The 61,857-nt window shown below is 46.5% G+C and overlaps 2 protein-coding genes across 5 annotated transcripts in view; both read left to right on the forward strand.

Annotated features, from left to right (window-relative positions):
* Window positions 1–8,188, forward strand: part of LOC122772415 (protein MTSS 2-like) — a 14,437-nt gene extending 6,249 nt beyond the window's left edge. For 3 of the 4 annotated variants that reach the window (XM_044030444.1, XM_044030446.1, XM_044030445.1), the window contains 7 exons: window positions 18–125; window positions 206–303; window positions 1,534–1,804; window positions 2,505–2,579; window positions 4,415–4,624; window positions 5,113–5,278; window positions 5,970–8,188. In XM_044030444.1, the coding sequence (XP_043886379.1) occupies window positions 18–125; window positions 206–303; window positions 1,534–1,804; window positions 2,505–2,579; window positions 4,415–4,624; window positions 5,113–5,278; window positions 5,970–6,826 (1,785 nt within the window). In that variant the 3' untranslated portion in view covers window positions 6,827–8,188. The remainder of the gene's footprint in view (window positions 1–17; window positions 126–205; window positions 304–1,533; window positions 1,805–2,504; window positions 2,580–4,414; window positions 4,625–5,112; window positions 5,279–5,969) is intronic. The other variant, XM_044030447.1, reaches the window with a different exon arrangement.
* Window positions 8,189–23,453: 15,265 nt separating this feature from the next.
* On the forward strand, window positions 23,454–58,431 carry vps13c (vacuolar protein sorting 13 homolog C; the record flags this gene model as incomplete). Its single annotated transcript, XM_044029938.1, has 68 exons — window positions 23,454–23,677; window positions 27,603–27,646; window positions 27,848–27,890; window positions 27,973–28,068; window positions 28,278–28,310; window positions 28,531–28,620; window positions 29,092–29,154; window positions 29,313–29,378; window positions 29,635–29,747; window positions 29,980–30,039; window positions 30,119–30,178; window positions 30,256–30,336; window positions 31,150–31,207; window positions 31,334–31,461; window positions 31,625–31,731; window positions 32,836–33,010; window positions 33,081–33,143; window positions 33,227–33,374; window positions 33,447–33,553; window positions 33,653–33,795; window positions 33,866–34,058; window positions 34,146–34,260; window positions 34,464–34,606; window positions 35,577–35,709; window positions 35,790–35,907; window positions 36,057–36,189; window positions 36,287–36,359; window positions 36,430–36,530; window positions 36,620–36,767; window positions 36,836–36,915; window positions 36,997–37,056; window positions 37,385–37,535; window positions 39,305–39,421; window positions 39,505–39,608; window positions 39,687–39,854; window positions 42,675–42,979; window positions 43,611–43,761; window positions 43,885–43,993; window positions 44,089–44,219; window positions 44,302–44,458; window positions 44,573–44,652; window positions 45,501–45,560; window positions 45,642–45,792; window positions 45,967–46,086; window positions 46,165–46,268; window positions 46,339–46,506; window positions 46,682–46,986; window positions 47,373–47,508; window positions 47,750–47,891; window positions 47,962–48,074; window positions 48,151–48,302; window positions 48,389–48,633; window positions 48,700–48,926; window positions 49,006–49,098; window positions 49,190–49,420; window positions 50,793–50,924; window positions 51,052–51,141; window positions 51,256–51,411; window positions 51,834–52,098; window positions 52,190–52,350; window positions 53,113–53,234; window positions 53,313–53,610; window positions 53,784–54,173; window positions 57,207–57,311; window positions 57,552–57,707; window positions 57,786–57,911; window positions 57,992–58,125; window positions 58,216–58,431. Coding segments are annotated over exons 1-68 (9,146 nt in total), but the record flags the coding sequence as incomplete, so codon positions are not given.
* Between the last annotated feature and the right edge of the window lie 3,426 nt (window positions 58,432–61,857).

Genomic DNA, 61,857 nt, shown 5'->3' on the forward strand with positions numbered 1-61,857 from the left:
ACTCTGTGTTTGTGTAGAACGGAGAGATCGCTATGTTAGGAGAGATCACTCACCTGCAGGCCATCATCGATGACCTCACTGTGTTAACCACTGACCCTCACAAACTGCCCCCTGCTGGTGAACAGGTGACACACACACAGACACACGCACACACACACACACACACACACACACACACAGTGGATGAAGAGTGTGTCTCTCTCAGGTCATTAAGGATCTTAAAGGCTCAGATTACAGTTGGTCGTATCAGACTCCGCCTTCATCTCCAAGCAGCTCCGGCTCACGCAAGAGCAGCATGTGCAGGTAAACACACACACACACACACACACACACACACACAAAGAAAGAGGAGCCTTCGCTGTGACTCTCACTCCCCCTGTCTGTGGCAATGTGTCATTACAGTTTGTCCACTCATTTTTATTCTTTATCCTTATTCTTATAGTTCTTAACTTAACAAAAAAAAAATTGCTGGTAATATTCGTTACCTTTGTACACTGGAGCACTGTGATGAAAGATTTTCCCGCATGGGATTAATAAAGTTTATTCTATTCTATTCTATTTACTGCGATTGAATTAATCATCAACTGTGTCTGTGTGTGTGTGTGTGTGTGTGTGTGTGTGTGTGTGTGTCTGTGTGTGTGTGTGTGTGTCTGTGAGAGAGAGAGAGAGAGACAGAAACACATATTTGTGTGTTTATTAATGTTGACATGTGTATTGTTTTGTGAACTGTAACTAACATTATTTTCAGTTATGAGTCGTTTGGTTCATAAAACATTGATGTTCTCAAACGTCTTTGTTTTTTTCCTTAAACTCAAATGATTTCTTTGTTTTCTGGAGCAAAGAAACCAGGAAATATTTAAGAAGCTGAAAAATGACAGAAACCGGTTTGAATTAACACTCAAAGTGATAATAATCAGAATAGTAAAACAGCCGTGAAGAGGACTCATTTCTGTCAAGTGCACACTGTGCTGTGAGCGCCCCCCTGTGCCTGAAACATGAAGGCTCACCCTGTTTGTTTGTTTTTGAAAGATTCAAAAGAATAAGAATAAAACAAGAATGGTTTTTAGTTTGTGGACAAAAACAATCTTTCTGAACCAAACAACAGAAAATGACTCACGACAATAATAATCGTTAGTTCAGTGTGTGTTTGGATCTTCATACGTTCACACACTCACTCCCCTCGCTTGTGTGTTTGTTTGTTTGTTTGCGTGTTTGTGTGTTTTTTGTTTGCTTGTTTGTTTGCTTGTCTTTTTTTGTTTGTTTGTGTGTTTGTTTGTTTGTGTTTGTTTGTTTGTTTGTGTGTTTGTTTGTGTGTCTGCTTGTTTGTTTGTGTGTTTGCTTGTTTGTTTGTTTTTGTGTTTGTTTGTTTGATTGTGTGTTTGTTCTTGACCGTCACTAATTAACGGATGAACCGACGACGTTCACCTTAAAAACCCTGCCACACCATCATCACGACTGTCCTCACACTCCTCACCCCTTCATCACCCTGCTCCTCTGCCCCTCCCCCTGCTCCTCTGCCCCGCCCCCCTACAGCAGCGTGAACAGCGCCCACAGTAGTGCCTCCCGTTCATCAGGAGGAGGTGGCAGTGCGGGTGTTGGCGGCGGCGGCTCCCAACCACACTCACCCACCTCCTCCTCCTCCTATCGGTACCGCAGCAGCCTGCCACACCAGCCTCTGCCACCGGGGGGCATCGCCGCACACCGGCTAAGCAGCGTCTCCTCCCACGACTCGGGCTTCGTGTCCCAGGACGCAAATATCTACTCCAAGCCACCTTCACCCATGCCCTCTGACATCACGAGCCAGGTGTGTAAGACCGACATCACGCACACGCACACGCACACGCACACACACACATCCTGCAGCTTTAAAGGGACATTTCCATTCTTCAGTTAACGCTCAGTCCCAGAAAACATGGAAACATGAGAATAAAGGATTTGAGCCTCTCACACCAAACCTCAGAGAGAAAATCAGTGTTTTAGCTGCTGGTCCTCTGCTGCCTCGTGTGGTCACTTTGTGTCACTGACGTCAATCTGAACAAAGATTTCAAACACTGAAGTGACAAAATAAGACATTTGAATGTGTGTGTTTGTGACGTTAAAATCACTGATTTTCTCTCTGGGCTTTGGTGTGGGAGAGTGAGTGGTTGTCTAACAACACAAATAACACTGCAAACATAATATTAGGTGATTTACATATCACCTGAAGATGTTTTTGTTATGGAATAAGATTTGTTTAGTGGTTTAAATCTGTGCAAACAATGACAGTAATTATTCATGTCTCAAGCACAGGGTGTCCAGCAGGGGGCGCACACAGCTCATATTGGAACCTCTTAACAATCACACTTCCCTTTACTCGGTTTACAAATCTGCAAACTGCATCATCTCATTCATGTTTATTTTTTTGTCATAAAGATATGAATATCTCTCACACACACACACACACACACACACACAGATTGTTGACGAGTAAACAGAATCTTGTTGTTTCCATTTCTCTGCTGCAGAAATCATCGAGCTCAGCGTCGTCAGAGGCTTCAGAAACCTGTCAGTCAGTGAGCGAGTGCAGCTCCCCGACCACAGTACGTCACAGTGTACACAGCATCATTTACTACACAAAAATAGCATGTTGTACAATTACACTTTTTCTATTGTGCAAAAAAAACAACACACTTTGGTTTTGCAAAAAATTTAAATAAAATAAAAAAATAAAACATTTTCAGTTTATGTATATATATATGTATGTATACATATATACATATATATTTAGGGGTGGAGTGGCTCAGTGGTTAAGACCAGTACCCTGTGTGTAAGTCTATGTAATATATATGTATATATACATTTATATATATATATATATATATATATATATATGTATATGTACAGTATATATAGTTGTCGTGTTTGTGATGTCACATTCATCCATTTCAAAGACAATGAGAGAAAAACTAAGGATGCTTCCATATAAGCCCAGCAGATACAGATGTGTGTGTGTGTGTGTGTGTGTGTGTGTGTGTGTGTGTGTGTGTGTGTGTGTGTGCTTCACTGCAGACGTGTTGACTCATAATCACAAAAACATGCATTGACTGCTGAAACATTGTGTGCAGCCTTCATCACGGCAGCATCACAGATTTATTGAAATGACTGAGAGTTTGTCTCAGTCTGCACATCTGCTCACACAACACAACAAATCTAATGTCAGCAAAGTCAATATTCATGTGTATGATGTTGAGCAGCATCTGTGTGTGTGTGTGTGTGTGTGTGTGTGTGAGAGCGCGCTCTATGAAAACATGGATGTTAAGGACAAATATGGACATTAAGAAGAAACATTAATATTAGGGAAGAAGGACACTAAAGGTAGAACATGCAAGTTAAGTGAAAAACATGGATGTTAAGTAGGAAAGTCAAGTGAAAAACATCTTGTTGTTTTCCTTCATAGCTCCTCCTCCTAAATAACGTCAATTATACTGTTTTTGTGAAGACATTTAGTCAAAGTGAGGACAAATTTGACAAAACAAAGACATTTGGTGAGGATGGGACACAATGTCACTGTGTTGGCTCGCTACATCTGGCTACAGTAGCTGCTAACTAATCTGATGATGCTATGTCATTTAGCTACTGTAGCTGGTAAGTCAAACACTAATGCTACAGTAGCTGCTAACTAATATGATGATGCTATGTCATTTAGCTACTGTAGCTGCTAAACTATATGATGATACTATGTCATCTTGCTACAGTAGCTGGTAACTAAGGTGATGATGCTATGTCATTTAGCTACTGTAGCTGCTAACCTATATGATGATGCTATGTCATCTTGCTACAGTAGCTGGTAACTTAGGTGATGATGCTATGTCATTTAGCTACTGTAGCTGCTAACCTATATGATGATGCTATGTCATCTTGCTACAGTAGCTGGTAACTAAGGTGATGATGCTATGTCATTTAGCTACTGTAGCTGCTAACCTATATGATGATGCTATGTCATCTTGCTACAGGAGCTGCTAACATAAGTGTTTAGGGTCAGTCGTCGCTAACGTCAAACACAACAGCATCCAGGTAGCACAGTATAGTAGCTGCTGCCTCCTGCTGGTTCAACAGGAGAACACAACTCCTTGTTTTCTAGTAGAATGTGTCGTTTGACTGTTGAGCTACATTTTGTCTTGAGGTAAAAACATTGTTTGACGTAATGACGGCGTGTGCTCGGTGTGTATGCGGCGTATTTTATTTGATGGTTTTCTGTCTCACTCGCTGGTTCCTGGAGAAACGGAGCAGAATGTGGAGAGCCGACCAAATACTCTCACCCTCAGAGAGAGTTCCCTGCCCACACTCACCCACACAAGCACTCTGATGAAGGGCTTCAAGCTGCTGGATACTGGACAAGTCTGTGTATGCTAATGCTGTCCACTCACCTCCTCAGGATTGGTCCAAAGCAGGTCAGTACGAGCCACCGCCGGCAGCAGCAGCAGCAGCAGCAGCAGCTGGCGGCGGCGGCGTTCAGAGGAGGAAGGAACCTCTGGACCGGCTGAGGGAGAACGAGGCATCGCCGGGTTCTCAGGCTTACGCCGGACCTTCACACTGCGATGACGGACAGAGGGCCAGGATGACCCCGGCTACGATCGCAGCCAAGGTAGAACTTCCTCTGCTTTGACTGTGACTTTCTCAGATCCTGAACCCCGAGACTTGAACAGACTTTAACATGTGTGAAACACCAGAACCAGGTGTGACATCGTGAGCTCGGCTCTTACTCAAAACACGGCTATCCAAAGAAAATACCGATTCTAGGCCATTTAACAAAATGGCGCTCGCTTTATAAGCCTCGCTTTATAAAGCTACACAAACTTGAGTTTCCTGTTGGAAGAAGCTTTCTTACTGTGTAGTTGAGTTATTTCTCTGTGACATGAATAAAGTATCTATTTATCTGGCAGAGACTTTATGAGACGGGTCTTAAACGTCCACGGTTTGAGCCTCACTCCTCTGTCTCAGTATATCCATATAAATGATCCCTGTCATATCAGATTAGGATTATGCAGCACATTCATTGTGGACTCCGTGGACGTTGATGTTGAACGTGTTAGTTTGGTAATGAAACTCTCGCTCTGTCGCGTGTGACCTCAGCATGGAGAGGACGTCTCTCCAGCTGCCAGTGACCTGGCCATGGTGTTGACGCGAGGACTGAGCATGGAGCAGCAGAAGAGCAGCAGAGACTCGCTGCAGTACTCCAGTGGATACAGCACAGAGACCACCACCCCGTCCTGCTCTGAAGACACCATCCCTTCACAAGGTCTCACTCTCACACTCAGCATTAGCAGATTCTTGTTCAGGACAAAGTCAAATGTGTTATGTTTTTTAATAACTGATATGTCAGTGTTTAAACGACTCCTTTAATCATCTGCAGTGAGACAGCTGTGTCTCCGATAACAGACGACTAATGACAAAATCAAAGTGAATCATATTAAATGACTTTCTGTTTGAAAGTGATAAAAACCATTGTGTGCTGACACAGCGTCAGCGCCCCCTGCTGCAGAGAACAAGTCTACGATGTCTTTAAGAACGTCTTTATCTCACTGTGACACAGACTTTATAAACCACTCACTCTCCCACACCAAAGAAAACCAGTGATTTTAGCTGCAAGGACACAGGAGCTGCTGGTCCTCTGCTGCCTCGTGTGGTCACTTTGTGTCACTGAGGTCAATCTGAATTTTACAAAATAAGACATTTGAATGTAGTGATGGAGGCAGCAGTGGATCAACAGCTCCTGTGTGTGTGTGTGTGTGTGTGAGATGTTAAAATCAGTGCTTTTCTCTCTGGGCTTTGGTGTGGGAGAGTGAGTGGTGTGAGATAACTGAGATTATTGAAGGGTAAAGTCTAGATTACAGATGGTTTAGACTTCAGTACCTGACAAAAACCTGTGTAATCTTTCCCTCCTTTCATCGTGAACCCTCTCCCTTCTTGTCTTTCTTCATGTGCATCAGGTTCAGATTACGACTGTCACTCAGTGAACGGCGACGCTGAAGGTCCGGACGGACAGACCGACTTCGACAAGTCCTCCACCATTCCTCGCCACTCTAACATCGCTCAGAACTACCGGCGCATGATCCAGACCAAGCGTCCGGCCAGTACAGCCGGACTTCCCAGTGGTGTTCTTGGTCCCGGTGCTCATGGAATACCAGGACAACCGGGTGGAGCTGTTGGAGGCGGGACTCCAGGCACCGCCACCATCCGCCGAACCCCATCCACCAAACCCGGCGTGAGGCGCGCACTGTCGAGCGTGGGTCCCATCCCCATCCGACCGCCCATCGTGCCCGTGAAGACGCCCACCGTCCCCGGAGACTCACACTCTCCCGGTGCTGGCGGTGCAGGACGTGTGGGCGGGGCTCCTGTGCGCGTGGGCAGTGAGGAATGCGTGTTCTTTGCCGGGGTCGAGGACGCACAAGGCGCGCTCGATTATGTGAAAGCATCCCCCAAACGCCTCAGCCTCCCTAACACCGCCTGGGGATCAGGGGCGGCGCTGGAGGTCTACGCCCAGCAGCACGCAGGCCTAGCAATGGGAATGGGGGCGGGGTCAGAGGAGGAACAGATGATCGCAGCCAATCGGCACAGCCTAGTTGAGAAGATCGGTGAGTTAGTAGCAAGTGCACACGCCCTCGGCGAGGGGCAGTTCCCTTTTCCCGCCCTCCCCGACGATCCGACCCCGACGACCGGCTCTGCCGACGCTCAGGCGGGGACTGACGAGGTGGAAGGTTCTGGTGATATGTTGACCACGATCAGGCGAGGAGTCCGCCTCCGCAAGACCGTGTCCAATGACCGCTCGGCACCGCGCATCTTGTGATCGGAATGGGAGGAAACTTTGTCAGCCAATAGGGAGTCAGGTGTTGGCCCCGAACTTAACCGTGTAGAGAAATCTATAAAATAAAAGAAGACGAACAAAAAATATGTTTAAAGACGCCGTTAGAGTAAAAGATATATAATATTACAATGATTACATTGATGATGTTAATCCATACTGACCATTAGAAGTTAAAGGTCCAATATGTAATTTACCTGAGTGCCACGAGTCGAAAGTCGAGCTATCGCGGTTATGCTAGCTGTCCTGAAGAAAAGCTAGTTGCTTTCTTCCATGACGCTGATACCGCCTGTGCTTTCCGATGTTTTCGAGCGACACTCGTGAAGCCGTCACGTACTTGGCGTCCCGATCTCTGAGCTTTCAGAAAACTCAGAGGAAAGATGTCGGGACGGGAACATTCTCGTCTTGATAAACAATTTGAAGGAAATCAGCGTCTGTAAGGTCTGGTGTTTCCCGCGGTTACCACACTGCAGGCCTGAAGCCTTTTTCAGAAATAAATCTTCACGTACTCGGTTAGTTGGAGCGTTAGCATGAAAACGGCGTCATTATGACGGGAGTCTGCAAACATGCTCGTCTAAATTTGAGCAAAGCAGCATCTGTAAGGTCCGGTGTTTCCCGCGGTAACCGCGCCACAAACAATATATTCACGCTTGTTTCCTGACGCAACGCGAGGCGGAAAGTTGCATATTGGACTTTTAAAATCCTGATCATTGACAGGCTCGTAGCGGGCCGCTATAACTCGTGTGTGTTGGACGCATGTTTGTCTTCTCTACACCGTCACCCAGGGACGGACAGATGGACAAAGATAGACAGACGGAGGACAAGACTTGGGTTCTGTTCTGTCCTGAGAGGGAGGACGGGGGAGGCGGGGTCAGAGTGAACCTTGGTTGACCTCCAGCCCTGGGACGGGAAGCTCGGGGCGTTAGCATGGGGAGCTAACAGGCCAGAGGACTCCTCTGGTTCCACCTTAATGTACAAGAAGAAAAAAAAGATGCTGTTGGCATTGAACCGTGCTAGTGCCCCCCCACCCCCCACGGTGTGTGTGTGTGTGTGTGTGTGTGAGGGGGAGTGGGTGGAGCTCTGCTACAGGACAGCCGATTACTGTGGATACATGTGCCGTTATATTTGTGTCAATCGTCGTGAACAAACACTTTTAAAAAAATCAAAAATACACAAATTACAAATAAAATATCGACGACTCATTCAAAAAATATTATATTTTATTTGTTTGAAAATTGTTTTCACTCTCAACCTTCAATTCTGTCCCCGAAAAACCACAGCGACATCTGTCAAGGTTCTAATAATAATAACAATGATAATAATAATAATAATAATAATAATAACAATAATAATAATAATTGTAAATGTAAATTGTAAGTTTTCTAACGTTTGTCAGATTATCTTTGACATATTAGGACAGACAGCGACTCCAAGCCTGGTCCATTGAGCTGTCGCTCCAAAACTCTGTAGCCAATCAGCAGGCAGCTTTATAAGCCCCGCCCCATGGTCAGAATCGCAAAAAAAATACATTTGTAGCTAAATTCCGATTGTTGTAAAGTGTTGTTTGATAATATTTGATCATTTTGACACAAATCTAATTCCACATTGTCCCACGTGTCATGCATGTATATATATGTATATATATATATATATATATATATATATTTATATATATATACACATATATATAGATGTGTGTGTATATGAGATATATATATACACACACATAGATGTGTGTGTATATGAGATATATATATATATATATATGCGTGTATATATGTGTGTATATACACATGTATCTATATTTATGTGTATATACATATACAGTACATATATATATATATATATGTACTTTATATACACACACATATGTACATGGTGACGTGGTTGACCTTGTCGCAGCTGTGTGAGACGTTAGGGGGCGGAGTAATCCAGTTGTTATAGATATATTCACATAAATATATTTTCTAGAACCAGAGAGAAAAAGTTCAAATCTGAAAATGAAGCAATAAATGTGTTTTTATTTTCTTGTTTCAGCAAAAAGGAGAAAAGAGAAAAAACAAAGGAAAAAAAAGAAAAAGTGTGGTAGATTCTTCACGATCATCAGGAACGCTGACGTAAACATCGACTGTGAATTCATGATTTAAACAAAAAAACTGGAAGCACTTTGATACAGTAGGCAGTGTGCACAGTAGCCACTAGGTGTCGCTGCAGTCATACGGTCTGTTTGGGAGAGACTTTGTTTTGTGGAGGAAGTGAAGAGGAAGTGAGTCATTTATGTGAGGGTTTCAAATAAGGACGTTTAAATGTTTCTCTTAAAGAGTTTGTGAAGGTGTTTATTGACGGAATTTGAAAGACAATATCACAATATTATATTTATATATGGAGTTTTTCTCCATTTTAAGGTGAAAACTGTGACGACAACGCTGCTAAAGGCTGAGTTCAGGTTATTTTAGAGTGTGGTTTATAAAGTCTGTCTAACAGTGAGATGAAGACGTGAACAGGTTCTTAAGATATCGTAGACATTTTTATTACTTGAACAACAGCAAACTGAAGTTTGTAAAGCACTCACTCTCCCACACCAAAGTCCACAGAGGAAACCAGTGATTTTTAACATCACACACACACACACACACACACACACACACACACACACACTGCTGCCTCCGTCACTAAGTTCAAATTCTTATTTTGTCAAATTCAGCTTTTGAGATATTTCATTCAGATTTACTTCAGTGACACAAAGTGACCACACGAGGCAGCAGCCAGCTAAAACCACTGGTTTTCTCTCTGGACTTTGGTGTGGGAGAGTGAGTGCTTTACAAACTTCTGTCTCACAGTGAGATAAAGACGTGATCATGTGATCAACACGTCCTACACTCAGTTCCTCATTCAATCACACTGTGGAAAATACCTGAACTGTCCCTTTAAGCAAAGTGACGCGTTCACAGACGACGACGAAGAACAAGCAGAATAGACTTTGATGAGGGAACGTGAGCGTTTCACTGCCTGTGTGTGTGTGTGTGTGTGTGTTACCGCAGACATTTAAAGGTACAGTACGCTAGATTTTTTTTCTGCCGTTTGAATATTTGATTTGAATTCATGTAAAAAGAAGGTTGTGTGACATTCAGAGGGAAAGTGTCGTCTGGACACGCTGTTGCCGTGACAACGAGCGATCTAACGTGGTATTTTCTTTTGGCTGAATAGAGCACTGTGTGTGTGTGTGTGTGATAAAATCCGAGTAATCCGAGGTTGTCGGCGAGTTTCAAATATTTGCCAACTCTGAGAGCACTTTTAAAAAAGGCAGAACACGTACAGAAGATTCAGAGCAGCGACTCATTGTCACGTGATCCTTGTTTAAGATCTTTGTTTTTCAGTGTGGGAGGAGCTACAGTGTGTAGCTAATGATCAGTTTAATAATTGTTTGAACCCCCCAGAAATTGTTGAAAAATGATGAAACGTGGAAACGATGATGTTCTTGTTTTTGTCCACAAACTAAAATGATTCTGTTAGAGTGATTTCACACAAACACTGATTCATTCATTCATTTAGTGAGTGATTCAGTGCAAGTATTTTGTGTTTTTGTAAGAATGTTAACATTATTCACCTTTGTTTCATTTTCTAACATCAGTAACGGCGGCTTTGTTTTTCGTAACGTCAGCATGTTTGAGTCGCTAAACGTTACGTAACGTTGTTTTTTAGGGCTGCGACTAACGAGTGTTCTCATCGTCATGAAACTGTTGAAGATTTCTCTTTGATTCATAAAATGTTGATCAGTGTTTGTCAAACCTGGAAATGATGATGATCTCAAACGTCTCGTCTTTGTTTTTATGGAGCAAAGAAACCACAACATCTTCACATTTAAGAAGCTTAAAGTGGTTTTTAATGAGAGGGTTAAACACACACACACAGTTACTGTAACTCACTGTCCTTAGAGAGAAAGACACCATGGACACAGAGTCAGAAAAAGACACGAGACAAAACAAAAGTGTTTTCCTGTCAATGACTCGGATAACAACACAAACACAATCCAACTCAACTCTCATGTCATTTATTTAAAGCTGTTTTAAATGGCTGCTCTCTCCCTGTCTGTCTGTCTGTCTGTCTCTCTGTCTGTCTCTCTCTCTCACAAATATTTAAACAAAGGAGACGGTGGACGTGAGTGAGTGATAGGCTGCCTCCTTCGTCACATTCACCCTCGTCTTCCTCTCTTAAGTTTGTGAAGTTCAACTTAAACTTGTTCATCAGTGTAATATCACTGTTATTCCTCCATCACAGGCTTACTGCAGGGCTGTTGAGGCCACGCCCCCTACACGCAGGACCAATCACTGTAAGAGTTTTAGAGTGCTGTCAAACTGCCTCCATCACCGAGTTCAAATGTCTTATTTTGTGACTTTGACGTGTTTAGATGTGAGTCAGTGACACGGAGTGACCACACGAGGCAGCGGCAGACCGGCAGCTCCTGTTCTCTGTGGACTTTGGTGTGGCAGAGTGAGTGGTTTACTAATGTGAGTTTCCTGTCTGACATGTTCTAGCTCCTCCTCACAGTGGGCGGAGTTATCACCTCACAGTGGGCGGAGTCGTAGTTTTCTCCCCGACACAAACAGTGACTTGTAAAGCGGTTGTGTGCGACTCATTATCTCGTGTGCAACTAATTATCTCGTGTGCGAGTGCGACTAATTATCTTGTGTATGCGACTTATTATCTCACGTGTGCGACTTATTATCTCGCTCGTGTGCGACTTATTATCTCATGTGTGCGATTTATTATCGCGAGAGAGACGTAGCGAATTTATTATCTCACGCGGTGCAACTAATTATCCCGCGGTGCTTAGCGCGAATTAATTCGGTGTATGTGACTCATTATTCTATATGCGACTTATTATCTCGCTCGTGTGCGACTAATTATCTTGCTCGTAGCGAATTTATTATCTCAATGCAGCGCGACTTATTATCTCAGCTTCGCGGTGCTTACTCACTATCTTGCTTGTGTGCTTAATTAATTATCTCGGCTTTGTGCGACTAATTATCTCACTGTGTTAATTTAATATCCTTCATGTGCCACTCAATTATCCTTGTGTGCTTAATTTATTATCTCACGCGGTGTTTAATTTATTATCTCAGCCGGTGCTTAATTAATTATCCTCGGCTCGCGGTGCTTAATTTATTATCTCAATGACTAATTATCTCGCCTGCAGCACTTATTATCTCGCAGGTGCAACTAATTATCTCTGCAAAATGGCGCGCACTAATTATCTTGTGTATGTAATTAATTATCTTGGTGTATGCTTACTTATTATCTCACGCGGTGCGACTTATTATCTCGCTGCGGTGCTTAATTTATTATCTCGCCAGCGTACTAATTATCTCGGCTGCGGTGCACCACTATCTCTGCAAGGTGCGAAAAGCGACTAATTATCTTGTGTGGCGCGTAATTTATTATCTCACGCAGCGCACTTATTATCTCGCAGTAACTAATTATCTCTGCAGCGCAGCACTAATTATCTTGTATGACTAATTATCTTGTGTATGCTGTACTTATTATCTCACACGCGGTGCTTAATTTATTATCTCTCGTGCAACTAATCTCGCAGCGAAAAGCGACTTAATTGTCTTGCAGGTATGCTTAATTTATTATCTCACGCAGGTGCTAATTTATTATCTCGCCGGTGGTGCGACGTATCTCGCTGTGTAGCGCATTAATTATCTCGCTCGTAGCAACTAATTATCTCGCAGCGAAAAGCACTAATTATCTTGTGTATGTAATTTATTATCTCAATGCAGCGACTTATTATCTCGTGTGCAACTAATTATCTCGCGGTGCGAAAGTGCTTACTCAATTATCTTGGCGCGACTAATTATCTGTGTATGCTTAATTTTATTATCCTACGGTGCTTAATTTATTATCTCGTGGTGCAACTAACTGCAGCGCAGTGCTTAATTAATTGTCTTGTGTATGCGACCTATTATCTCAATGCGGTAGCGTACTTATTATCTTCGCCAGGTGCTTAATTAATTATCTCGCCAGGCGACTTATTATCTCGCCGGTGCGTACTTATTATCTCGGCCAGCGACTAATTATCTTGCTCGGTGCGGTAATTTATTATCTCGCCAGGCGACTAATTATCTCGGCCAGGTAGCGTAATTTATTATCTCGGGCCAGGCGGATTTATTATCTCGTTTCAGTGCGACTTCTATTATCTCGCCAGGCGCATCACTATCTTGCTCGCGGTGCTTAATTTATTATCTCGGCCGCAGGTGCTACTTTATTATCTCGCTGCGGTGCGACTAATTATCTTGCTCGTGGTGCTTAATTTATTATCTCGGGCTGTGGTGCGGTACTTATTATCTCGGGCCAGGTGCTTTACTTATTATCTCGGCCGTGCGACGGTATTATCTCGCTGCGGTGCGACTTTATTATCTCGCCAGGTGCGAACAATTATCTTGCTCGTGGTGCACTTATTATCTCGCCAGAAGTAATTTATTATCTCGCCGCGGTGCGTACTTATTATCTCGCCAGGTGCTTAATTTATTATCTCGCCAGGTGCTTTACTCTATTATCTCGCCGGTGCTTTGCATCTATTATCTCGCGCAGGCAACTAATTATCTCGTGTGCGAGTGCGACTAATTATCTTGTGTATGCTTAATTTATTATCTCAATGCGGTGCGACTGGCTATCTCGCAGCGCATTTATTATCTCGGCCAGGTAGCGATTAATTATCTTGCTCGTAGCGTAATTTATTATCTCGCCGTAGCGCATTTATTATCTCGCCAGGTGCTTTACTAATTATTCGCCGTAGCGTAATTTATTATCTCGCTGCGGTGCGTAATTTATTATCTCGCCAGGCGAATTTATTATCTCGCCGTAGTACTTTGTATTATCTCGCTTCGGTAGCGATTTATTATCTCGGCCAGGTGCTTAATTTATTATCTCTTCGCAGGCGACTTATTATCTCGCTGTAGCGATTAATTATCTTGTTCGTGGTGCGAATATTATCTCATTGCAGGCGACTTATTATCTCGCCAGGTGTTTAATTTATTATCTCGCCAGGCGACTTATTATCTCGCTGCGGTGCTTAATTTATTATCTCGCGGTGCAACTAATTATCTCGGTGCGAAAGCGACTAATTATCTTGTAGGTATGCGAATTTATTATCTCACGCGGTGCTACTTATTATTCTCGGCCAGCGGTACTTGCTGGTCTCGCCGGTGCTTAATTAATTATCTTGCTCGTAGCACTTATTATCTCGCTTCGCAGCGACTTATTATCTCGCTAATTAATACCCGTCAGGTAAGTAATTTATTATCTCGCGGTGTTTAATTTATTATCTCGGCCGTGTACTTATTATTCGCCGCGGTAGCGGTAATTTATTATCTCGCCGTGGTAAGTACTTTATTATCTCGCTCGTGGTGCGCATTTATTATCTCGCCTGTGCTTAATTAATTATCTTGCTCGTGCGACTTATTATCTCGCCGTAGCGCATTTATTATCTCGCCAGGTGCTTAATTTTATTATCTCGCCGTGGTGCGCATTTCTATTACTGTGCATACACTATCTCGCAGCGCAGTGCTTACCTAATTATCTTTTGTATGTAATTTATTATCTCACGGTGCGATTTCATTATCTCGCCAGCGACTTATTATTCCGCCAGGCGACGACATTCCCGCCGTAGTGTGCGACTAATTATCTCACTCGTGTGCGACTTATTATCTCGCTCGCTCGCTCGCTTCACCTGAAGCTCTTGTTAAACAGTGAACGCCTTTAACGTCACATCATGTTCTCAGTAAAAACAAACACAGATGTGTTTTGGGCCTCGAGGCCTCGGCGAGTAAACTGTCGTCATTAAAGTCTGTAAAACATTAAAACTTCTCTTTCTCTCACTCTTCACTGTTTCTCTGAGTACGACGAGTATCTCGTGCCAAATGTGGAGCCATCTGCTGGACGTGTCGCGTCATGACGAGCTTCAGTCTCACGGGTTTGATTCCCAGACGAAGAATGCGTGTCCATATGAGTGTGTCGTGATATTAAAGGCATTTAAAGTGTTTGGAGATAGTTTTATACACATATAATAAATATAATATATATAGAATATCTTACATACATGAAATATTCTATATATAATATATATTACAGATATACATGTGTGTGGAACAACATTTAAAAAGTGAAGTGAAATAACAACAGCTGTGCTCGAGCGCTGAAACTTGAGTTTCATTGTTTTTAACTTTTGTGAATTTGCTTTATATAAAACAGCCATCTGCCCAGGTTATGTGTGTGTGTGTGTGTGTGTGTGTGTGTGTGTGTGTGTGTGTGTGTGTGTGTGTGTGTGTGTGTGTGTGTGTGTGTGTGCATGTGTGTGTGTGTGTGTGTGTGTGTGTGTGTGTGTGTGTGTGTGTGTGTGTGTGTGTGTGTGTGTGTGCATGTGTGTGTGTGTGTGTGTGTGTGTGTGTGTGTGTGTGTGTGTGTGTGTGCATGCTGGTGTGTGTGTGTGTGTGTGGGTGCAGTGTGTGTATGCAGGTGGTGTGTGTGTGTGTGTGGGGCAGGTGTGTGTGTGTGTGTGTGTGTGTGTGTGTGAGTGTGTGTGTGTGTGTGTGTGTGTGTGTGTGTGTGTGTGTGTGTGTGTGTGTGTGGTGTGTGTGTGTGTGTGTGTGTGTGTGTGTGTGTGTGTGTGTGTGTGTGTGTGTGGTTTAGACACCTACTGTTCTTTCCTTCCACCTCCCACTTACAATCTGTCAGTCCACACACACACACACACACAGGTTTGTGCAGCTATTCTTCTCAGGACTCTGCATCCACTTCCATTCATTTAAACAAAGCTGTGACTTTAACTCTGCGATCATGATGATGAAACGTGTTCACACAGTAGATCTGATCATCTCACTCTCTCATTTTCACCAACAATACAAAAACAGTTTTCTATGACTTCTGCTCAATCATTGCGACTGAAATGTGATTGCCGAAATCAATCAAAACAAGCCTGAATGTGACCCAAGAACACATCACACACACTCAACGCCACTCACACAGCCATCATCACATCATCACACACACATACCACCAACACACACAATACATGGTTTTGTTTCAACACACATATTATAATATTATTAATAGTTATTTCGCTTTTGTATTATTACACACTATTACACATACTCATTACTATATTATTATTTTACTTACACACACTACATTACACACACACACACACTACACACATACTACTACTACTCACACACTACACACACACACACTGTAGTGAACTGTAGTTACATTGTGTTTTATGTACAAAAGATAAAAACTACAGATAAACTGCAGAAAAAACAAAGTGATTTTGTTGTATACAAATAGTGGGGCGGGCCCCCCTGGGGGGGCGCAGTGTTTTGTGAGGGGGGGCGTGAGAGGCAGGACAGGACAACTCATACAGTGGTTTATACAGGAAAACATTTCTGTCCTCTAGGGGGGGCATGACAGAACATCACTGTCATTCATACTGTCATATGAATGCTAATGCTAAAGCTAACTAACAGCAGCTTTATATGGAGTGACGTTCACTTCCTGTAAAACATAATTTTTCCCTTTGAGCTCCGCCCACTGTCACTTGCACCTCCCTCCATCTTAGTATTTTACACCCGTCTCTAACACCTGAGCAAATTTGTTTTTGAGGACCCAGAAATAATCACATGTGACACATCTGTGGCTCCTGCCCCAGGGTTTGAGGGATGAAACGTCCTCCTCTCTCCTCTTTCCTTCCTCCTCTCTCCTCTCTCCCTCTCTCTCCTTCTTCCTTCCTCCTCTCTCCTCTCTCTCCTCTCTCTCCTCTTCTCCTCTTTCCCTCCTTCTCTCTCCTCTCTCTCTCCCTGAGCAAGAGGGGAGTGTGTGTGTGGAGTGAGTGAGTGCATGAGTGAGTGTGTGAGTGTGTGTGTGTGTGTGGAGGAGTGAGTGAGTGAGTATGTGAGAGTGTGTGTGTGTGGGAGTGAGTGAGTGAGTGAGTGTGGGAGGAGTGTGGGGTGTGTGGAGTGTGTGTGTGTGGAGCAGTGAGTGGGAGGAGGAGGGGTGAGTGTGTGTGTGTGTGTGGAGTGAGTGATGAGTGCATGAGGAGTGTGTGAGTGGGAGAAAGGTGTGTGTGTGTGAGTGAGCGGGAGTGAGTGCATGAGTGAGTGTGTGAGTGAGTGTGTGTGTGTGTGTGGGAGTGAGTGAGTGAGTGTGTGTGGAGGAGTGAGTGCATGAGTGAGTGTGTGAGTGAGTGCATGAGGAGTGTGTGGGAGTGAGTGTGTGTGTGTGTGTGTTGGAGTGGAGTTGAGTGCAGGAGTGAGTGGAGAGTGCATGAGTGAGTGTGTGAGTGAGTGCATGAGTGAGTGTGTGAGTGAGTGCATGAGTGAGTGTGTGAGTGAGTGTGTGTGTGTGTGTGTGTGTGTGAGTGAGTGAGTGTGTGTGGAGTGAGTGAGTGCATGAGTGAGTGTGTGTGAGTGAGTGAGTGCATGAGTGAGTGTGTGTGTGTGTGTGTGTGTGTGTGTGTGTGTGTGTGTGTGTGTGTGTGTGTGTGTGTGTGTGTGTGTGTGTCACCTACAGCTCTTCATCACTGGCTGCTGCCTCTTCCTCCTTTAACGCTCCACAGTATTAGAACTGATCTGTTGTCAAAACACTGGCAGAGTTTTTAGAGACATTTTGATTTAATGAACATTCGCTGTCACAAACATCTGAGACACAAACTTCCTGTGACAGCGTCACAACAACAACACACATGAATATTTTTAACATAAACCACGGATCGAACAGAAAAAAGATAAAATGACAAAAACCCTGTTTGTGAAGGGAGTTTAAATCCCAGAGGAGAAGAAATCTGAACGTGAAACTTATCTTCAACACAGAGGAAGTCAGTGTGTGTGTGTGTGTGTGTGTGTGTGTGTGTGTGTGTGTGTGTGTGTGTGTGTGTTTTAAGACTCTTTCACAGTTTGTGGGCACGCGGTGTCTGCTGGAGCTTTTTTTATTTCAGATTAGAGCCTCAGAGTCTGTGTGAGGTATTCACTCAAGTAGACGTGTGAGTGTCGTCGCCGCCGCCGCCGCCGCCTCCACCGCGCGTCTTAAGAAAATAAGCTTTTTATTCCTCAGCAAAACAGACACAAACACAGAGCGCCCCCTGGCGAGTTAATAAGTACTAAGTCGCGACACAATTCCATCTGTGTCACCTCCGTAGATTTGGGTGAAGAGCACATAATCAGATTTGTGTCAACATTTTTCAAACAACACTTTTTAAGATCAAATAAAAAACAGATTTAATCATTCAAAAATGTGGTATTTTATGTGTTTGTGGGCGGGCCTTAGGAAGCTGCCTGCTGATTGGCTACTGAGTTTTGACGGAGTTGATGTCTGCGTGGAACTCGTTATATTTATATATATCAGCTCCTCCCTCTCTAGGGGGCGCCACATGGACTCAATCTTTTTTAAAACAACAGCAAAACAAAAAAATGAACCACAAAAACTAAAAAAACTTTTTAGTGAGTGAGTGAGTGTTGAAACTCGTGGTTAAATATTAAAAAGAGATTTTTCTCTCCACTGCCCCCTAGTGTTTGCTCCTTGCACTGACCTGTGGCAAAAACCCTGAACTATCAGTTTATGTTGTGAGACACACACACACACACACACACACACACACACACACACACACACACACACACCGCACCACACACACACAGCACTCACACACACACACACACACACACTCACTCACTCCTCCTCCCACTCACTCACACACACACACACACACACACACACACGCGACATACACACACACACACACACACACACACACACACACACACACACACACACACACACTGCATACCAGCACACACCGCACTCACACACACACACTCACACACACACACACTCACTTTTTACACACACACACACACACACACACACACACACTCACACACACACACACACTCACTCACTCACACACACACACTCCACACACACACACTCACTCACTCACACACACACACACACACACAGGAGCTGCTGGTCCTCTGCTGCCTCGTGTGGTCACTTTGTGTCACGTTGTCCGTTGTTGTTGTTTTTGTGCTGACCTCGTCTGAAAGGTCAAAGTTCTTCACAAGAATAAAACAAACACTCACGAGTAAAATACACAAGAAAATGGACAATGATGAAGAAGAACAACAAAAGAAGCAGAGACGTGAACGTGAGGAGTCACTCTGCTTCTGCCTGTCTGCCTGCCTGTCTGTCTGTCTGCAGTCAGAGGGAAACTCAGTAAATGAGGTTGAGATAAATGGGCCTCCAGATGTCACTGCTTGTTCCCGCCCTCCCCCTCCTCCCCTCCTCCCTCCTCCTCCTCCTCCTCCTCCTCCTGGCTTCATCTTCTAACGTCTGGAATGTGTTCAATTATATTCATAAATATAAGATCGTCTCACAGCTGACAAATATAGACAGGATTTGTATTATTTAAACGTAACCTGGGAGGAGGGAATCAGCGTGAGTATGCAAATGAGTTCAGAAGATTAAAAAGATCAGCAAAAAAGAAAAGTCTGTGAATGTGGAGAAGACAGACAGACAGACAGACAGGCATACACACAGACAGATGATAGACAGACAGACTTACTCCCACAGACTTTGTTAATCTGACTGATTTAATCTTAATCTGTGCTCTCTGAACTGTGTTCTCTCATCTTTCATCTTCTCTCCGCAGATTTTCGTTTTGCCGTAAATCCGTGATTTGATTCCCTGATGTTTGGTGGTGATAATGACCGATGCTGTGATGTTTATTACCATGGTAATGAGGAGCCACACTTACAGAAGATGGGCAAGGATTTCATTAATCGTCGCCATGGCAACGTAGCTATCAGCTGTGCGAGAGTCTGAAGCAGTTGTGGATTTTGTTTTCCAGGAAATCTTTTTAAAAACATGATGATTTATTCAGAGGATTTTCTTCTTCATGCTCTAAATATGACACTAATTGTACGTAACTGGGGAAGAAGCGAGAACCAGTGTTTGAGAACCTCTGAGTGTCTGACCCTTAAAGCTGCACTGTGTAACATTTACATTACATTACATCACATGTCATTTAACAGACGCTTTTATCCAAAGCCACTTACAATAAGTGCATTTAAACATTTGGGTTCAAATAAGAGCTCGAAGTAAGTAAGAGCTTCAAGTAAACCAAACTATGAAGTGCTCGTCATAAGTGCCATGTATATTGTCGTCGTCATCTTAGTCGAGGTAGAGTCAGAAGAAATGTGTTTTTAGTCGGCGTCGGAAGATGACGAGGCTTTCAGCTGTCCGGATGTCGATGTGGAGATCGTTCCACCATTTGGGAGCGAGGACAGTGAACAGTCTGGAGTTCTCCGATCCTCTCAGTGAGGGGGCAGCGAGCCGGTTTGCCGATGCAGAGCGGAGTGAGCGGGCTGGGGTGTAGGTTTTGATCATGTCCTGGATGTAGGCTGGACCGGATCCGTTTGTAGCATGGAACGCAAGCACTAGAGTCTTGAAGCGGATGCGAGCAGCTACAGGAAGCCAGTGAAGGGAGCGCATGCAGGACATGGCACATGCAGGAAGACCAGCCAGGAGGGAGGTGCAGTAATCCAAGCGTGAGGTGACAAGAGCCTGGACCAGAACCTGTGCCGCCTTCTGGGTTAGAAGAGGCCGAATCCTTCTGATGTTGTGCAACATGGAGCTGTTGCAGCAATGTTGGCAGTGAGGGAGAGATGGTCGTCAAGTGTCACACCCAGGTTCCTTCAGTATGAGAAGGAGTTACCACAGAGTTGTGGAGGGTGATGGTCAGATCTGTGGTGGGAGAAAGAGAAACTCAGTCTTGTCCAGATTGAGTTTCAGGTGATGGTCAGACGTCCACTGAGAGATGTCAGTCAGACAAGCGGAGATCCGTTCTGCTACATGTGTGTCGGAGCTGGGAAAACAGAGAATGAGTTGGGTGTCATCGGCGTAGCTGTGATAGGAAAAACCATGAGAGAGAATAACGGAACCAAGAGAGTTGGTTGAGTTGGAGGAGAGGGCCCAAGACAGAACCCTGAGGGACCCCAGTAGCTAGAGGACAGGGTTCCAACACGGATCCTCTCCAGGTTACTCTGTATGTTCAGTTTTGAAGATAGGACGAGAGTAGGGTAAGTGCAGAGCCTGAGACACCTAGTTCTTGAAGGGAGGAAGTCAGGATCTGGTGGTTAACTGTGTCAAACGCTGCAGAAAGGTCCAAGAGGATGAGCACAGAGGAGAGAGAGGCAGCCCTGACTCAGTGACCTGCTTTAAAACCAGACTGAAGAGGATCAAGAAGGTTGTTCCGGTGAAGGTAGCAGGAGAGTTGATTAAAGATAGCACGCTCCAGAGTTTTGGAGAGAAAAGGAAGAAGAGAGACAGGTCTGTAGTTATTTACTTCAGACGGGTCAAGGGTGGCTTTTTTAAGGAGGGGGGGTCACTCTGGACTCTTTAAGAGAGTCCGGAAAGTGGGTGAGGAAAGGAAGAAGATCAGGAGCAATTGACTGAAGAAGGTGAGAGGGGATAGGGTCAAGGGGGCAGGAGGTGGGGCGGGCAGAGGTTATTTTAAGATAAGATAATTCTTTATTATGTTACACATAATCACAAAGACACTCTTGTTTTCATGGTCACACATATATGTTAGTTATGGAGGTCTACTTACATATATTAACTTGTTTTCATGGCGAGAAATGAGTCATTTAGAATTCAAACATGTGGTTTGTGTATGAAGATATGACGTATTTATAGTTTGGCAGCGATGTTTGGCAGCAGTGATAAGCTCCGCCTCTGCGGACGCTCGTCGCTCACTGTGCCCGGCACAGAGCAGCGTGACCTCGGCCTGTCCTGATGAAATGATCTGCTGTCATTAGATGCTCGGTGTGATCCATAGATTTGTTGTTGACGTGTTATTTTGATTTTAATGGAAACGTTTTGACCTGACAGTTTGAAAGTTTGTATATTATTAATTTGTTTTTTATTTTAACTTTGAATGTGAGATTTATATTAAAGTCGCACGGTCATTGTATCTGTATTTAAATATAATATGTAAATATTAGATATGTAGAGCAGTATATATTTGTACATATATATATATACTACTCTACAATGCTGTAATATATCTATTTTCATTACATGTCATTTAGCAGACGCTTTTATCCAAAGCGACTTACAAAAGTGCATTTAAACATTTGGGTACAAATAAGAGCTAGAAGTAAGTAAGAGCTTCAAGTAGAACAAACTATGAAGTGCTAGTCATAAGTGCAATACAATTTTTATTTATTTTTTTGTCGTCTTAGTCGAGGTAGAGTCGGAAGAAATGTGTTTTTAGTCGGCGTCGGAAGATGTGGAGTCTTTCAGCTGTCCGGATGTCGATGTGAGGGGGCAGCGAGCCGGTTTGTTGATGCAGAGCGGAGTGGGCGGGCTGGGGTGTAGGTTTTGATCATGTCCTGGATGTAGGCTGGACCGGATCCGTTTGTAGCATGGAACGCAAGCACTGGAGTCTTGAAGCGGATGCGAGCAGCTACAGGAAGCCAGTGAAGGGAGCGGAGGAGCGGTGTAGTGTGGGAGAATCTTGGTAGGTTGAAGACCAGTCCAACTGCTGCTGCATTCTGGATGAGTTGCAGAGGTCGTATGGCGCATGCAGGAAGACCAGCCAGGAGGGAGTTGCAGTAATCCAAGCGTGAGATGACAAGAGCCTGGACCAGAACCTGTGCCGCCTTCTGGGTTAGAAGAGGCCGAATCCTTCAGATGTTGTGCAACATGTATCTGCAAGATCTAGCTGTTGCAGCAATGTTGGCAGTGAGGGAGAGATGGTCGTCAAGTGTCACACCCAGGTTCCTTGCGGTGTGAGAAGGAGTTACCACAGAGTTGTCGAGGGTGATGGTCAGATCTGTGGTGGGAGAAAAAGAAATTCAGTCTTGTCGAGACTGAGTTTCAGGTGATGGTCCGACATCCACTGAGAGATGTCAGTCAGACAAGCGGAGATCTTCAACATTGTATTATTTGTATTGTATATTTTAATAGAAATAAATTAATATATGAAGTTAAATATTTGAAATGTGAAAATAATAACAACATATATATGCATTTATTAAAAGTATTACATATGTTCATTTATCAACACCGTAGGTGGCGATAATGAGGCTGCAGCACTTGGCGCCAGCCACCATTCAAACAGCAGAACAATACATACATACTTGCATACTTGAGTATTGAGAAACAACCACATACTTGTGTACTCCCGTACTTCTCAAGTGTATACTTCCCAAGTATTGAGTATTGAGAAACAACCACATACTTGTGTACTCCCGTACTTCTCAAGTGTATACTTCCCAAGTATTGAGTATTGAGAAACAACCACATACTTGTGTACTCCCGTACTTCTCAAGTGTATACTTCCCAAGTATTGAGTATTGAGAAACAACCACATACTTGTGTACTCCCGTACTTCTCAAGTTTATACTTCCCAAGTATTGAGTATTGAGAAACGGCCTTTGTCTTCAAGGCAGAGGGGGCGGAGCTACATCCAGTTCTTATAATACATCCATGGCTCGGGCATCCTGAAGACGAAGAACTACTTCCTGATCGATGCTCCCACACTCAGACATTACTAGTCGATGCCAGAGCGAGTCGATCCTCGTTTTCTGTCATCATCTGACCCGGAAGTCAGGTGAAGCGCTAAGGCTGCTCGTGAGCGTGACCCTGTTCCAGGGTCCAGTCCGGAGCGTTCAGTCATGGTGTTCGAGTCTCTGGTCAGTGACCTGCTCAACAGGTTCATCGGAGACTACGTGGAGAACCTGGACAAGTCTCAGCTGAAGATCGGGATTTGGGGAGGTGAGCTCCGCTGTTAGCTAGCAACAGGACCCGCGCCAGACCTCGTCCACAAACACCGCACTTAAAAGGTCACAACCGTCACAACCTTTGCCCACGTGATTAAGAACCTGTTAAAATATCAAATGTGAACGGCCAGAGTCTGATGTTAAAATCGGCTTTACTTTAAACTTCGAGTCATGTTTTATTTGGGTTTAAATGTAAAACTTGGCTTAATCTCTCTGTCACGTCGCTGATAACAACAAACAGCGTGACAACGGTCACAGGAGAAAAAGTGTCGGTTTGTGCCTTTAAATGCAAAGTTGACTTGATTAGAGATAAGATTGATTCAGCGAAGAGAAGAACGGCTCACAGCGATGACATTAACAACCACGTCATTTGCAAGTAACTCCGTGTTATACGTCACGACTTAGGACACGCGACAGGAAGTGAAATGTAAACACAATTAAACAAACATGGCTCATTTGAAAGGTAAGGATCAGTCGATATCAGTAATAAATCGTCAATAATCATAGTGTGCTTGTGTTAAAGGTGTGACGTCATTTAGAAAATGTTGTCAAACAGGATCAGTTTTTATTTCCTCACACTGTGTCCAACCAATCAGCTGTCAGCTCTCACAATGGACACATGGACAATGAACACATGAACACATGAACCAATGAAGACATGAACACATGAATCAACGGACAACGAACACATGAATCAATTAACACATGAACCAATGAACACATGAATCAATTAACACATGAACCAATTAACACATGAACACATGAACACATGCCGGTGGGTGGGAGAAGCCACAGCAAGTGCATATGTTCTGCGCCGAGGTCCGGGGCGGGGTCCGGGCCGGGGTCCACTGTAGTCTTTCAGACCTCGAGCCAGTCTCTGACGTGTGACACTGTTGAAATATGGAGATCAAAGGTTAGGGTTCGACGCCAACAACGATCTGTAACACTTACTGATCTAATGAATGAGTCCAGAAGACTAAAACTAAGGCCGTTTCTCAATACTCAAGTTAGCAAGTATGTACTTGCTAACTTGGGAAGTATATACTTGAGAAGTACGCTGGGAGTATATACTTGCCAAGTACGGGAGTACACAAGTATGTGGATGTTTCTCAATACTCAAGTATGCAAGTATGTATGTATTGTTCTGCTGTTTGAATGGTGGCTGGCGCCAAGTGCTGCAGCCTCATTAGCGCCACCTACGGTGTTGATAAATGAACATATGAAATACTTTTAATAAATGCATATATATGTTGTTATTATTTTTACATTTTAAATATTTAACTTCATTTATTAATGTATTTCTATTAAAATATATAATACAATGTGGAAAATAGATATAGTACAGCATTGAGTAGTGTAGTGTAGTGTATATATATACGTGTACAAATATATACTATTCTACATATCTAATATTTAAATATTATATTTAAATACAGATACAATGACCGTGCGACTTTAAAGTGGACATATTATACCCTATTTCCCCCATTAAAATAGTTCCCTGGTGTCCTAATGAACATGTCAGTGACATGCTTTGGTCAAAATACCATAAGGATAAAGAATCATAGTAGTTCAATAACCCTGCTAAACCCGCCCCTTTCAGAACGCTCGGTTTTCGTGCATGGTCCCTTTATATGCAAATGAGACACAGGCAAACACACACCCACTTCTTCCAGGGGGTTTCTGATTTGTCCTCTTTACAGCGCTTTACAGCTCTATTCGTCTCCCCCTCCCTCCACTAGCTCTCTGACAATATCAACATGTCAGCGAGAGTGCCGTCACAGGAAGAGACGTCCTACATAAGGATCGAGCCGAACACTGTCCAACTGTAAATCAGTTAAAAACACTTAGGAACAGAAGATCAGCGGTGACACAGAGAGTGCAGCACCGCTGATCGCCACCGCGGATCGCCAGCGGCGCGCTGAATAAAATGTATGTTGCTGTATCAGACCGGAGACTGTGCTCCGGAGACCTCACCACCGCTGACCAGCTCCGGTGCTCCGGCGAGCTGGCGATCAGCGCTGGCGATCACCGTGTAAGCGGAATAAACTGTATGTTGCTGTATCAGATCGTGTGTTCGTGTGTTCGCACCACTTCACATCAGACTGCGACCAGCCGTCGCCGTATTTAGTCAGGGGACGTATTTCACCGACGTACAAACACACAAATTGTTAAGAAAAGATCACATAGAGCTCATAACTGACCATTCTGACACGTCCTAATTAAACATATTTGTTCAGTACGTCCTCCATGACCGGAGCACAGACTCAGTCTGATACAATCACATAAAGCAGCTGTTTATGCAGCTCGCCGCTGACTCTCTGTGCAGCGGTGCTACACTCTCTGTGTCACCGATAGCCTAAACTCGCCAGCGGCGCGCTGAATAAAATGTATGTTGCTGTATCAGACCGGAGACTGTGCTCCGGAGACCTCACCACCACTGACCAGCTCCGGTGCTCCGGCGAGCTGGCGATCAGTGGTGGCGATCAGCTGATCGCCAGCGGCAGTTTAGGCTATCGGTGACACAGAGAGTGTAGCACCGCTGCACAGAGAGTCAGCGGCGAGCTTTATGTGATTGTATCAGACTGAGTCTGTGCTCCGGTCATGGAGGACGTACTGAACAAATATGTTTAATTAGGACGTGTCAGAATGGTCAGTTATGAGCTCTATGTGATCTTTTCTTAGCAATTTGTGTGTTTGTACGTCGGTGAAATACGTCCCCTGACTAAATATGGCGACCGCTGGTCGCAGTCTGATGTGAAGTGGTGCGAACACACGATTGCTGACTTTATCCGGCACATTAGCTTCATATATAAAATCCTCTGTAAAACACTGTGCTCCACTGTGCAGCACACTTGTCCCGCCGCGTTGACATAATACCGCTCTTTCTCCCTCGCCTGCACTCTCGCAGGGACAAGGTGGAGCTAAGGTGGAGCTTGCGAAGTAAACGTACTGGTGGGGCGGTAACATTCGCGGTGAAATGCGCATGCTGACGTCATAAGCGCAGGGAATTCAACATCGAGCGTTTTATCGCCTATACTTACACTAAGCGGAACCACGAAAACATGACTGAGTATTGTTTTTCCACACTTTGGCGACTGGTAGGGCCCCCAGAGTCCCAAATATCAGTATTAAAATGGTTAAAAAGTTGATTTTGCATAATATGTCCCCTTTAATATAAATCTAACATTCAAAGTTGAAATTAAAAAATAATAATAATAATAATATACAAACTTTCAAACTTTCAGGTCAAAACGTTTCCATTAAAAACAAAATAACACGTCAACAACAAATCTATGGATCACACCGAGCATGTAATGACAGCGACGTCTGAGCCAGCGGATCATTTCATCAGGACAGGCCGAGGTAACGCTGCTCTGTGCCGGGCACAGTGAGCGCCGAGCGCCCACAGAGGCGGAGCTGATCACCTCCGACAAACGTCGCTGCCAAACTATAAATACATCATATCTTCATACACAAACCACATGTTTGAAAACTTTGTTCCGGGACACAGAAAAATATTTATTTCAGATTTATATTTCTATTATCTGCTGCTATGCTCCGCCGAAATGTATTCTGGGATACATGGCCATCCCAAGTACGCTTAAGTCACCTCCGATGCATACTTGGTAAACATGGGCGGAGCGAGAACACTTCCGGGTTTGAGAACCGTCCTCGCTGTTCGCTTACTTGAGAATTGGAACAGCACTTGGACTGAGGCTGATGACGTTTTCACAAGTACAGGAGTACGCAAGTACGCACAAGTACGCACAAGTATGGATATTGAGAAACGGCCTAAGACTAAATCTAGAATGGCTGCCAAAACAACACTGATCCACACCTGCACAAGGGGGCGCTGTTCCCTGCATTTATTGATCATTGACTTCTGATTAACTGTGTGTGTGTGTGTGTGTGGGTAGGTAATGTGGTGCTGGAGAACCTGAAGGTGAAGGAGAATGCTCTGGTGAGTCATGAACACTGACACCTGCAGGTCAATCATAGTAACACAGAGACACTCCGGCTCCGGTCATGGGACCATCATGTGATCAAAGATTTGGTATAACTGGTTAATACTGAAGGAGAGAAGGTTTTATAATTCACTTAAACACAGGATTTGAATCTGATCAGATTATTAGATTTTGGACTCTGTGTGTGTGTGTTTCAGAGTGAGTTTGATGTTCCATTCAAAGTCAAGGCTGGACAGATCGGTGAGTCTCCTGACCTCCTGCACATCCTGGATGAGTGGATGAATGAATGAATGAATGAAATCTACTCACTCATCTGTTTCAGGGAAGCTAACGCTGAAGATTCCATGGAAGAACCTTTATAACGACGCTGTGGTCGCCACGTTAGATGGTCTTTACCTGCTGGTCGTACCTGGAGCCAGTAAGTGTGTGTGTGTGTGTGTGTGTGTGTCTGTGTGCGTGTGTGTGTGTGTGTGTGTGTGTGTGTGTGTGTGCACGTGCATGTGCGTGTGTGAGTTCTGTGGTTGTGTGTATGTGGGAGAGTTCCTCATACAAAAACAGGAAGTGTCCCTTCTCAATGACATTGTGTGTGTGTGTGTGTGTGTGTGTGTGTGTGTGTGTGTGTTCCAGCTGGATCTCAGCTGAATTCACGTCCCTTTAACGGTAAGCCGAGTCTCAGGTGGTGGTTCAGGTTCTGGTCTGATCCGGTTTCTGTCCTTCCTGTCCTACACAGCATCAGCAAATTAAAACCTTCACAATAAAAGCCTTCCGCTGTCCGAGCTTTTACTCTGAAGTCACTTCATTGGGGCAGGTGGGAGCGGGGCGGGTGGGGCAGTTGAAGCTGGTGTAGTAAAACTCAAGTTGCTCAATGTTTTTTTCTCAGCAATGAAATACGACGCAGTGAAGGAGGAGCGTGACCAGCAGGAGGCGAAGCAGAGAGAACTGCAGCGCATCGAGGAGGCGCTACAGAGAGGTGAGACACTCTGACCTCTGACTGACCTCACTGACTCTGGGATGTATTATAAGAACTGCATGTTGCTCCGCCCCCTCTGCCTTGTTTTGCAGTGGCCACACATGGAGTTGTTATTGTTCCTAATAATATGATCATGAGTCTGCAGGTTTCTGATCATTATATTAATATAACATCAGTGTAAGAATAAGAATATTATTATGTGAATACAATAACTTTGTAGAAATATTTCAAACGTGTTGTGATTTCATCAAACATTGAAGAATGTTCTACAACAAACACACATGTTATCATACAGGAAAAGTGAAATTAAATACTAAATATAGCATTGTAAAAATAACATGCTTTATTATCACAGTAAACACTGTTACTCTCATCATCAAAGGGGCGGAGCTACATCCACTTCTTATAACACACACACACACACACAGATGAGTGTATTAACCTGTGTCTGTGCTGTTCATGCTGCGTCAGCGTGTCAGTCTGGAGATCTGCTCTTTAATCTGGAGACTGTGATTTACAAGGACACACACAATGGTAACACACGCAACGCTAACGCACACACACAACGCTAACACGCACACACAACGCTAACACACACACGTGCACAGCGCTAACACACACAGCGGTAACACACACACACTCTGTCTGTCTGTCACTAACAGCTGTTTTGTTCTTTAACGCTGCCTCAAAAGGACATAAAAAACATAAAAAGCACAAAAAAGGTTTAAAGAAGCTGAAAGGACATGACGGCAAAGCAGGTGAGTTAATCTGTGGAGGTAACTGTTAATCTGACATTAGTTTGATGTTAATCTGACGTCAATCTGATGTTAATCTGACATCAAACCATATACAAACATAATCTGTCCTGTTTACCTCATTGTCCCTCAGAATGTTCACGAGGAACCTCACATTTAGCTCAGGTCTGAGTCATGGTCTCAGGTCTGAGTCATGGTCTCAGGTCTGAGTCCTGTCTCAGGTCCTAGTTGATGACATTGATGGTTTTGTTTGTGACAGAAAAACCTAAGGAGGAGAAGAAGAAGGACACGTTTGCGGAGAAACTGGCCACTCAGGTGATCAAGAACCTTCAGGTGAAGATCAGCAGCATCCACCTGCGCTATGAGGACGACGTGAGTACCGGTCCACCTTCAGGTTCTGGTCCAGGTCTAGGGCCGTTTCTCAATATCCATACTTGTGCGTACTCTCGCACTCTCATACTTGTGTACTCACGAGTACTTCTCAAGTACGACTGGAGTACATACTTGTGTACTTGATTATTGAGAAAGGGCCTTGGTCTAGGTCCAGACAAGAGTCATGTCTCACCTGCAGAAACAGACTCACCTTTGACTGTTTGTGTTTTAGCTGTCGGACCCACAGCGCCCCCTATCTATGGGAGTAACACTGTCAGAGCTCAGTCTGCTGGTAACACACAGACACACACATACACACACACATTCACTCTCACACACAGCTGACCTGTGATTGGTTGTTTTCTCATCAGACCACTGATGAAAACTGGAAACCTTGTATCCTGAATGAAGCCGCAAAGATCATCTATAAGGTGACAGATGCTTCACTCCTTGTGTGTGTGTCTGTGTCTGTGTGTCTGTGTTTGACCTGATTGTTGTCATGTTTCAGCTCGGTCGCCTGGAGTCACTCTGCGCTTACTGGAACGTCAACAGTCCGATATTTTACAAAGGATCATGGGAGAATATTGTGGTGAGCTCAAGTCTGTACACTGTAGTCTGTACACTGTAGTCTGTATGCTGTAGTTTGTATGCTGTAGTCTATAAGATGTGGTCTGTACGCTGTAGTTTGTATGCTGTAGTCTGTACGCTGTAGTTTATACGCTGTAGTCTGCACGCTGTAGTTTGTATGCTGTAGTCTGTACACTGTAGTTTATACGTTGTATTCTATACACTGTAGTTTGTATGCTGTAGTTTGTATGTTGTAGTCTATACGCTGATGTTTGTCCACTATGGTTTGTACACTGTGGTTTGTACCCTGTAGTTTATATGCTTTGGTATATACGCTGTAGTCTATACGCTGTAATCTGTATGCTGTAGTTTATACACTGTAGTTTGTATGCTGTAGTATATACACTGTAGTTTGTACGCTGTAGTTTATACACTGTAGTTTATACACTGTAGTATATACACTGTAGTATATACACCATAGTTTGTACACTATAGTTTGTACACAGTGGTTTGTACTCTGTAGTTTATACGCTGTAGTTTGTACTCTGTAGTTTATACACTGTAGTCTATACGCTGTAGTTGGAGCTGGAGGTTGTAGTATGTATAGTGTCTTTTCTACATTCTGGTCTAATAAGTCAATGGTGTTGGAATAAAGTCATTCAATTCAATTCAATCAATTCAAATTGTCTCCCTCTGTGTCTCTCTGTCTCCGTGTCTCTCTGTCTTTGTTTCTGTCTATGTGTCTCCCTATCTCTGTGTTTCTCTGTCTTTCTGTCTCTGTGTCCCTCTGTCTTTCTGTCTCTGTGTCCCTGTCTCTCTGTTTCTGTGTCCTCAGGATCAGTTAAAGTGTGGCATCATCAGCTCAGAGCAGCAGATTCCTCACTATCACTACAGTGAGTTTCCATCACTGACATAACACATACCACCAGTAGGTGGCAGTAACATCACATTCTTATTAAGTGATTGGCACTTTGTGTGTGTGTGTGTGTGTGTCTGTCTGTCTGTCTGTCTGTCTTCAGTCTTCAGGCCGATCTTTGCTTCAGCTAAAATGTGCATCAATCCAAACGCTGAGCTGGAACTGAAAAGTCCAAAAGTCGACCTTCATTTGGAAGTTCAGGACATCAGCATCGAGATGACCAGAGCACAGGTGAGACACACAGATAGAGGGACAGACAGGTGAGACACACAGACAGAGGGACAGACAGGTGAGACACACAGGGACAGAAAAGAGACTTAAGACTCATTTATAACCACATCAGTCATGGGGTTTTAACTTTGCTGTCCTCTGTGTGTCCTCTGATTGTCCACAGTATGTGACCATGGTGGAACAGCTGGAGTCCGTTGACTGCATGGTGAGGAACGCCCCTTACAGGAAGTTCCGCCCTGATGTCCCTGTGAACAAGAACGCCAGACTCTGGTCAGTCAGTGATGTGTGTGTGAGCGCCCCCCACAGGCTGCATTGTGTTCATCTGTTCACAATCACTCACTCACAAAACTGAGTCATTAAAAACTTGTAGCTTCAGCACAGTGATTCCTGTTAATGCTCAAACATTACCATAGTGTTGTGTTGTTGTCTGGTTGTGTTGTGAGTGTTGTGTTGTTGTAAGCTTGTGTTGTGAGTGTTGTGTTGTTGTCTGCTTGTGTTGTAAGTGTTGTGTTGTTGTCTGCTTGTGTTGTTGTCTGCTTGTGTTGTCTGGTTGTGTTGTGTTGTCTGGTTGTGTCTGGTGTTGTGTTGTCGCCTGGTTGTGTTGTCGTCTGGTTGTTGTGTTGTCTGGTTGTGTCATGGAGTGTTGTGTTGTTGGTTGTGAGTGTTGTGTTGTCGTGGTTGTGTTGTGAGTTTTGTGTTGTTGTTGTGTGTTGTCTGGTTGTAGTGGAGTGGTTGTGAGTGTTGTGTTGTCAGAGTGTGTCGTGGAGTGTTGTGTTGTAAGCTTGTGTTGTGAGTGTTGTGTTGTTGTCTGCTTGTGTTGTGAGTGTTGTGTTGTCGTCTGGTTGTTGTGTTGTGGGTGTGTCGTCTTGTCTGTCATCTGTGTGAGGGTGTTGTGTTGTGGGTGTTGTCTTTGTTGTCCGGTCTGGTGTCATGTGTTGTCTGGTTGTGTTGTGAGTGTTGTGTTGTTGTCTGGTTGTGTCCTTGGTGGATGATTTGACCATGTTGATGGATCCTCTGTGGAGGTTGTCCTGGAGGTTGTCGCATGTGGTCCTGGTGCAACATTGTGTCTATTACTGAGTCAGTCCAGGTTCTGTCATCAACATTGGTTCCAGATGTTTTTGTCTGACCTGCTGACTCTTCTGTTCAGGGTCTGGAGAAAGTTCTGGACGTGTTCAACATCACGTTGGCCCGGCAGCAGGCGCAGATGGAGGTGAAGGTCATGCAGGTTCTCTGACACATGGTGGAAACACAAGCCTGATCCAGGCTGATTGTGTCATGGAGTGTTGTCCTGGTTGTGTCCTTGGTGGAAACACAAGCCTGATCCAGGACTTGACCATTCCTAACCGGACCATACCATGATGGATCCTCTGGCAGGTGGAGGTACAGCATCTCCAGCATCCTGGAGGTCCACGTGCGGCGCCACAGTCGCATGTGGTCCTGGTGCAACATCAGACAGCACAGAGAGAACCTGAAGGCCTACAAGAGCGTCTACAAGACCAGATTACTGAGTCAGAGCAAGACCAGCCAGGACACGGAGCAACACATCCAGGTTCTGCTGAGTCATCAACATTTACACGGTTCCAGATGTTTTTGTCTGACCTGCTGACTCTTCTGTTCAGGGTCTGGAGAAAGTTCTGGACGTGTTCAACATCACGTTGGCCCGGCAGCAGGCGCAGATGGAGGTGAAGGTCATGCAGGTTCTCTGACACAGGAACCTCTACACCTGCTGGACACTTCATCATGTGACTCTGTTCTCCTCATGCAGGTGGTCCGGTCAGGACAGAAGGTGGTCGGAAAGAAAGCAGCAGGTGGACAGAAACAGGGAGGAGCAGGAGGAGGGTTCTTCAGCAGCTGGTTTGGGAGGAAGGCCAAGAAGGAGGAGCAGAAGCAGGAGGAGAGCAAGGAGACGCAGAGTAAGTAGTTGATCTGAAGAGTGTTTTGTTTTGTTAATAAGTGAAAATAAATCCATGTCCTGTGGTCCTCAGGTTCAGGTTCAGGTCTGGATGACCTCATGACCCCTGAGGAGAAGGAGAAGCTCTACACCGCCATTGGCTACAGCGGCAGCTCCCATAACCTGGCTCTGCCTAAACAGGTAGACATCCTCTCAGCACACCTGAGACCTTATTGTTTTTGAGACAGTTGTAGCGGTTGCGCCACCTGCAGGACAGTCCTGACACTGCGTGTGTTTCAGTACGTGGCCGTGGTCGTCACCTTCCAGCTGTTACAGACGTCAGTGACGGTCAGAGAGAAGCCCGGCGTCCCAGAGATCCTGAAGATCCAGATGATTGAACTTGGCACCAAAATCTCACAGAGACCTGGAGCTCAGGCCTTCAGGTGAGTGTCACACAGAGCTCCGCCTCCAGATTCTGATGAACATCACATGATCCTCTCTGTGGTTGTGCAGGGTTGAGGTTGCGCTGGTTCACTGGTTGGTGACGGGCCTGCAGCAGCAGGGGGCGGTGCCCTCGCTCATGGCATCAGTGGGAGACGCGGCGTCATCTCTGCTCAGCGTCGTGTTTGAGGTGAACCCGGAGGAAAGTGCTGCTGACCAGCTGCTCAGAGTCCACTCACAGCCTGTGGAGATCATTTATGATGCGGTAAAACCTTGATCTGACCCGGGAACACATCTTTACTGTTTGTGCCTGTGCAGTTCTGGTTCTGAATGTTGGTCTTTGTCCCGTCAGCTGACTGTGAACACCGTGGTGGACTTCTTTAAGACGGGACAAGGTGTGGACCTGGAGGTCCTGACCTCTGCCACCCTGTCCAAACTGGAGGAGATCAAAGAGAAGACAGCCACGGGTCAGTTTGATTGACACGTCATGTGATCAACACACACACACACACACACTCAATACAGCAGCTGTTACCATGGTAACAGCAAGTGCCAGTACCATTGAAATGAATGGAGGAAAAGAAAGATCTGACAGCTCTGATGGATTCTGGTGTCCAGTGACCTGGTGTCTGGTCTTCATCAGGGCTGTGATTGGTTCTTGTCTCTACAGGTTTGTCCCACGTTATTGAGACCAGAAAAGTCCTGGACCTGAGGATCAACCTGAAGCCATCCTATATGCTTCTGCCAAAGTCAGGTTTTTACAGCAGCACGAGTGAACTGATGATCATCGACTTTGGCAGCCTGCAGGTGACGGTTAGGGTTCCTATATATATATATATATATATATATATATATATATATATTATTATTAATAATATTCAGCTATGTGAAGATACTGATCATGTTAATGATTTCTCATAATAAATATCAACAATGATTTAACAAGATAGGAAACAGATAAGCTTTATTTCTATATTTTACTATACTGGGTTCCGGTAATTGTTTCACCTTTTTGGATGAAATCAACGGTATTCTGTTCCTCTGGTCCCCGCCAAGGGCTGTGGGTTGTTTGATTACATTACCTTACATTACATGTTATCTAGCAGACGCTTTTATCCAAAGTGACTTACAATGGGTATGAGTACAAACAGCCAAGGGTGGAGTCGAACTTGCGACCATTGCGACCATGATGTCTTTCGCACACAGGGTACTGGCCTTAACCACTGAGCCACTCCACCCCTTAGGTGATTAGGAGTTTTTTCCGTTTTTCCGATTTTTTTTCACTTCTTGAAAAACCCAAGTGATTCTGGTTCTTACGACCGGGCGGAGCACGAGGAGCTAGCACGAGGCGCTAGCACGAGCTCTAGCGCCTATTTTCGGATACCTGAGGGGCGATTTCAACAGGCTGTATCTCGGTATTTTGTCACCTTTTTGGATAGAATCATCTCCGTGGGCTGTCAGATTATGAAAAAAAATAATACTTAGATGCGTTGTGACCCCTGCTCTACAGCGACCCTAGTGGCTGTTGGACCTAATTGCTCTTTCTGCAAAAGCGAACGGGGGAAATGGGCAGCGAACAGAGTGCCAGGCAGAACACGGTGGATTTGAGTGGGACTTAATGTATATTAATGTATTGATACTCGCGGCTGAAAAATCGATGCTTTCTGTGAAACAAAATATCGATATATATCGCGGAATCGATAAAATCGCTCAGCCCTACTATACACAATATATGTATATACTGTGTATATACGTGTGTGTGTGTGTGTGTGTGTGTGTGCAGTTGAACAGTGTGGAGCAGAGCAGTCTCCCGTCTTCGTCCTTGTCCTCGTCCTCTCTGGAGCAGATCATGGATCGAGCCTATGAGAGATACAATGTGGAGCTGAGACGAGTCCAGGTCCTCTACAGCAAGTCGGGTACACACACACACACCACACTGTACCACATCTACACACAACTACACAACTGCAGGTCTTTAACTTCCTCTTGTCTCCAGGTGAGACATGGAAGTCTGCTCGTCTTCAGGCTTCTTCAGTCCAACACATTCTCCAACCCATGGACTTTACTGTCCACCTGGCCAAGTGCATGGTGGACAAGGACACAAGGATGTCCAGGTACGTCTCTTACCTGCAGCTGACTCACCTGCTGACTCACCCCTGTTGCTGACTCACCTGCTGCTGACTCACTTGTTGACTCACCTGCTGACTCGCCTGTTGCTGACTGACCTTTTGCGGACTCACTTTGGCTTCTTGTTTTTTGTCAGGTTCAAATTGTCTGGTGAGCTGCCACTGCTGCACATCAAGATTTCTGACCAGAAGATTCAGAACGTCCTGGAGCTGGTCAACAGCATCCCCCTGCCCAACATGGACTCCTCCCCCTCCACCCCCACAGAGAAGGTACACTTGTTTTAGTCCAGTGATCGTCTGGGGGCAGGGTTAAAGGGTCACAGGTGATATTTAGGCAGAGACCTTTGAACTGCGTTTCCCTCCACAGGTGCCGTCATTGGTAGAGGCCAGACCGCGAACACTTAGCCTCCCCCCCGCCCTCCTGGACGCCATGGAAACAGGTCAGTGCTAACGGTCATTCTGATAGTTTTTTTAAGTAAAGATAAATATTTTTTGTGGTTTTTGTTTCAGACTCTGATGAAGACACGAGTGAGAAGTCCATGGATGAAGATCACCAGCGCTCGGCACAGGAGGAGCTCACTATCCTTCACTTCAAATTTGAAGTCAGAGAGGTCAGCATGTGACACTCGTCTCACTCGTCACGTCTCACTCAGCACGTCTCACTCATTACGTCTCACCCGTCATGTGCTGTTGCGTTCAGGTTCTGTTGGAGCTGACGCAGCAGGTGGAGCAGGAGAAGACCTTCCTGTCCTTCAGCATCTGTCAGCTGGGAGCTGAAGGGAAGAGGCGGAGCTTTGACCTGAGCGTGACCTCATACCTGCGTGGAGTCACACTGGACTACTGTGGAGGTCAGAGGTCCGAGTCTTTTTCCTGAAGTCTTGATTTGACGTGTGTTTGATTAAATGTTGTGTTTCAGACGACAGAACTCATCCGCTCCACCTCATCAGCTCGTCACAGCAGCAGAGCTCCAACTTGCTGAAGGTGGAGTTTATCAAGGTGAGCACTGACCACACCCCCACCTGTTAACCTGTCAGGATCAGTGATGTCACAGTTGTGCGTGTGTGTGTTGTCGTGCAGGCTGAGCCCACTGGACCGAGCTTTCACACACTCTTTGACAACACGGAACAAACACTGAAGGTAGGCAGAGGTTTCCTTGGCAACCTTTGTTGGAGCGATAAATGTTGTTGTTAAACATCTTTGTTGTTGTTGTTAAACATCGTTGTTGTTTTTGTTAAACGTCGTTGTTGTTAAACGTCGTTGTTGTTGTTGTTAAACGTCGTTGTTGTTGTCAAACGTCGTAATTGTTAAATGTTGTTGTTGTTTAACGTCGTTGTTGTTTAACGTCGTTGTTGTTGTTAAACGTCGTTGTTGTTGTTGTTAAACGTTGTTGTTGTTAAATGCTGTTGTTGTTAAACGTAGTTGTTGTTGTTGTTAAACGTCGTTGTTGTTGTTTACCTGCTCTCAGGTGGAGTTTTCCTCTCTGGACTTCCTCCTTCACACCAAAGCTCTGCTGTCCACCATCAGCTTCCTGAACCGTGTTCTGCCGCCGCAGCTCGCCGCCGCCCGAGACAGAGATGTGAAAAAGCAGGTGGAGAGGGCGGGGCGGGGCCAGACAGGTGAGTTCTCCTGGGGGGTATTCCAGAAAGCGGGTTATGTGAGAACTCTGAGTTTGTTAACCCTGAGATGAGGGAAACTCTGAGTTATCCGTTCCAGAAAGAGAGGTAACTTAAACTCTGGGTCTGTTACTGCGGTAACTTACTCTGTGAACATAACCTGCTCGCTGGCAGGTTTACTATAAGAAACCCAGAGTTTCTACCTGTCTTCTCCCACACGAAGAAAGCAGTTAGACATGGATTGCCCATTCATTAGAAATCCAATCGACATCGAAGCCGTATTGATTAGAAATGCATAACGTTGTGAGAGAATCTTCCGACCCAGATTAGACGTTTTGATTAAAAATAAAAGACAAATTCACATGTGATTTGGTTCTTCTTTATTCATTAAAAGTACAAAAGCAACAGTCAGGATTTGTAATATAGTTCCAACTATTAACATATTTCACATATTCACCTGTTTCACCATGACAATGCACCCACCTCAACTGGCGTTCAAGTAATAGAATTTACAAGTCTGTTTTTCTGATTTGCCGGTCCAGGTACACCATTTCTTTCTCGTTTTTTTTGAATGGTTTTCATTAGGTGCACCCTGTACAACTCTTTTACCGGCAACTCGGAAACATATGGACGACATTTAATTCCTGCATTTCTACATACAGATTTAACATGGTATTGACCGAAAATCTCACTGTGTCAAGCTGTGCTCTAGAATTTGATGGACCCTCCTCTTGGTGATGCCCAGCCATGTTCTGTTGAAGGACAAGAATGTGCTAGTTTGTCCATTATCTATGCTCATCACTTCAGTGTACATGTCAAACTCCAAATTCCACTCAAGAATGTAAATGAATATGAATGGGTCGAGCAGTGCCAGTAGCTATACATAATATTAAGACACACTTCAGTAGGCCCCTCCGGATCTCTCCCTGTGGCAGTCTCCTCCTCCTCCTCCTCCATCATATATATTTGTTAAAAAGTAGGCTATATATATATATTTTATTTTTTTATATAAGTTTTATTTTTTTAAAAAGACATCAGTGTATACTTGCATCTGAAGTAGGCACTTGTGTCCTGGGGGGGTGACAGGCTCAGATGAGCTTCCCCCGGGGATGCCTTCAGCCACAGGGCGACCCCTGTATTGGCTGAGAGACAGCTCCTCAGCCTCTGACAGAGGTGGTCCTCCACCCGTTTTTCGGGCCTCTGCCGTCTTTCTGTTGGCTGAGCAGAACTCAATGTTTGCAATCTGAATTAATATTTACGTTACGTTTAATAGCCTAAGTCAATTAAAAAAAATAAATAAAAAATCAACTTGTTCTTACGGTTAAATGTTACGTCAATGGAATAGTACATTCAAACTTACGCGTTGACTCGGGCAGCAATTTTCTCCCATGCGGTCTCTCTCTCCTTGAGCGAAATATGTGCTCATATTCTCCATAGGCCAGTATAAGGCTCTCAAACTCCTTCGCACTGAAATAAGTTGATCTTTTTTTTTCTCGGTTGTCATGGTGACTCGTGGTATCGGGGCTCCATTGATGATGGCTTTTTATAGTGGTTGTGCACGCGCGTACCTCGAGGTTAACATACTCAGAGTTGATTGAACTAACTCAGATCAGCTGTTCTGGAACCGGATACTCAGAGTTTCCCGACTCAGAGTAAGTCAACTCAGAGTTCAGGGATAGACTCAGAGTTTGTTGAACCTGCTTTCTGGAATACCCCCCTGGTGTGGTTGTGTGTGTGAGTGTGAGACAGGAAGTGATGTTTCTTATCTCCAGGATCTAAAGGCTTCAGAGACAGCGGCGTCTTCAGCTTCAGGCTGTTTGCCACGCTGGGTTGTTTCCACGTGGAAGTGTGTGACGACCGCCGCAGCATCGCCGACATCAGAGTCCAGGGTACGAGCGAGAGTCAGACGGCCGGTAGGTGAGAGACACGCGGCGTCACAAGCCTCACCTCTGTCACTGTCGCCCCCCTGCAGGAATCCATGCGTCTGTGCTGGTGCAGGCGAAGGAGACCGAGGTGTCTGCTCGGCTCAGAGACATCGTGGTCACAGACGTGAACCCTGGCACCACCCACAGGAAGGTGCAAGCATCGTCCACTTTTGGAAGTATTGATTTACCTGCTCTGGGTTATTGATGAGTCATGTGACATGTGTCCCAGGCTGTGTCCATTGTGGGCGAGGAAGTGTTTAGCTTCAAACTGTCCTTGTTTCCGGGGGCGACGGAGGGCGGCGGCTACAGTGACACGTCAAAGGTGGACGGGAAAGTGACACTGCGTCTGGGCTGCATCCGCATCGTCTACCTGCACAAGTTCCTCATGTCGCTGAAGGTCAGGAAATCTCTGTACTGTTATCATTATTATTATTATCGTTATTATTATTATTATTATTATTATTATTATTACAATTATTATTGTCATTGTTATTATTGTTGTTGTTGTTATTATTATCATCATTATTTTTATTATTATTAATGTTATTGTTGTTATGATTATTGTTATTATTATTATTATTGTCTCATGTCTTCTGTCATGCTGATGTCTCCTGTTCTTCCAGACGTCTTTTTGCTTTCACTGTTCGTCTGTTGACGAGGTACAGACACAGACACTGATGCAGACACTGATGCAGCCACAGACACAGACGCAGATGCAGACGCTGATGCAGCCACAGACGCAGATGCAGACGCTGATGTAGACACAGACACTGATGCAGACACAGACGCTGATGATGCAGACACTGATGCTGATGCAGACGCTGATGCTGATGCAGACATTGATGCTGATGCAGACGCATGCAGACAGACGCTGATGCAGACACGACACTGATTGATGCTGATGCAGACGCTGATGCAGACACATGCAGACACGCCATGCTGATGCAGACACTGATGCTGATGCAGACGATGACTGATGCAGACTGCTGATGCAGATGCATGCAGACACAGACGCTGATGATGCAGATGCAGACACAGACGCATGCAAATGTGCAGACACAGACGATGCATGACACTGACAGACGCTGATGCAGACACAGCTGATGCAGACACAGATGCTGATGCAGACACAGATGATGCAGACACACAGACGCTGATGCTGATGCAGACACAGATGCTGATGCAGACAGACACTGATCTGCAGACGCTGATGCAGCTGATGCAGACACAGACGCTGACAGACGCTGATGCAGCAGACACAGACGCTGATGCTGATGCAGACACAGATGACACAGACTGCTGATGCAGACGCAGACACAGACGCTGATGCAGACACAGACGCCTGATGCAAATGCTGATGCAGACGCTGATGCAGATGCGGATGCAGACGCGCAGACACTGATGCAGACTGATGCTGATGACAGATGCACGCTGATGCAGACTGATGCAGACACAGACGCTGATGCAGACACTGATGCATGACGCTGATGCAGACACTGCACAGACGCTGATGCTTGATGCTGCATGATGATGCTGACGCGCGATGCGAGACGCTGACGCTGATGCAGACACAGATGCTGATACAGACGCTGATTGATGCAGACACTGATGCTGCTGCAGACGCTGATGCTGTGATGCTGATGCAGACTGACTTGATGAGACACTGATGCTGATGCATGATGCTTGCACTGATGCTGACTGCCTGAACACTGCTGACATTTTGACTGTTGATGCTTGATTGTCAGACATTGATGCTGATTGATCTCACTGCCTGACGCTGATGCAGTGATTGCCAGACACTGAACTTTGATGCATGATTCGTGATGCTTTGATGTGAAACATGTGATGACATACTTGATTGCTGATGCAGACACAGATGCTGACGCAGACACAGACGCTGACGCAGATGCAGACGCTGATGTAGACACTGATACAGACACAGATGCTGACGCAGACACAGACGCTGATGCAGACGCTGATACAGACGCAGATGCTGATGCAGACTCTGATGCAGACGCTGATGCTGATGCTGACCCTAATGGAGACACTGATGCTGATGCTGATGCTGATGCTGACGCAGACGCAGACGCTGACACAGACGCTGGCGCTGTTGCTGCTGCTGCTCGCATCGTCCAACACCTGCTTCAGCTTCACTGCACCTTCACCTGCTCCAACCTGCTTTTAACACTGGTCCTGAACTTTTGTGAAACACAAAACCTGATCTCTGTGAGCCTGCTGTGGTTTAACTAACGTAACAACATATTTCGTCGTTTCAGAAAAGTATCATTACATTTATAAAAGTATATGATTGATAGCTTACAATACATTCATATATACTGTAGTTTATGGGTCAGCGTGTTGTTGACTCGTTTACTTCTTACTTTACTTCTCTGTGATGATTCTTTGTTGTTGTAAATTGTTTGCAACGACACTTGTTCATCACATTTCTGTTTTACGTGAATCAGAAAAGTGAATTTTTGACCAGATCTGAGACAAATGTATATAATATATCAGTATATTGTCGATACTTGAGCACCGAAGATTGATATTTAATTTATTATGTCATGACTTCATGGCTCCAGGTTTTGGAAGTTAGAAAAGGTTAAAGGTCACAGATGTTTCATTTTTGTTTTAGTTGTTTTTTTAAAACTCGCTTGTCTCCAACCGTCTGAGACTGTGACGGCCTCAAAACAAACGCCCTGAACGTTGACAGTGAGTGAGGAGAGAAGACGAGGGAACGCTCTTCGCTTTCACATGTACATTATTAACCACGCCCCCTTTCACTCATGACCACACCCCATCAGTCACATGACCTCTGCCTGTGTGAACTCTCATAGACGAACATTCCTTACATTAATGACATCATCAGTCATTAAAGGGACAGTTCAGGTCGTATGAGTCAGCTGACTCCGCCCCCTCACACTCTGACACTGTCATTTAAAACTCAAGGAAAAACAGATTTTAGCAACTTAACAAAAACATGATCACATCTTTATCTCACTGTTGGGACTGAGGTTTGTGAACACACACACACACACACACACTCTCTGCTCTCTACTATAAATGAATTGACCTCATTAGGATCAATAAAGTTAACACTTGAACCTGAACTGTCCGTTTAAGCTGAGGTTGATCAGTGAAGGTGAATGAGACAGGAATGAAGCTGAACCTCATATCCTGTTGATCACATGACGCTGTCTGTCTGTCTTGCCCTCAGATGTTTGTGGACAACTTCCAGACGGCCAAAGAGGCTCTGAGCGCCGCCACTGCTCAGGTGGCAGAGAAGGCGGCGTCCAGCGTCCGAGACTTTGCTCAGAAGAGTTTCCGTCTATCCCTGGACATCAAGCTGAAGGCTCCGCTCATCATAATCCCACAGTCGTCCACCTCCCAGAATGCACTGGTGATGGACCTGGGTCTGATCACGGTGGGGAACAGCTTCTCACTGCTGCCCTCTGATGGTTTCTCTGTGCAGCCGGTGGTGGAGAAGATGGACGTGAGGCTGACGCAGCTCAAACTCTCCAGGTATCTACGAGATCTACTGTCCGGGTCTAAGGACAGAGGGTCTGAGGACAAAGGGTCTGAGGACAGAGGGTCTGGGGACAGAGGGTCTGAGGACAGAGGGTCTGAGGACAGAGGGTCTAAGGAAAGAGGGTCTAAAGACAGAGGATCTAAGGGCAGAGGATCTAAGGAAAGAGGGTCTAAAGACAGAGGATCTAAGGGCAGAGGGTCTAAGGAAAGAGGGTGTGAGGACAGAGGGTCTAAGGACAAAGGGTCTGGGGATAGAGGGTGTGAGGACAGTGGGTCTAAGGACAGAGGGTCTAAGGAAAGAGGGTGTGAGGACAGAGGGTCTAAGGACAGAGGGTGTCTCTGCTGCATTGTTGCACTTTGCATCATCAATATTTCACATAAATGACTTCAGTATTTATTAATTTAAAGAACCACCAGGGGGAGCTGCGTCTTCATGAGTTATAACGTCTGTGATGTTTCTGACATAAATATAATGTCCACGCTAATTTTTTAAAAGCAGATTCTAATTTTTATCGCAACAGTTAAGTGAATTGTTCGTATTAAGTTCAGTATACATGTTAGCATGTTAGCCACATTAGCATTAGCAGCTACATTTCTGACCCGTGTGGACTCTGGGTTTTTTCAGAACCTGCCTGAATCCGGACTCAGTGTCTCAGCCCGACATTGAGATCCTTCAGCCAATCAGCTTTGAGCTGCTCATCACCAGAAACCTGGCTGCTGCCTGGTTCACCAAGATCCCTGGAGTCCAGGTCCAGGGAGTCCTGCGCTCACTCAATGTACGTTCAGAGCCGGCGGCCGCGTGAACGCCATGTGACCGCGTTATGTGACTGTATCATGTGACAGAGCGGGTGTCATGTGACCGAGCCGTGACGAGCGTAACAAAGTGTTTGTTTGTTTAGATGAGTCTGGGTGAGGAAGACCTTGGGGTGCTGATGAAGATCCTGGTGGAGAACATCTCTGAGGGAAGTAAAGAGCACAACATGGACTTGAAGAGACAGGTGTCCACAGGTGAGCTCGCTCAGGGAGCATTATGGGAAATGTCACCACTCATATGCTCACACACAAACAGGTGTGACTTTTTTAAATGGCTCCTGTCTCTCCAGAGAATGCGGAGCTTATTGAGCAGCAGGCGCATGTCATGTCACTGCAGGCGGGATCAGCCGTGACTCTGTCCACCAACGAAGGCGTGACAGAAAACACGGTCAATGTTCTGCTGAACTTTGAAATCAAAGAGGTGAGTGAAGATGAATGAACGAATGAGAGGAGACTCACCTGGTCCTCATGTGTCCTCATCGACTCTGTCCCTTGTCGTCCAGGTGGTGTTGACCCTGAAGAAGCCCAGAGTCCACAGTGACTCGTCCTTCCTTGTCCTCCATGTGTCTCAGCTGGGCATTGACACCAAAGTCAGGAAGTACGACATGTGTGCAACTACTTACATCAAGAAGATCACCATGACCTGCCTGGAGTTCAAAGGTCAGACTCGTGTCTCAAACATTCATTTGGATTCTGGGATTTTACTGTTTAGATTTGCTTGACCAAAGGTCAAAGGTTAAAGTCACTCTCTTGAGTCTTGTCCTGTGCTTTCAGACCGGAGTGGACAACCTCTGTGTCTCATCAGCTCGTCTGTGGAGTCTGGAGCCGACCTGCTCAAAGTGCAGTATTTCAAGGTGATGACATCACTTGACAGTTCATCACCAATGACGGTTCAGGAGGCGGAGCCTCTCTGTATTTAAAGTTAGACTAAAAACTTTCCTTTTTGATAAAGCTTATAGTTAGAGCTGGTTCAGGGAAACCTGGACCATCTCTTAGTTATGCTGCTATAGAACTAGACTGCTGGGGGATTTTGCTGTGGTGCACGCACATTCACTCTCTCACACTCAGGATATGATTATGACTTTTTATATGTCATTAACCTTGTCTCTTTCTCTCCCTAGTTTGTGTCTTTCCTTCCTTCCCTCTCTCTCTCTCTGTATTCTCATCATGCAGGTTGCAGGATCCAGATCCAGTTTTCGACGCTACGCTTATCATCACCGTTATTATTATGTTATAATTGAAAAGTCGATATCATTAACTATATAAACTTGTAACCTGATACAGTTGTTGTGTATCTGCTCCTGGTCTCGCTCTCTCTTCTGTCTCTACCTCATCTCCCTCTTGCCCTTTCTCTCCCCCCTTTCTGTCCCCCACCTCTCCTCTGTCCCCCATTTTCCTTTCACCCCAACCAGTCGAGGCAGATGACCGCACATCTCTGAGCCTGGTTCTGTCAGAGAACTTCTTCTCTCCACTGATGCCTAGTGTTTGCTCATTGTGTGAACTGTTGTGTTTCTCTGCTCTCCTTGATGTTGTAGCCTTGAGATCATGTATGTTATGATTTGGCGCTATACAAATAAAATTCAATTGAATTGAACTTCCTGTCACATGATACCTGTTCACAAACACAGGTGTGCATCAACAATCAACATCCTGTCTGTGTGTGTGTGTGTGTGTGTGTGTGTGTGTGTGGGGTTCTCCTTAGGCCGACCGTGCTGGACCGAACTTCTCCAACATTTACAAGAACACAGAGCAGATGATGAACGTGAGACAGACACACAGAAAACCAGGTTCTGGTTCTAATGGATCAGAACCTCACAAGTTACTGAGTGTCTCTCTGTGTCAGGTGACCTTCACCTCTCTGGACGTCATGCTCCACACAGAGGCGCTGCTCTCTGCCATTAACTTCCTGTCAGCTGCCCTGGCCTCTGATCATGTGACCATGGACAGAGGTGTCAGACCAAGGACAGAAGAGAGGACAACGTCCAACAAGTCCAGTCAGTACACACACACACACACACACACACACACACAGGTTAAGCACAAGGTTAATCTCTTTGCTTGCTTGCTTGCGTGTGTGTGTGTGTGTGTGTGTGTGTGTGTGTGTGTGTGTGTGTGTGTGTGTGTGTGTGTGTGTGTGTGTGTGTGTGTGTGTGTTTGTGTGTTATCAGCTGCAATCTTGTCACCTGTGGACACTGAGGTCATCGACCTGAAGGTCATGATGACACTCGGAGCCTTTAACGTCCTGGTGTGTGACCAGAGCTCCAACATGGCCGACATCAAGATCCAGGGTCAGAACCAGAACTGTTGACCTGCCGTCCTTCATGGTTCTGATGTGACGTAATTAACGCCCCCGTCGTGTCCCACAGGTATTCACGGATCTTTGCTGATGCAGGGACCACAGACGCACCTGTCCGCCTGTCTCCGCGATGTCATTGTCCTCAACGTGGATCCAAAAACCGTCCACAAGAAAGTCAGTCCCTGCAGAGAGGAAACACAACTGTGTGATGCAACCGGTGACCTCTGACCTCTCTGTCCCACAGGCCATCTCCATCGTGGGAGACGAGGTGTTCAGCTTTACCATGAGTTTGACCCCAAAGGCCACAGACGGCGCCGGATATACCGACACGTCTAAGACTGACGGCAGAGTGAAGCTGAACGTGGGCTGTGTGCAGGTGGTCTACCTGCACAGGTTCTTCATGTCTCTGATGGTGAGGCTCACTCTTCGTTATCCCACGTCATCGTCACTGGTGTAAATAATCCCACGTCATCAAATCTTTTGTTTAAACTCTGTCTGTCTCTCTGTCTCTCTATCTGTCTGTCTGAATGAAGCTGAACCTCATATCCTGTTGATCACATGACGCTGTCTGTCTGTCTTTCCCTCAGATGTTTGTGGACAACTTCCAGACGGCCAAAGAGGCTCTGAGCACCGCCACCGCTGAGGCGGCAGAGAAGGCGGCATCCAGTGTCCGAGACTTTGCTCAGAAGAGTTTCCGTCTGTCCCTGGACATCAAACTGAAGGCTCCGCTCATCATCATCCCGCAGTCGTCCACCTCCCAGAATGCACTGGTGATGGACCTGGGTCTGATCACGGTGGGGAACAGCTTCTCACTGCTGTCGGTGGACGGGTGTCCACTGCCTGCAGTCATCGACAACATGGACGTGCAGCTGACACAGCTCAAACTGTCCAGGTGAGTGAGACGCCTCAGACGGCACAGACGTCACAGACATCACAGACGCCAGAGACACCACAGACGTCAGAGATGCCACAGACACCACAAACGCCACAGACACCACAGACACCACATACGCCAGACACGCCAGACACAGACCCCCAGACAGACGCCAGAGACAGACACCGACACAGACAGACACCAGAGGCTTAGGCAGGACACCACAGACACCACAAACGCCACACCACCACAGACACCACAGACCATCACAGACGCCCCAGACACCACAGACACCACAAACGCCAGAGACACCACAGACACCACAGACGCATCATGTATGTTATGATTTGGCGCTATACAAATAAAATTGAATTGAATTGAATTGAATTGTTGTTTTTGTCCAGGACGAACACAGACACTGTGAGCTCAGAACTGCTGGAGCCCGTCAACCTTCACCTGAACATCAGGAGGAACCTTTCTGCTGCCTGGTACAAGAAGATGGCTGCTGTCGAGGTGGATGGAGATCTGAAGCCTATGAAGGTAAGAGAAGGAGGAGCAGGAGGAGGAGGAGGAAGAGAGGGGGAGGAGAGGTGAAAGGTTTGTAGATTCAGATTTCATGTTTTCATTTACTGATTCTTCAATAATAAATAAATAATAGAACTTTGTAACTTCTTCTGTTCTGTGGTTGATGTGCGCCCTCTGCTGGTGGTGAATCAAACAACAGTTCATAATCTGTCAACGATGTTTCTGTGTGTGTGTTTGTGTGTGTGTGCACCTGCAGGTGGCGCTGAGTCAGGAGGACCTGAAGGTTCTGCTCCGGATCCTGATGGAGAATCTGGGCGAGGCCGACAGTCTGGTTCACAGCGCCCCCAAACAGGAGGAGGCCAGTGTGTGGGTCCGGGCTGTAGGGGGCGCTCCAACAGGTCTGAGCGGAGAATATGACCTCATCAGAGGTTTAAGGTCAAAGGTCACTGTGTGTCTTCTCTGTCACAGATGACGAGGTGAGGACAAGCAGCAGTGAAGACGGATCTCTGGAGTCGGTCAACTTCAGGTTCAAAGTGGACTCTCTGGCTCTGGTTCTGTTCAGCAGCACTGAGCCCACACAGGTCAGTGACAGAGACCCTGGTTCTGGTGGCTCTCACCGGACCTGGTTGTGAATGTGTGATGTTGTGGTCTCTGCAGCACCAGCAGAACCTCAGATTGGGTGAGTTGACGCTGCAGCAGCTGACGACGTCGGGTAGAATCCTGAGAGCAGGAGACGTGGAGGTCACCACGGTTCTGACCGACTGCACTCTGGATGACCTGAGGACCGGCATGGAGAGGGTGACCTCACGGTGAGTCGTGTGAGCTCACGGTGAGTCGTGTGACCCCACGGTGAGTTGTGTGACCTGTGTGTGTGTGTGTGTGTGTGTGTGTGTAGGATGGTGGGTCGCAGACAGCTCAGCTCTGACTCGATGATCGACGTGACGTATCGTCAGAGCAGAGGTCAGAGAGAGGTCGTGTCCGTCCTCCACAAACTCTACGTGTGTGCGAGCGTCGAGTTCCTCATGGCCGTGGCAGACTTCTTCCTGCAGGCTCTGCCGCCCAGTTTAGCCCCGCCCACCGCCTCAGTGCCCGGCGACAGACTGCGACAGACCGCCGAATCTCGGCCTGATGCCAAGACCGGTAAGACCCTGAGGCAGGAGGGGGCGTGGCATGTCGCTGATGTTATTGACGTTGGTCTTCCTGCAGCGTCCACGCTGAGGACACGCCTGCGGGCGGTGGTGGTGGACCCTGAGGTGGTGTTTGTGGCCAGTCTGATGAAGGCCGACGCCCCCGCCCTGGTGGCATTGTTTCAGTGTGATGTCACTCTGCAGACTGAAGACAACGGGACGCAGAACATGAGGGCTGACCTGAGGGAACTCAGAGTCCTTGCCTGTCCCTTCATCCGAGACCAGGAGAGCAGAGCTGTCACCACGGTGAGGTCACATGACTCAGCAGGTCAGCCCATGACTCATCAGTCACATGGTGACTCATCACTTTGACTATGTCCATCAGGTGTTGAAACCCTGCTCGGTCACCTTGGAAACCAGAACCCATCCCAACCAACCACTGAGCGGCTCAGTGGCGGTGGAGGAAGTCATCGTCAAGGTTCCTTTATTGATCTGTTGACTGATTGTTTATCAATGAATGAATGAATGGATGGATCAGTAACGTCCTCTCTGGTGTCTTTGTCCTGCAGATCTCTCCGTTCATCCTCAACACGGTGATGACCATCACTGCCGCCATGACACCAAAGCAGCCTGAGCAGCAGAGTCCAGACACCACCGGCGTCTCTGACCTGTGGCCAGTCATGAACGTCTTTGAATGTAACTACTGGTTCCTGGGAGTGGACCAGGCCACAGAGGTCACCGAGACCTTCAGAGAGCAGGACGGACGCAACCAGGGCCAGAACTTCACCGCTGAGGTCAAGGTACTGAGACTCCTGATGCGCCTGAGAGACACGTTCTCAGAGAGACACGACATGTTCTCAGAGAGATAAGACACGTTCTCAAGAGAGACACGTTCTCCAGAACACCTTGAACACTCTGGCAGTTATGCGAGGATGTTGTTTGTGGACTTCAGTTCTTTTTTCAACACACTTGTTCCGAGCAGACTGCTGTCCAAGCTGCGCGGTCTGGGATTTGGCGAGCACACCTGCAGATGGATCAAAGACTTTCTCACTGATCGCCTGCAGTCAGTCAGGCTGGGGGACCACCAGTCCTCAATCCTGTCTGTGAGCACCGGGGCTCCCCAGGGCTGTGTGCTCAGTCCAATGCTGTACACCCTGTACACCCATGACTGCGCACCAATCCACAGCAGCAACGTCCTTGTGAAATTTGCGGATGACACCACTGTGGTGGGGCTGATTGAAAACGTTGACGAGACAGCCTACAGGGAGGAGGTCCGGAACCTCGCTGCCTGGTGCTCCCTCAATAACCTGGCACTCAACTCCTCAAAAACAAAGGAGTTGGTGCTGGACTTCAGGGGAGGGAATGAGGTTCTTGCTCCTCTTCTCATTGGGGGAGACCTGGTGGAGAGGGTCAGTGACTTCAGGTTTCTGGGAACATACATTTCTCAGGGGGGACTAACACCAATGCCCTTGTGAAAAAGGCACAGCAGCGCCTGTACTTTTTGAGGTCACTGAGAAGGGTCAACGTGTCCCGGGACCTGCTGCTGTCCTTCTACAGGTGCTCTGTGGAGAGCATCCTCACCCACAACATCTTGGTGTGGTTCAGGAGCAGCTCTCAGGCTGACAAGAAGGCTCTGGAAAGAGTCAGAAAGTCAGCACAGGGCACCATAGGAGTGCAGCTGTCCTCTCTGTCAGACATCTACGACACCAGGTGTCTGCGCAGAGCCAACAGCATCACCTGTGACAGCTCACACCCTGGGCACAGCCTGTTCTCACTGTTGCCCTCAGGAAAGAGGTACAGGTCCATCCAAGCCCGTACCTCTAGGTTTGCGAACACCTTTTACCCAAGTGCAATAAGAGTGCTTAACACTAAGTAACTCTTCCAAACTGTGCAATATTCTTACACTTCGTACCCGTGCAATATACACACCCCACATACACCCACTCTGCTGTACAATGTACTGTAAATACTTGAATACTTTTTTTTACATATCCTTCTAATTTTAGAAGGTGTTGGTGCACTGTTTCGTTCTTCTTCTCCACTCTATCTTTTCACTTGCACTACTAGAACTGTCCTTTAATCTCGTTGTACACTGTATAATGACAATAAAGGTGATTCTGATTCTGATTCTGAACATGGTCCTGATGATCCGGTGGGTTTTGTTTTGTACAGGTGGTGCAGGTCACATTGGAGTCTGGCCTGGGTCACCAGACCGTCCCACTGCTGCTGGCCGAGTCCTCATTCACTGGAACTGCCAGAAACTGGTCGTCTCTGCTGCGACTGAGAGCCAACATGACACTGGAGGTAAGAAGGTGGAGTGAGTGTGTGTGTGAGATTGTGGATTGAGTAAAAGTTGAAACTCAAACATCTGATGAAAACGGCATGTGTTCTGATGGAGATGATGTCATTACGCCACCTGGCGTCCATGCAGGTGAACTACTTTAATGAGGTCTATGCAGTGTGGGAACCGCTGATCGAACGAGTGGACGGTGGAAGTCGAAGGTGGAACCTGGAGCTCGAGGTCAAACACGTTTCCTCTTATTTAACATTTACGTGTTTAAAGTCGTTCACTTACGAGCAGCTGTCTGATGATGACGACACTGAAGATGAAGATGATTCGTCTCTGTCCCTGCAGATGAAGAACAACCCGCTCCAGGACAAGAGTCCAGTTCACGGAGACGAGTTTGTGATTCTTCCTGAACCTCGGACGCTGATCAACATCTGCTCCAAAGACACCATGAACATCACCGTGTCTCAGTGCAGCCTCAGCGTCTTCCACAATCTTGCCAAGGTGTCAATACAGTGTATTCACAGTGTATTTACAGTGTATTCACAGTGTGTTTTACAGTGTATTTACAGTGTATTCACAGTGTGTTTTACTGTGTTTTACAGTGTATTCAGTGTATTTACTGTGTATTCACAGTGTGTTTTACAGTGTATTCACAGTGTATTTACAGTGTATTTACAGTGTATTCAGTGATTTACAGTGTATTTACAGTGTATTCACAGTGATTTACAGTGTATTCACAGTGTGTTTTACAGTTTTTTACAGTGTATTCACAGTGATTTACAGTGTATTCACAGTGATTTACAGTGTTTTTAGCAGTGTGTTTTACAGTGTGTGCAGCTTTATATCCACATATAGAAACACACATTATTTAAAAGTCATTGGATAAAAGAGAAAAGTCATTGATGATATTTTTTGTCGATCAGGCGTTTTCTGAAGGAACAGCCTCCACCTTCAACTACTCTCTGAAAGAAAAAGCTCCATTCACCATCAGGAACTCTCTGGGGATCCCACTCATTGTGCAGCACAGTGCCAACCTCAGACTGGTGGGGCCGCCGTCGCAGGGTAAACTCCATGAGCTGGCAGTGGATCAGAGCGTGGACCTGGAACACTCGGCGCTGGAGAGCTCGTCACGGGGGAAACTGTCTGCGCTGCAGCGTCAGGAGAGCGGCCTGTTCACCCTCACCATCGGTCAGTGTCCTCCACACACACACACACACGGATACAGAGAGAGTGTCCATGTGTATGTGTGTCTCTCACCGTATGTGCGTGTGTTCCACAGTTCCCTCTGGATTCAGTGAGATCTCAAACGTTGCCATGGACACACCTGGGCGTGGCCTGTATAACGTCCGTGGGCCGATGCTGCAGGAGGTCGTGTCTGTGCTGCTGCAGGTCGACGCCGCCGAGGGAAACAAGGTCATCACGGTCCGCTCTCCACTGCAGGTCAGAGGTCACCGCAACACGCTTTCTCTGTCTCTGCTGCTCAGTTACAAGATTCTTTAGAGCAAAACTGTCTGACCTTGAACCTGTTCTTCAGTCTGACCTTGAACCTGGTCTTCAGTCTGATCTTGAACCTGTTCCTCAGTCTGACCTTGAAACTGTTCCTCAGTCTGACCTTGAACCTGTTCCTCAGTCTGACCTTGAACCTGTTCTTCAGTCTGACCTTGAACCTGTTCCTCAGTCTGACCTTGAACCTGTTCTTCAGTCCTGAACCTGGTCCCACTGGCTGCTGGTTCCCCTCCCCCTGCCTTAGATGTTAATCTTACGTTTGCCAGGTCAACAGTCCCGCACATTCCCCGTCATTCTTATTTATTGATGTTAGTGTTTCATGTAAAATGTTCTAAACTTTTGTTTGAAACCACTTCACTTTTACAGGGGAGCGCTTAATGAAGCACCAAGTCTCTTTGTCTGTTTACGTTACTTTATTTAGACTTTTCACAACATATGTAATAAGGCTTAGCAGTGATTACGTGAGGTCGAAAACAAAGTCGATCCCCTGTTCCACCGTCCCACCCCCTCTCTTCTCTACCATCCCTCCCTTGTCTCAAAATTATACTACATAAATTTAATATTGAAATAAATTAGAATAAAACATAAACATCATTTAGATGAAATAGCAATCAGTTTAAAATGTAATTGAAATAAAATGTATTTTAAACTAAAGTAAATATGGCTCTAACATGTCCCTTTAATCTTTTGTCACAGATAAAGAATCACTTCTCGGTGCCGTTCGTTGTCCTAAAGTTCTGTCCCACGTCCAGGAGTCTGCAGAGCGTGGGACAGGCCGAGCCCGAGCGAGAGTTTCATGTCACCTTGGAGTCGTACAGGTACAGTGACGCGTCTCTGACCTTCAGTCCAGCAGAGACGAGTCTCACAGCAGCTGTTGTTCTCCGTGTGTCCTGCAGGTGTCAGCTGTTTGTGTGTCCCGCGGGTCCACTGGATGGTCAGTACGCTCCGTCTTCCACCTGCGTGTCCTGGAAGGAGCAGGTCCACCACAGTTCTGAAGTGCATTCTGTCCTGCAGTGTCCTGCGATGGACAGCAGCCTCCTGCCGCTGATGGTCAGCACGCTGGCCGTCCCTGACACCCTGAGACACATCGCCAACCACGGGGAAGAAGACTGGGACCCTGCCTACATCATCCACCTGCAACCGATGGTCACACTGCGCAACCTGCTGCCGTACACCGTCCGCTACATGATGGAGGTAAAAAATGAACCGTGACGAGTTTGTTTGAAAACTGTATAAGTTTCTTAAATGTCAATATTTCCTGCTTTCTTTGCTCATGAAAAAAAGAACTCATTGAAACTGAATCATTCTGGTCTGGTCTGGCCTGGTCTGATCTGGTCTGATCTGATCTGGTCTTGTCTGTGTTTTAGAGCTCTGCAGACTCTTACGACCTTCAGGAAGGAAGTACGTCAGACCTGGTGAACGCTCGCGTCTCTGGTGAGGTTCTGTCGATGGTTCTGATGAGATACCAGGGCCGGGACTGGCACGGACACCTGCGCATCAAACAGGAAATGCCCGAGTTCTTCTGCGTGTGTCTCACCTGTGACATGGACACCAGCATGACGGTGGACGTGAGCGTCCACGTGGCCAAGAGGCTGAGCCACCTGCTGGTGTCGCTCTTCAGTCCGTACTGGGTCATCAACAAGACTTTGAGAGTGCTGCAGTACCGAGCCGAGGACATCAGCGTCAAACATCCAGCAGATCACCGGGACATCGTCCTCTTCTCCTTTAGGAAGAAGACGCTCTTCAGCAAGAACAAGGTGACTCAGACGTGACTCAGTTGTGACTCAGCTGTGACTCAGACGTGACTCAGTTGTGACTCAGCTGTGACTCAGCTGTGACTCAGCTGTGACCTCAGACGCACTCAGTTGTGACTCGTAGACGCGACTCAGACGACCCAGACGCGACTCAGACGGACTCAGTTGTGACCTTCAGTTGTGACTCAGTTGTGACTCAGACGTGACTCAGTTGTGACTCAGACGACTCCGTGACGCGACTCCAGTTGTGACTCAGTTGTGACTCAGCGACTCAGCTGTGACTCGCCAGACGCGACTCAGACGCGGACTTATCGACTCAGTTGTGACTCAGACGCGACTACAGACGGACTCAGTTGTGACTCAGACGCGACTCAGACGCGACTCAGACGCGGACTCAGTTGTGACCAGCTGTGACTCAGCTGTGACTCAGACGCGACTCAGACGTGACTCAGTTGTGACCAGACGTGACTCAGACGTGACTCAGACGCGGACTCAGACGCGGATCTTCAGACGCAGACTCAGTTGTGACCTGCCAGCCGTGACCTCAGCTGTGACTCCGCCAGACGCGACTCAGACGCAGTGACTCAGTTGTGACCAGACGCGACTCAGACGTGACTCAGCCGACTCAGTTGTGACCAGACGCGGACTCCAGCGCTGTGACTCAGACGCGACTCAGACGCGACTCAGACGTGACTCCAGTTGCACTCAGACGCGACTCAGTTGTGACTCAGCTGTGACTCAGACGCGACTCAGTTGTGACTCAGACGCGACTCCAGCCGCGTGACTCAGCCGTGACTACGTGACTCAGACGCGACTCAGTTATGACTCAGACGTGACTCAGTTGTGACTCAGGCGTGACTCAGGCAGGACTCAGGCGTGACTCAGGCGGACTCAGGCGCACCCAGCTGTGACTCAGGCTATGACTCAGACATGACCCAGACATGACTCAGCTGTGACTCAGTTGTGACTCAGGGCGTGACCTGGCCAGACTCAGACGTGACCTGGCCAGACTCAGTTGTGACTCAGACGGACTCAGACGCGACCTGCCAGACTCAGCTGTGACTAGCTGTGACTCAGGACGCGGACTCAGTTGTGACCCAGGCGCGACTCAGCTGTGACTCAGCTTTCGTGACTCAGACGCGACTCAGACGCGACTCCAGTTGTGACTCGTGACGCGACTCGACGCGACTCAGCCGCGACTCAGCTGTGACTCAGACGTGACTCAGCTGTGACTCAGCCGACCAGACGCGACTCCAGTTGTGACCCAGTTGTGACCAGACGCGGACTCAGTTGCACTCAGGCGTGACTCCGCTGCCGCGACTCAGCTGTGACCTGTGCTAGACCTAGCTGTGACTCAGCCGCGACTCAGACGCGACTCAGACGGACTCAGTTGTGACTCAGACGTGACTCAGACGTGACTCAGTTGTGACTCAGACGCGGACTCCACAGACGTGACCTCAGCTTCGTGACTCAGCTGTGACCTCAGACGCGACTCAGACGTGACCAGTTGTGACTCAGCTGTGACTCAGCTAGACCAGACGCGACTCAGACGTGACTAAGACGGACGACTCAGACGTGACTCCAGACGGACCTGCCGCGACCAGTTGTGACTCAGACGTGACCTGCCAGACTCAGACGCGACTCCAGACGGACTCAGACGCGACTCAGACGTGACTAGTTGTGACCTTCAGACGCGGACTCCAGTTGTGACTCAGACGGACTCAGTTGTGACTCAGCTGTGACTCCTTAAAGCAGATCAGACGGACTCACGTGACTAGACGACTCAGTTGTGACTCAGTTGTGACCTCAGACGTGACTCAGTTGTGACTCAGGGCGGACTCAGGCTGACTCAGCTGTGCACTCAGGCTGACCTGACATGACCCAGACATGACCCAGCCAGACTCCAGTTGTGACTCAGGCTGACTCAGCTGTGACTCAGACGGACTCAGTTGTGACCCAGGCGGACTCAGTTGTGACTCCAGACGTGACTCAGACGCAGACTCAGCTGTGACCTGGCTGTGACTCAGCTAGACTCAGACGGACCTGCCAGACTCAGACGCGACTCAGCTGTGTGACTCCAGACTGACCTGCTAGACGGACTCAGTTGTGACTCAGACGTGACTCCAGACGCAAGTGCGTGACTCCTTTTCCACAAAAAGGACTCAGCTGTGACCTGTGACGTGACTCAGTTGTGACCTCGTGACTCAGCCGTGACTCAGACGGACTCAGACGTGACTCAGACGTGACTCCGCTGTGACCCGACCTGAAGCCAGACGCGGACTCCAGACGTGACTCAGCCGACTCAGCGCCAGACTCAGACGCGACTCAGTTGTGACTCAGACGCGACTCCAGACGCGACTCCAGACGCGGACTCAGACGCGGACTGTTGTGACTCAGGCGTGACTCAGTTGTGACTCAGACGCACCGCCAGACTCAGACGCGACTCAGCGTGACTCAGAGGCGGCCCACTCAGACGCGGTGACTCCCAGGCGACTCCAGTTGTGACTCAGACGCGACTCAGGCGACGGCTCGGACTGTGACTCGCTTGACTCAGACGCGTGACTCAGTTGTGACTCAGGCGTGACTCGGCTGTGGACTCAGGCCGTGAGCTCAGACGCTTGACTCAGCTGTGGCGGACTCAGGGACGCTGACCGGGCACCAGTTGTGACTCAGACGTGACTCAGTTGTGACTCAGCTGTGACTCAGCTGTGACCAGCCGTGACTCAGCGTGACTCAGTTGTGACTCAGTTGTGACTCAGGCGTGACTCAGAGGCTGTGACTCAGCGTGACTCGGTTGTGACTCAGCGTGACTCAGCTTGTGACTCAGCGTGACTCAGACTCTGTGGACTCAGCCGTGACTCAGCCGTGACTCAGGCGTGACTCAATGACTCGGACGTGACTCAGGCGTGACTCAGGCGTGACTCAGGAGTGACTCAGCTGTGACTCAGGCGTGACTCAGACATGACTCAGCTGTGACTCAGTTGTGACCTAGCTGTGACTCAGACGTGACTCAGCTGTTCTTGTTGTTCATTGCAGATCCAGTTGTGCGTGTCCACCAGCTCTTGGTCTGACAGTTTCTCTCTGGACACTGTGGGAAGTTACGGCTGTGTTCGCTGTCCTGCAAACAACGTGGACTTTCTGGTAATAAAGGACAAATTGACCTTCTCCTTCTTCCAGCCTCTCCCTTTAGGAGGCAACACAGCTGAGCTTCTGTCTCCACATGTCAACCTTCACTCTCTGACTTTATGTCCAGACCCTGGATTAGATGCTCATTCTAAATCCTGTCCGTCGTGGTCTCGCCCAAACAAAATCTCAGCATCTTCAACTCTGACCACTCCAGCTCCACCTCCTAAATAAAGTGGGCATGTCTCTGTCACTCAGGTGGGCGTGAGTATCCAGATGAGCAGCTTTAACCTGACGAGGATTGTCACCATGAGTCCTTTCTACACACTCGTCAACAAGTCCTCGTTCGAGCTGGAGGTGGGAGAAGTCAGCAGCCACTCGGCCACCAGGTGGCACTACATCCCGTCCACTGAGGTGAGTGTGACAACCGTCCAATCAGCTTCACTCTGTTGTAACATCATTTATTCTCTTGTTGTTGTTGTTTTTTTGCAGTGCACCCCCTTGTGGCCAGAGAACAGCTCGGGGAAGTTGTGCGTGCGTGTGGTCGGTTCTGACTCCTCCTCTAAGTTGTTCTCCTTCAACCGTCAGGACAGCGGCACCCTGCTGAGGCTCGACATGGTCAGTGCGTCTGCTCGGCCAATCACAGCTCCTCAGTCCTGTTCAGCGCTCACACCTGTATGTGTGTGTGTGTTTTCCAGTGTGGTGGGATCATCATGGAGGTCAACATCTCCGATCACTCCACCATCATCAGTTTCACTGACTATTATGACGGAGCCGCTCCCGCCCTGCTGGTTAACCACTCCCCCTGGATCACCATCAGCTACAGACAGAGGTCAGAGGTCACATGTTTTTATTTGCTCTGGAGAATTTAAGAAATAGTGAGATGAAGTAAAAAGAAACGTTTGTCTGGTGTCTTGGTCAGCGGCTCAGCTGTGGTTCATGAGCTGAAACCAGGTCAGGCTCGGCGGTTTGTGTGGGACGACCCGACAGGTGTCCGGACCCTGACCTGGACCTGCAGGGATCAGGGAGGAGATCTGGACCTGCTGAAGGTCTGTAAACTGCTGCAGGGACATGAAGACAGAACTGTCACTTTGTCTCCGATATCTACGTCACATGATCGCGTCTTTATCTACGTCACATGATCACGTCTTTATTATATTACATTACATGTCATTTAGCAGACGCTTTTATCCAAAGTGACAATAAGTGCATTTAAACATTTGGGTACAAATAAGAGCTAGAAGTAAGTAAGAGCTTCAAGTAAACCAAACTATGAAGTGCTCGTCATAAGTGCCATGTATAAGCAATTTTTTTTTGTTTCTTTTTGTCGTCGTCGTCTTAATCGAGGTAGAGTCAGAAGAAGTGTGTTTTTAGTCGGCGGCGGAAGATGTGGAGGCTTTCCGCTGTCCGGATGTCGATGGGGAGCTCGTTCCACCATTTGGGAGCGACGACAGTGAACAGTCTGGAGTTCTCCGATCCTCTCAGTGAGGGGGCAGCGAGCCGGTTTGCCGATGCAGAGCGGAGTGGGCGGGCTGGGGTGTAGGTTTTGATCATGTCCTGGATGTAGGCTGGACCGGATCCGTTTATAGCATGGAACGCAAGCACTAGAGTCTTGAAGCGGATGTGAGCAGCTACAGGAAGCCAGTGAAGGGAGCGGAGGAGCGGTGTAGTGTGGGAGAACTTTGGTAAGTTGAAGACCTTGATCATGTGATAGAGGGGTGAAACAGGATAGAGGAGTGAAAGAGGATAGAGAAGGAGCTGAATGTGTGGTTGGTAGAGTGGAGAGATCAGGAGGTGGGGTTGAGAAAGAAAAGCGAATGTCATCGACTTTTGTTGTGAAGTAGTTGACAAAGTGAATTGGTAGAAGGGAGGAGGGAGGAGTGTGGGGGTCAAGGTGGTTAGAGAAGATCGAGAAAAGTTTTTTGGGGTTAGAGAAAGAGGATTGAATTTTAGTCTGATAGAAAGATTGTTTGGCTGCAGAGATAGAGGCAGTGAAGTTGGAGAGAAGAGAATCAGGGTGTTTTGATTTCGCCAGTGGTGGTCTGTCAAAAAATACTTTTTGATATTGTCAGGGCCAGCAGAGAAGGCCCTGCTGGCCCTGACAATATCAAAAAGTATTTTTATATCATTATTATTATTATTTTTTTTTTAAATAATCAAATTAATGTGTGTCGGAACGTGTCTGAAATCAATGACTTTTTCAGTATGTTATGATTATATTTCCAGAAAGAATATGGTTATTTTTTGTGAAGCTGAGCTGGATTTTCCATAATGTCTTTAAACGCATCACAGCTCCGTGGACCTGCTCTAGTAGTATTGCTGGCCTTTCGTTGAAGCTGCCATTTCCTATTTGGTTCTAACTTTGACTGACGTGTGTCGTCAGCCAATCAAAATGTGATATCATAGTGACAGAACGCCCCAGGCCCAGCGATGTGTCTGGCGCTAGCCCCCAGTGATGTCATCAACAACGTTTGAACCTTTGGCGGGTTTTGAAGGAAACTATGATCACTGCATTAACACCACCAATCTATCATGTTTCTGATCTCCTTCGTGTGCACTTTTCACGGCGATCGTTTGGAGAAAAGAAGGAAATTATTTCAAGAGGAAGACCTACATGGAAGAGGTACATATTTTCCGGTAGTTGGAGTGTTAATGATAAATTGATAAAATTTTTTAGAAGAGGTGAGGACAAAACTGTTGATCATAAATAGTGCCGGGGACGTGTTCCCCGCGTAGCTAACGCCTATGCTTATGTGGAAGCTTGTTTTTGTGTCATATAGTGGCTTGTGAAATTGCGTTTGCTCAGTGACTTAACGGAAGATGAGGTGGTAATGATGCAGTAGCCTATAGATGCGCAGTGGTGTGTGTGCGCTATGGCGTGTTTTTTTTTTTTTTTGAAGGCCCTGACTGAAACCCAATGGTACGCTACTGGATTTCGTCCATTTCCTTTCTGCTGCTCGTATCGTGGCTCTCTCAGCACGCACTGAGTCAGACAACTACGGGGCTGGGGAGGACTTTCAAACCCGCCGTGAAGTAATTCAATTCAATTCAATTCAATTCAATTTTATTTGTATAGCGCCAAATCATAACATACATTATCTCAAGGCACTGTACATAGACAACATTAAAGAGAGCAGAGACCCCCAACAGTTCACACAATGAGCAAGCACTAGGCATCAGTGGAGAGAAAAAACTCCCTCTTAACAGGAAGAAATCTCTGACAGAACCAGGCTCAGAGATGTGCGGTCGTCTGCCTCGACCGGTTGGGGTGAAAGGAAAAATGGGGGATAGTGGAGAGGTGGGGGACAGAAAATGGGGGGAGAGAAAGGACAAGAGGGAGATGAGGGAGAGACAGAAGAGAGAGAGGGGGAGACCAGCAGCAGATACACAACAACTGTATCAGGTTACAAGTTTATACAGTTACTGATATCGACTTTTTAATTTACAAAATAATAATAATGGTGACGTGAAGTAAGAGGACAGAGAGAGTCAAGAGAGGAAGGTGTCTGTGGCAGAGTTGGGATGCATGAGGGAGGAGTCAGCTGAAGGAAGTGCTGATAGAACAGTTGAGGAGAGAGAGAGCGAATGTTACGACAGACAAGTGCAATATCTGATGAGATGAGATCATCAGATTGGGAGAGTGGGAGAGAGTAGGAAATGAAGAAATGATCAGAGACATGAAGTGGAGTTACCTTGAGGTCGGAGGTGAAGCAGTTTCTGGTGAAGATGAGGTCAAGGTGGTTGCAGCTTTGTGAGTTGGTGGAAAAGGATCAAGTGAGAGAGAAAGAGACGAAAGTAGAAGAAGTAGATCGGAGGACTTCTCTGACTGGATGTTGAAGTCGCCAAGAGGAACAAGTGGTGGGCCATTTTCTGGGATGTTTGAAAGGAGGACATCGAGTTCCTCCAAAAAGTGTCCCAATGGGCCTGGTGGACGGTAGATGACAACAATGATTAGTTTTACTGGGTGAGTTACAGTTACAGCATGAAATTCAAGCGACTGTGAAGAGAAGTGTGGCAGTGGGTAAAGAGTGAAAGTCCAGTTGGGGTTGATGAGCAGACCTGTCCCACCACCTCTTCCAGTGGATCTGGGTGTGTGGGAGAAGGAGTGGGCGGAGGAGAGAGCCGCATGGGTGGCTGTGTAGCTGTGTTGGCCACTCCCCTGTAGCCAATGAAACTTCACACCTGGTGATGGCTCAAAAGAAACTAGGTCAAAACGGCAACAATAACAACTTTCTCTTTGACCTAGCAGACAAAATATCAACAACAAACTTTCACCTTAACTAAACAGACACGTCAAAAGTCAAGCAACCCAGCTAGATACAATAGCAATGAATGAAATAGCAACCAAATAAGAAAGACCTACAGAAGTGATACTTAAGCTTAATTCCAGTAGTCCTATGAGATACCCAGAAAGTCCAAATGCACACTAATCTACATCACATGATCGTGTCTTTATCTACGTCACATGATCGTGTCTTTATCTACGTCACATGATCATCTTTATCTGCCTCACATGATCTCGTCTTTGTCTACGTCACATGATCTCGTCTTTATCTACGTCACA

The sequence above is a fragment of the Solea senegalensis genome, linkage group LG7, assembly GCF_019176455.1.
Source record: "Solea senegalensis isolate Sse05_10M linkage group LG7, IFAPA_SoseM_1, whole genome shotgun sequence".
Lineage (NCBI taxonomy): Eukaryota > Metazoa > Chordata > Actinopteri > Pleuronectiformes > Soleidae > Solea > Solea senegalensis.